Below are 70,079 nucleotides of genomic sequence, written 5' to 3'. Positions count from 1 at the left end.
AGGATAGTACAAGCTTTCCCAGACTGGTGTCCTCCAGATGGTGTAGGACTACAATTTCCATAATGCCCAGTTAGATCCTTGCTGGGTCTGATGGGATTTGTAGCTCAACCTATCCAGTAAACACCAGGCGAGGGAAGGCTTGGGTAGCATTTCTGCTAAGGATAGAGACTAAAGTAGCTGTAATCTCTTTAATTAATATATTCATGAATATATAAAAGCAACAGGAAATGTTGTACAAGAGGGGAATTGCTGAGAGGGAAAAGTACAGATCCTTTTAAAAAAATCCACCAAATGTCAAGGTATTGCTTGAGGGATGGTATAATTCCGGTGGAAAGGACATTCTCGGGTCCCTTCTGCATCTGAGAAAATAGCACAAAAATAGATAAAAGCAGAGTTTTCAACTAAGGCACGGAATGGCGTGTGTGTGCGCCATGATGCGCCCCTTGTTGGCAGTGTGTCTGGAATTGGGGTCTGGATTACTCAGAAGCACAGGGCATTCACCACTCACAAAGACTATGCCAGCTTGAAATTATAAGAATGCTTAAAGCTGCTTTGGGTGCTATTTTTAACCAATTTTAGAACTCTTTGCTGTTCTCCAGGGTGTTGTTGCATTTGTTCTGTGTGGTCAGCCGGCATGGACAGCACTCAGCTGACCTGCTTCCACCCTCTCCAAGGAGCCTCGAATGGTGCCTGATGTGTGGGCACAGCAGATAGGAAAGCGGGGAAGTCCTGCCGGAAAAAGCTGACCGCCTGCCCAGCTGAGCACCCTGTTCCCTGCAGGGCCAACCTGAAGCCTCTGGGAGGTCCGGCAACAGAGCCTGAGGGCAAAAACTTCCTCTAATAACTTAATCTCTAGCTACTGATATTCAAAGCCTTTTGGCGACTGGCAGCAATTGGTAGCTTTCTTCTCCATGAATGTGTCTAATTTGCTTTTAAAGCCACCCAAGTTGGTGGCTTTCGGCACATCATCCATCCATCCATCCATCCATTCATAGTACATTTATTGGAAGGGCAGAGACCTCCAAGGACCTTTCATGGGGTAGAGGCCTCCAAGAATATCTACCCACTGTACAAAGACATGCATTTATTCTGTCCTGCATCCCTCACCATTGAGCTTTACTGGATGTCCCCCACAAGTTCTAGTATTATGAAAGATGGAAAGAAATGTCGCTTTCCCCTCTTTAAATTCCATGCACATTTTTAGAAACTTCTGTCAGGTCTTCCCTTTGTTTTTTTGTTTTCCCTCCAAAACTAAAAAGGCTCCAGGAGTTGTACTTTTCCCAGAGGGGGTTATTATCATTTTCCCATCTTCACATTTCATGGTCCCTGTGTGATGGACTCCCACTCTTTCCTCAGGTTAACTTGCCCTGCTCTGCAGACCTGGGTCTGTAACATTTTCAGAGCTATTCACATGTGATTGAGTCCCGTGACATGGAGACACCAAATTTGTTGAGAACATTCCTCACATGCTCTCCAATAAACTCAGCCTTTTTGCCTGCATCTTGTGGGTTCTGTTTCTTGGGGTTTATCCAAGACGTCTTTATTCATCTCTAAGGGCCATGGACACTTGTCCTGACTGAATGACGAGCAAGGGTTCATTCTAAGCAGGGCTGAAGTTTCCTGCCTACTTTTTGTCACCCACACCCACCCACATACCATGGACCTGAGAGTGCAGACACACTGGCCATTTCATAAGTGTGTGTCCACGCATCGTCAGGGTGGCTGTGCGACTGACAAAGAGGGCCAGGCCATGGAATTCTGCTTGGAGAGCCTCCTGCATAAGCGAGTCAAATAAGCCATGAGTGTTATTAAGCACAGAACTGCCTCAGTAGAACATTCCCAACCCAAGCCCAGCTCCAGGTTTGAGAAGGATCCACTGCGCTATCCTAGATGGGCCCCTTCTTCCATCAGGGCCTGTGAATGCATGCTTACATATGTCATGGGAGCACCCTGAAACTTCCACTTCACATATTCCCAGAATACCCAAAGCGGCCGCTCGGGGGCACTGTGGGAACTTTAAAATGGCGGTACAAGGCGTTAAGGGGAAGGTGGGCCCTCCCGGGGCACTTTCATCCTGTCAGCTCTCCAAGGGTGCTGGTGCTGAGCCAGTCTCATAACTTGTTTAGAAATGTATCAGCTCCAATCTGGACCTAAAGGACTTTTCTTCGTATGGACAATTGGATACCTAATGAGGCTTCTCATATTATTTGACCTTATTAATGGTAATGCTGTTGTGGCTTTCAGTGTCCACTGTGATACCATTTAATCTGATATCTTAGCTAATCCTGATCAACCTGTAAGGAAAACAAGATGTATCAAACTTCTCTTCCTTTTTGGTACCACACAGTGTATTTTCCTGCCACTGTTGCACTATACAACTCTGCAGCTGAAACCCTTATTAGATACTCACGCCACCACACAAAAAAAATATTTTAGGGCACAATCCAGTGGCAATGCCCAAAACACTTCAAACTCAGAGGTTTGTGGGAATCCTACACAGAGAAGGAATTGCTCAGCTGTCTGATTGCACTGCTTTGGAGGAAGAGGCAATGCGACCTTCTCCCTCTTTCTTACCTGCCCCGTAAATACCTTCTCTGAGGTCATTGCCAAGATCTTGAGGAAGCAACCCATGCAATTCTTTCTGAGATAGCTTCGACCTGGGGAGTTGGAGGCACCAGATGGAGAAGCACCAGGAGCTCAGAGGCATGCCAGGTCCCAGGAAGGCTTGTCACAAGGATGGTTCTTGGCCCTAGATGGCAGAAGAGACTGCACAAGAGATATCCGGTATCTTCTGAGGAGGCTAGTTGTGAGGCGGTGGGGATTTGCTTTAAGTCAAGAACCTGATGCGATCTTCTGGTTTCAGCAGCAACAACCATGGGGAACTTCTGCTCCTATATTACAACCTGGCATCACATGCTGCCTTCCTAGTCCCAAGCATGCAGAAAGAGAACACGAGCTTAGTAAGAAGGCATGGAGCTGAACCTGCTGCAGTTCGCCTGTAAGACCTCGAGCAGGTAGGATGGAGTGCCCACCTGCTTATCCCCCACAACACACTGGAGGGAGAAGTTGTGGGCACAGCAACATGATCCAGAACTATTTGGACTATGAAAGCAGGACAAAAACGACCCTTTTGTATACTGAAGTCAGGGAAAAAATCCATGATCGAGATGCCCATTCATAAGATTGCGACGCATTATCAGGTGGGCAGAAGGCAGCAGCTCAGCCATCATGACATCGTCACCGATATGGGCAGGAACAAGCTATTTCGACACAAAAAATGCTGCAATCGTTCATCTGAAACTAGGCAGGCACACATTTCTGATTCTGGTTTGCGTATGTGAACTGAAGCCGATCCACACTAAATGGATCTAAACAAAATCGGGTTATTTTCCAAAGTACCTTAGCTGAATTTCGGGGCCTGTGTGCACACCACCTATTCGTCCTTTGGTTGTGTTAACACGAAGCTGATTGACTCCATTGTTCCAAAAACCGAAATGGGAAATCACTCATTGCAGAACAAGACATTGCCTTGCACGGAAGAGTCACACACTGTTGTCGCTGCTCAAATACCCATCTCCATTTCCCTTCAGAAAAGCATATAAAGTGACTTCACTCAGCACAGGTCATTCACAACCAACAGCTACCATGCAGCCCAGCCACATGGTTTGCATTGTACTCACCATAGAACTTCTGGCACCTGGCTTTGGGCAAGTAGGTGCCTGCGAGAAGGGTAAGGGTGACATTCCAGCTGTCCTTCGACCCACGTGGAAGAGCCCACGTGTCCCTTTGAAGGAGACAACGGGTGCAGATGGGAAAGGGTGGGGAGGCGTGGCCACTGAGCTCGACTCGCAGTGACCGTCCTCCAGCATGTGCCATCTGTGATCCTGACAGACTCAGACCGACACGTCGCTTCTCAGCGGTTTGGAGCGGCTACATGATTGCCTCTTGGGTGTCTCCATTTGGAACCCTGCCCAAATGGAAATACTTGGACTCTGGTTAACACCAATGGTTAAAGCCAATGTGTGGACAGGAGAGAAAGTTGAAAACAAACTGTTGGGGAATGGTTACAGCCCCCCTCTTCAGATCAGGTGTTCTAATGAAGCCATGCCTTTATTAGATTTCTCAGCGATCCTTTCCTTGGGAAATCCTTCTTGCTGTGAATTGCTTGGCATGTCCTGTCACCTTCTGGAGCCCCTCCTCCCACATTGGATGTCCTGTTTCAGAGCTCTCATGCCTCCTCCTCATCATGCTGCCTCGGCCTCCCCAGTGTTTCAGAAGGCTCTGCTTTATGACTTGTGCCGCTCAGGCTGTGCCCATTTGCTGTGGCATTTAGGCCACGGCCTCCTCTTTTCCCTTCTCAAGTGGGTCAGAACAAAACCCCAACATTTAGAAGAGCTTTCGCAGGGGTGCTGGGGGATAATACGGCCCTTAAACCAGTCTCCTCACTAAACTGGAAGAGGCCTTTACTACAGTCATTCGATAGATCCAAGTTAAGGTTTGTGGCAGAAGCCATATTATCCTCACGCCTTCAAAATCATTGTCATGCGATCATGCTTGGAAATACCATGATCTTCTTTGTTGCATAAGATAAGTTGGTCTATATTATCCCTCATTCTACTTCTCAGTTTTTCTCTTTTTTCCCCCAGACCATTATCCTCCAAAATGCAAAATGCCCAAAAGAACAGGAATGTGCAAAGCACACTTTCCACCTTATTACTCTGATCTCAGCAGTGAGCCAAGTGCCCGTTTAATATATGGTGTCTGTGGCAGCCATGCAAATAGCTTCCTCCCTGAACGTGACTTTAGGGGCTTGCTGGAGAACTAGAAGATGATCACCCATACCTGAAGCTCTCTGGGCAGGTTGCAACAGCACAAAACAAGGTGGAGGATCTCCAGAGATAGTGGAGGCACACGCAGCCTCCACCAGCTGAGGGTGGTGAAGGAAGGAACAGGGCTGGGTGCTCCTTCGTCTCCCACCTGCCCCGTTCAGGTGTAGAATCTCTGAGCAGGCCGACACTGGTCTTGTTAAGCTGCTCCAGGTTCTTCCCAGGTGATGATGTCAGACTGGGGTCTAATTCCCTGAACAGGCCTTCCCTCACCCAGTCCCCTTATTCACACATTTTCTGGGATGTCTCAAAGAGACGAGAATCTATCTACCATCTCTTTTAGCTCCCCAAGAGGCGGTTCTTCTGGGGCTGGGCAACTGAACTTGTTCCAGGGGCTTGGATGTCCCCTGAAAATCCCTCAGTCAACCTGAAGAAGCACTTTTGTCCTCTTAGCCTGTTTGCACAGTTTTCTTAAGGGAGCAGAATGAGCCAGAATCGCCGAGCAGTTCTTTTTTGCCACCCGCTGTAGTCATGTGGTCCTCTCACCTGGGCAGCTGGCCAACCACTGCTTTTGTTCTTCGATTACTTTGAGTACATCTGAAGAAATGAACATAGAGATTTCAAAAGTGTAACTCCCTCTATTATTGGAGGCTACCTTTCATCCCTCTGGAGAGAGATCATAACTTGTAATTCTAATCAATTGCGTTGTAGGATTTTAAAAATTTACAAACTATCTGGTCTTGCTTCAGGTTACACAACATGTTGCATTTCAAACCATTGCAATGAAAGTAAGTCGAGTTTTAGTGCCCTCTGGAAAGAACAGAGGGGGGTGAAACAAAACTACTTTGAAATTGGGTTGCACAAGATTTTCTGCACAAACCTTCCCTTTGTTCTATTCTCTCAGTCTTTCTCTTTTTCTTCCTTAGATTGTGATCCTTCAAAATATGAATTGTTTGCAAAGATTGCAGGGTGCAAACAGAAAATTCCGCTTTATGACATGCATCCGAACAATAGGCAGTACACCATTTTCTACTATGGTGGAGGTAGAAAAGACTTGCAATGCAAAAGACTTCCTCACTGAGCAGAAGTGCACTTTGGGGTGCAAAACATTTGGCAAGCATATTTGGTATGTTAAAGCCATCAGACGCACAAGAACATGCCCTGGTCCCATGCACTCTATTCCACCTCCACCTCTGCTCATGATGGGAAGCACAGGCGATGCACAGCAGATGATACCTGGTGGCTTTAACATACCACTGCTTTACCTCAATCAAGTGCAAAACTCCCCTATTTTATGAGGAATGCTATTTTTTCCCTTAGAGAATTTGTCTTGCTCTTTGGTATTTTTCCCTGCGATCTTCCATTTATATCTACCTATTTATGTGCCACCTGCTTTTCCTCTTAAGGAACTCAAGGGGGCTTCCGTAAGTCCCCTCCTCCGCTCGGTCTGATCCTCATGAAACCACAACCCTGTGCGGCATGTTGTGCTGAGAGGCTGTGACTGGCCCAAGGGCTCCATGGCTGAGAACCCACATCGTTGGGGTCCCCGCCCCACACGCATGACATTACGCCCAGGACGGGGCAGTAGCGCCAGCCTGTTCCTCCTGACTGGCTCATTGTGCTTGCTGCCTGAGCGCCCCTCTCCATTTCCCTATGCAAAGCTACATAAGGTGCCTTCCCTCCGCACGGAGCACCTGCAGCAGCAGCTACCATGTCCCAGCCCATGGCTCTCCTGCTACTGGTCCTGGGACTCCTCATGCCCCAGATTAAGCCTCTGGGTGCCTCCGACGAGGAGGGTAAGAACTGCATTTAAATGATCTCCAATCTATATTTGTATTGGCTTCCCCTGCCTCTCTCCAATGCGCCTCTCCAATACTGGCCGCACTCACAGAAAAAGAAAGGCAGGGCGGTATGGCCATCCTGTGGGATTCATCTTTCTGAACGGCTGCATGCTTGCATCCTGGCGCTCCCATGTTGGGTATTCTGGCCCAGGATTCCTGGGGCCTGCCCATAACACACTGCAAGCCACCCACAGCCTCTGCCTTGGTTAGAACGCAGGAGCTGCTCTTACAGTGTTGGGCATTTAGCAGCAAATGGGGGTAGCGCTTTCCCTCCATTATGCTTTCGGAGAATACCTTCTCTCTATTCCGCTTTCTCAGAGATTCTCTTCCTCTCGCCCCCAGGCCCATATCCTTCAATATGCAAATTGCCTCGAGCTGTAGGACGGTGCAGAGCCAGTTTTCATCGTTACTACTTTGATATTTCGACTGAGAAATGTATTCCTTTCACCTATGGTGGTTGTCGGGGCAATGCAAATAATTTCCTAAGTGCACAGGGGTGCTATTTAGTGTGCAAAATATTTGGTAAGTGACCATTGCTTTTCAGGCTTTTCTGGACCACTATTTAAGCATGATTCATTTCTTACTCCAGCAATGCAACATTCCATCCTTACCCACTGGGAGGATGTTAGCAAGAAGATTAGGAATAGCCAACTCCCTTCCGACTTGCTCCTTTTTAGAAAAAAGGATTCCAGAGTCTTGGCCTCCTGCGCTTCGCGGGGGAAATGCATGACTTTCAAGAATAACCAAGCACTCATGCAGAATGTCTGCATGCCGGTGAAGTGATTCTGTATGGGATGGGTCAGCGTTTTGCCTTCATCCACCTTCCTCCAGGAAAGTGTTCTGTGGGTACTCCAACATTTTGGCAGTGCATTGAGGGAATTCCACCATAACGGTTTAATCTGCCCTTCCTTTAATCTGTTACCATATTCCGCACCATTGCCTGGCATTTGGCGGAGGAAGCAAGTGGTGCTGCTGGGCACCCAACATTTGTACAGTCTGTGGTGCTGCTGTGCTTCATGCAGCTGAGCCCGTCTGATTCCAGCCCCTGCCTCTCGCGTAAGTCCCCCGTGGTAACTGAGGTGCAGTTTCCGGGCAGAAGAGCAGCCTCTGATCTCCTCAACTTGTGTGTGACCTACTCTCCCTTTTTCCCTTAGATTCCCTCTGAGCCTGTTTGTCCAGAACCGGCCCGGCTCCACTATCCATCCCAGGCCAATGCTTCCGGGACACATGGGCACAGCAAGAGATGGAATGATGCCATTTTCCTTCCTGCTGTACCAGATTTTCTGACATCTGTTCTGTGCGCCTCGCTTCAGGAACTGGAGACCGGTCCCCAATAAACTCACCTGCTCTTCCTCATTCTGTGGATTCTGCTTCTTAATCATTCGTGTCCTTGACCTGTTCATTTCTGGTGTTTCTGGCCCAGAAAGGGCAGGGCGTGCCACTTCCGAAATGCACTCATAGTTCTAAAAGTTCCCTGCACTATCTGTGTGCACAAACTTACAGAGGATCCTCCAAGCCAGGTTGGAGCGGCTGGCAGCACGGCTTCCAAAAGGAGGACGTGGGGAACCGAGCTGGCTGAAGAATTAGCCAGAGAAGTGGGAGGGGTCCTGCAGCTCCAAGATGGAGCTGCCAAGCGCCTGAGGAGGACATGGGCTGACACTGGCCAAAATAGCCCCAGGTCACGGTGCCAAATGTCTCTGAAGGGATCTCAGTAAAATGATCTCAGTTCAATAAATCAGAACATTTCTGATTCTGGCAATGAGCGGAGGGCAGAACGAGAAACACCTGACAATCCACAAAACAACACAACAGATTCAATATCTGTGTATCTCTGCGGAGGTAACTATCCCTGGAAATCACCTTCTCCCCACATCTAGACTCTGGACCTTGTGCTGCTGAGGGCAGAGTAGTTGGAATGTTCCCAGACATTCTCTGACTTGCCTTCATCTTAACTGATCCTTGCCAGAAGCGTCGCTTGCACTAACACGAAGCCCATGAGGCAAACATCTGTGTGCTTGGCTAGCTGCACAGCTGCACTGTGCTAGCGCTGGAGGTGGAGGGGGAGCAGGACGTGCAGGCTGGTGAGTGCGACAGGATAGAATTGCATGGAGAAATCTGGCCACGCCGAGTGCAGCAGTGCACTTGCTTGGCGATGAAAAAAAGATCCCTCTCCTGTTTGAACAGCAGCAAAGATCACTGCCAGCTTCATGGTGAACATCGTGCTCCTTTCAGGCACCCAACATATTGGTCCTGGTTTTCCTGACTGACTGCTCTTCTTTCCTCAGAGACAAGTGCTCTTCAGACCAGCGCTTGTCCATGACTATAACTTTCAGCCCCATGACTCTGATGCCACATCCTGTGGAATGAAGGACCCAAGTCCTGGGATTTGCAGTTTCATTCTCTTCTGGAATCTCCTACATGCAGTGCAATAAAGCCTCTCATTCCTCTGTAACCTATGGATTCCGTTTCTCATTTATTCATTTACTTAAACCATTTCATCTCTCGCTTCAACACTGCTATCAAGGCACCATTATAACTGGGAGTGTTAAACATCAATATAAAGTTTAAAATTTATTAAATCATTTATTGGGGGAGGGGCAGAGGGCGAGAACCAGAGCAGAAAAAGAGTATAAATATTCAATGTAAATTAAATTTTCACTGAATTGGGAAGGAAGAAGCAGTGGTCTGATACAGTTTTCAGACAGGCTAATGTGGCAAAAAGCAATCCTTCACAGTCTGTCTGGTCTCTTCCCTTGTCCACTGGAACAGCCCCTTTTCTGTGGGTCGGAGGTTGCTTTGCCGACCTCAGAAAGGTGGCAGAGTCAGTTCCCTCCGTGCTGGACGCATGGGGGCAGGAGGATCTCAGACCCACCCTTCTAAGCCGCTTCGGCCTCAAAGGGTTTTACAAGGCATCCTCCAAGACCTCTGCCAAGGACCATAGGACTGCATTTCCCTCTTTGCTTCCTCAGACATAATGCTAACGTATCAGTGGGAACTTCATAAAATCCGTGAGAGTTTATTAAGTTCCTATTTACTCATATTATTTCTGGAAGCTTTTAGATCTGCCCAGTCTGAACTTTCCTTATCTCTTTTCTGGATTTACAGATTTATGGGTTGATTTAAAGCAGGGCTCCAGGATGTCCTTAATTTATTTATTTATTTATTAAAACATTTTTATGCCGCCCCATTCGCCGAAGCCTCGGGGCGGCTTACAACATAGATAAAACAAGTTAAAATCCATATAAAATAATCTTAATTAAAACTCACATTATAAAATAAGCCGCCCTGGCCAGATAAAATTCAATTGTATTTAGCATTTAAAATGTTGCTTAAATAAAAAGGTCTTAGCCTGGCGCCGAAAAACAAATAACGACGGCGCCAGGCGGACCTCTCTGGGGAGCGCATTCCATAACTTAGGCGCCACCGCTGAGAAAGCCCTTCTCCGAGTAGCCACCCTCCTAATTTCTCTCACGGAGGGCTCCCGGAGAAGGGCCTCTCCCGCCGATCTCAGGGGGCGACTGGGCAAATATGGATGTAAGCGCTCCTTAATGTACTTAGACTGTTCCTTCTGCAGGAACATGGTGGCTTCTCGAAATAGGGCATAGCAAATGCTCTTCTACTGGGTGTTAAGTTACTATTTTGCTCTGACTTCTGCTCAAAGAACATAGGTTATTGGGAAAATTAAAAATATAATAACCAACTAACCAAAGAAAGAACTAAATCCAGTCTTCCAAGACTTCCTCCCATTTGTTTATGGAATTCTGTAGAAATAAAAGGACTGAATGCTTCAGAGACATGAGCAACACCATGCGGTACAATGGGGCTGTTCTGTTCTTTTCCCTGGGACTCCTCCTTAACAGATACACAACAAAACAATACATGTGAAGGAAACAAAAATGCAAGCAAATTTGAGCTCTAATTGTTTGTGAGATTACACAGTGTGCCCAAGTGGTTCACAGACTGAGTTATGAATCAGGAAGTTCTCAGGATGAATCCTGTATCTACCATGAACTAACTCTCTGTCTCTGTCTCTCCAGTTAGATAATGCATGTTCATACTCTGCAAATGTTAAATTTTTGAAGGGGTGGAAACTGACGAAAGCTCACAGCATGTTTGGTTGCCAGGGGCCAGGGCAAGACCTCACCTGGAGAACTGGGAAACCTGTAGACCCAATGGTTCCAGGTTGGGAGTAGGGAATGGAAAGGGAAAACGCCTGCTTCCCAGGTGGTAGCATAAACCTTCTGAGTCTGTTGCCCTCTAATGTTCTGGTCTTCAGCTCCCATCAACTCCAGCCAGCATGTTCAGGGGTGGTCATTAGGGTCAGGAATGATGGAAGTTGTAGGCCACAAGCCCTGGAAAGGAGCAGTTTGGGGAAGGTTGCTCTGGAAATATATATCAATGACAAACAGCATCTGGGGGACACAGACTATTGCAGATTCTTAGAGCCAGTGGCTACGCTTCTGTTCTGCCCTGCTTTTTCAGCAAATAAGGTAATATAGAAATGTTGATCATAAATGAAAGTGCTTGTGCCAGATGATGCAGACCTTGTCTGCATCTGGTTGGTCCTTGCCTCACCTGGCTCCACTCTGCCATACCTGGCTGGGTATCTGCTCCTTGTTGCTTCCTGCCACAGACTTTCCTTCTGTCCCTGCCGCACCTTGATGGGATCTGGCCATGTTTCCCCTTTGCCTCTGTCCATGCCACATCGACACCAACCTCTGCACCACCTCCATCACCCAGAGGTGCTCCAGCCACAGACACCTGCCACCTACAGCCTGCATTTCAGCAACATTAAAAACAATCACATTTGTTCTCCAAAGGTAATGCTGTCTATACTTAGCCTATCTGACTGGGTAAGTGTATTCAGTGACTTCTAAACATTTCTTTTGTCTACAGCCTCTACTTTTAAAAAGCATTTTTATCTGCCTTACGTGCCATTTTGCAAGCTGAAAATAATAAACTGGCATTTGCAGCACACTGAGATATGCCTTGTTGTATGAATAATTCCCCTCAGTCATGACCAGGATGGTCAGTCTTGTCCTTAGCATTGATATTTGGCTGGATTTAAGGGCAGTGTTCTATGAGAAACTGATTTTCTATATGCTTCTTAATTATATTTATATTCCATCCATTGATTAGTTCTTGGCACAGTCAAAAATTTGCACACTAGGGCAGGGGAGGGGTGGATCTGGGGTGGTCCTAAAGTATTGCTTGCCTGGATTTTTATTTTTACGCATGGACTAGAATGGCTTTTTTGTGGTGTTGCCTTTTTTATCCCCTGGGAGCAAATGCAAATAACCATAAGAGGAGCTGTGCTGGATTTGATCAAAGTCCATCTAGCCTAGGATTCTGTTCACACAATGACCAACCAGCTGCCCACGAAAACTCGCAAACAGAACATGAACAGCACTAAGACTGACAAACATTACGACTATGTTCACCCATGCTTAGCTGCTGCTCTGGTTGCCTCTGCTGAACTTGAACCAAGGAGTGGAGCAAGGATACCTGTTGCACTCAAATTACTTTAGCCTGTACAGAACCTAGAAAGTTTTAACTGTAATCAGGGCCTGCAAGCTCAGGTGATGACTGAAACAGACACGGAATCAAAGCGCTACCATGATCAGGAGAACCCTGAGGTTTGCAGAAGTGCAAGACAAAAGATTTAGGGGGCAAAGGACAAATAAGGGTGGGGGGAAAGCCAGCAGAAGGAGAGAATAGAAGGCCCTTCTTCAACAAGGACTGCCTTACAGTACCAATGTGAAGAGTTTAGCTCGTTAGCTTGCTGGGGCACTGGACTCTTTAAGAGTGATAATACCTATCTTTGTTGCTGATTCCAATTGTGGTAACAAAAATGATGTGGAATTCATATCCCACAGTGGAATGAGTGGTTTATTGGAATGCATGCAGAAGATTGCACACCTGAGAACCAAACCATAGCTTAACTTGGTTCCTCTGTTCCATGGATTTAGAAGGCATGTTTTGTGGGTCTGAAAACCCACATGATTGGCAAAATGCTTCGCCAAACATCTCAGGATTGCGCTGAAGAGGGTTAGGCAGAGGGTCAGAATAAGGAATGTGTAATTGAAAGATGCCTGAAAACATGCAACAATTTCAACATGAGCTTCTGAGAGAACCTTTCCCAACACTTCAAATCCAGAAGTGTTGCCACTTGCCTAATCTGCAATGGGAGGGAGTTCTAGAGAGCGAGCACAACACTGAAGGCCCTATGCTAAGCCACCATGGACAAGACCTCTGAAATTTTGGGCAGCACCAGATGGTTCTATCCTGATGTGCACAGCAAGTGAGCAGACTCATATGGGTTCCATACATCCCTTAATATTCTCGTCCTCAGTTTCTCACAGTTTCCTAAGCAAATACAAACACCTTAAATGGAGTCTAGTAATATACAGGCAACCTGTACAATTCCTTTAGCATAGGAGCGGTAGCTTTCTGCTGCATTCTAACTGGGTTTCAATGCAGCCTGCAGAAGTAACAGGCAAAACTTGTAATCAAAGCAGAGAAGAAAGGGGGTGTAGCCCGTTCTCGCGGACGTGGCGTGACCAACAGAGCTCCCTTTTTCATTGGGCACGGAGAAAAACCTATTAGGAACTACAGTACTCGGAGTGTTCTCCGCAGCCACTCAAGGCCGTGCAAACATTTATTAGGACTCCTGTTATGCAAAGGAAGATATAAAACTACATTTCCCAGAGGCCGTCGGCTGCGTGGAACAAAGATGCTCTGGGGCCGGGACGAGGAGCTGCTTCGGACAGAACGGAACTGGAAGGCAAGGAATTGTGCTGCATTGGACTGAGAGGCGTGCGGGGAGACCAGGAGGAGGGCGATTTGGAGAGTCCCAAGAGGTAGGCATGAAGGTGGAGGAAGAGGGGCTGCAAATAAGGAATCAGTTCGCACAGTGTCCTCCTCTGGGTGAGGGAAAGTTATGTCTCCGCCAGGATGTCTGTGCCAGTTTCTACATGTTGCAGAGCTGCGCTGGAGAATCCATGCACCTTGTGTGTAGGTATGGTGGAACATGTTATGTTTGTGTTGAGAATCGTGCATTTTGAAAGGTGGGCGCTAATAATGCTTCTTGTACCTGTGCTGTAATTGATCCTTCGTTCATCTTAACTGTATCATGCCACCCATTTCATTCTGGTCCAAGAAAAGGGCTAATCGCTACTATTAAGGACTAAATAGATGTGCACTGTCTGTTTATATGGTTGCATAGGTGTATAAAGGCTAAAATGCTCGAGTTTGCTACTTGTGCAAGTGCCACTGGCTTATTTAAGTTATGAAACATTGTAAAGCTTGGGTGTTTAAAGCCCAGGCGATTCTTTGCTAGCAGGGAGCACTTGGATCTCAAACCATCTGTGGCTTTAAAGGGAGTCAGTGTGGTGTTGTGTTTAAGAATGTGGGTCTGTTCAAATACTGTCAAAGAATGGTCCAGTATTTTTACAGCGTTAACCTTATTACTTTATAAGGTATAGACCACCTTTCTTCCTCTTGCTAGGATTCTGAGGCAGCATGCAAGCCTCTCACTTTCATTTTAACTTCACAATAGCAACCCTAACCTGTGAGGTAGGTTAGGCTGAAAGTCTGTGGCTTGCCCAAAGTCATGAAATTTTCGCCAGTAAATTTCATGGCGAAGGACAGACTAGAACCCAGATTTCCAATCCACTGCTATGGCACACTGGCTCTTTAATATGGATTCTATTCAATATTTATCCCATACAGGCAAGGAATATTCAAATGCCAACTGGCACATGCTAGCATGTGTTATCCCACTGTGGCTTAAGCTGCAGTAGGTAACTTTGATTATGTAAACTGGTCACTGTGTTTATCTTGGGCTTACTTCCAAAGATGCATGGAATTTCACTAAGTGCTGTCAAGTTGCCTAAGTAACATTTGGTAATATGAGATTAATATTAGTTTGTATTTTAGTTTCTCTAAATGGAATGTAATTCCAAATACTGTGATGGAACTATTTTAAAAGTCCAGACTAAAAGCATTAGTAAATCATGTTTCTTATCTTCAAATTCTTACCAAATATTTTGAAAGTAAATAGTAATGTTATGTCAGCCTTTTAAAATGCAGCTCTCAGACTTGGCTAGTTCTGTGCAGGCTGAGGGTAAGTATTTAGCAATGCAATCGTGTATGTCTGTACTCAGCAGTAAGTCCCACTGAGTCCAGTGAGACTTTTCCAAAGTGGAATAAATAGAAGGCTGTCTGCCCCATTGAATGAATGGGCCTTACTTCTAAGGAGAGAACAACCATGGAAGCAGTGTTACAACAATTTTGGGTTCAGAATATACTTTTATTAAATTTTAAAGCAGCCTTTTGACATTTTAAACCAGTCGTGTGCATCAGGACACGCGTCCCCATAGCAACAATGCGCCTTCCTGAGGCGGCATCAGTCTCTTCCCTTCCTCCTTTCGTGCACGGCTCCTCACTGCGCGTGCTCGGTACCCGAGAGGGCGCGCATGCGCGAGGCGCTCGAGCTGCCTCTTGGGGATGCTCCTTTGAGCAGCCGGCTGGCGCCCGGCAATTCGGAGAGGGAGGGGGAGCGGAGGAGGAGCATGTGCGCCGGCGCAGTGGCTCTCCGGCCGGTGTTGCTCAAGGAGCTGGTTGATCAGCCCGGTCAGCTTTTCCCGGGGGCCGAGGCGGCCTGTCACCCGCTGGTCCTTTGCTTGGGTCGGGCCGGCTGCCAACACGGACTCCGAGTGTCTTGGGCCGGCAAGTATCAGAGGCCGCGCGCGCGCTCGTGTTCTCCGCGGCGGGGGCCTCCCTCTCCCTCCATCCCAGGCACCGGTTTTGGCGTTTCTCCTTGTCGGTACTGCAAACTCCAGGCGCTCCTGGGATCGCTCCAGGACCTGGAAGCCTCGATGTCCCGTCCCGTCCCGTCCCGCCGCACCTCCGTGCTGGCCTTTCCCTTGCCGTAACCTCATATCTCGCCATATAAGCGATCCCCTCCCTTCCCCTCCCCTCCGCCCCGCCCCCCTCGTTGCAACCATAAGCTCTATATTGCCCTATTTCTCTGTTGCTTTGACTAGCGTATACCTCTCTCTCTTCTCTCTTCCTTGCAGGGCCCCCATGCACCCGAAGCCATTTTTTTTATCCGTCTCCCCATGCTGTTGCTTCTCCCTGCTCTAATGGCCTCCCAGCCCCCTTGCAGCCCATCTGTGCAATCCCCCGCTGCTACACCCCGTTATTCAGCTCTGGGCAGGGGCTGGCCCCCTTTTATTCTAGCCTGTTGTTGGGCTCTGGCTCTCTCTTGCATTCTTCCACACCCTGCCCCTTGAAAACCTTATAGGGATCACTGCTTTTTGTTGTTTTTTAATGCAATGAACACCCCTTATTTTCTTCTAAACTGACCCCATTTTCATTTTGGTGTGGCATGGGCATGCTTTATGTGGGAGATATTGCAGGAAAGAAGTGGGTGGGCACCATTGCTTCTAGTTTTATCATGATTTCCAAAAGGCCTGAGCTAGGGCCTGTGTCAGGTTGGAACTCCAGTGGTGGTTATTGGTCCAAGAAGTTCCCCTTTCAAGACTTGCTGCTGCTATAAACTTGCTAGGTGGACTTGTTCAAGCTGTGGTTTTCTCAGCTTGTCATTAATGTATTAGTTACTATTTTATCCTGTTTTTCCTTCAAGGTGGTGATCCTCCCCCTTTTCTCCATTTTACTCTCACAACAGCCTTGTGGGGTAGGTTAGGCTGAAAGGACTAGCCCAAAGTAGCCCAGCAAGCTTTATGACTAAGCAGAAATGAGAATCTAGGTCTTCTAACCCCCAGTCCACGACTCTAACCATTGATCACACTGGCTGTCATAATTTTTAGTGTATTTTAAAATAATTTTAGGTATGAGCCTACCTGACAAGGCAGTTGCTGGGAACACATGGGAAGTTCTTTGAACTTCATAAAGTGGTTTATAAATGCTCAGTATTATTGTTAGAGTGACTTTAGTGATGTAGGTTGTTGTGAACATTATTCTAAGTAGAGCACTTGAGTGCTTGCTAAGAACAACATTAATTTGCCTTTTTTGAAAGAGGATGAATAAATCCTGAGACTAGACTTTCATTTTTGTTTTCAAGTGCAATGATTCAGTGAACTGTGCTTAGATGCCATAGTCTCTGGAGTGGTGTTAGTAGTATTTCATATGCGGCAACAGGCAAACACTTGATTTAAACTGAATGGGTTCTGTCAAGAAGAGTTAATGCCCATAAGGAAGGGGTCTGTGGGACCTCATAATTCATATGGATGCTTTTTACTAAATTCTTGAAATGCTTTTCAGTGTGTCATTCTTATCTGAAGTATGAACAAATTCATGTTTACTCTGAATGGAATTTAGGTTGCAATATAATATGTATATCCAGATTTATACTTTCTGAAATCCATGTGCTTGCTGTAGGGTACACTGGTAGATGTATTGGGGCATTAAGATAATTTTGAACCGGTTTGAAAATGGTCTAATGACCCCAATTTTTCCAAAAAGTATTGGAAATTGTATTCTGAGTGATAAAAACATGTTAGTGATCCTTAGCTCCTTTGTAGAACTCTAATTTTCATGGCAGCTTGGATGGGAACTTTTGGATAACTGGCTGTTGAACTGATTTTAGATGAAAATGGAATATATTTTTCCTTGATGTCATGTGAAAATGGTTTACATGATCAGTCTCTGGATCATCATTTCTTGTCACCGGAGGCAAAAGACCAGTATACAGATACTTAATAATATAAAGCATGATAACCCAGTGCATGGCTATAAGAAACGTGTGTTTGCATTTTTGCCACCTTCTGCACAACAGTTTCTTTTACAATCCTAGTTTTTCTTCCACTTTCTCTCTTCTTTCAAAAATTGCTAAATGGAACAATTTCACCAATAGGGATAATTCCTTTGAATCAAGGTTTGATTTGCGTTTTCCAGGAAGTAATTTCCTTTATCTACTTGAATCACAATGGCAGTAAGATTTCACTGCTAAAGGAATGTCTCTAATCTATCTTGAATAGTTTTATAAACTACTTACCCCTATCTAATATAGTACTTCACAAAGATATTAGCATACATTACAATGTACATTAAAATACATAATACAATTTACAAACATTTTTATGGACATTAAAACTACAAACAGAGTAAAAAAGCCAGCGAATAGAAGGGGTAGCACAATTGCTGAGGAAGGGTCTTAGTGGCATGTTTAAGGTGCCAGTTATTTTTTTGCCTCCTGTATATCAATGAGAAGAAGGTTGCATAAGGTATGCGGCATCACAAAGAGAGCCTACTTTTGGTTGCTCCAAGATGGCATTCTGCAGGTTTTGGTACAACCAGAAAGTCTTCCTTTGAGGACTTGAGTTGTTGCACCGGTTTGCTTCGTAGAAGACAGGTCATTGAGTAACCTGTGTGTTTTTTTTTTTTTTAGTTTGGATATCATGGATTTTTTTTTCAAACCATCCTTTGATGACCTACTTCAGACCATTGTTTCTACAAACTTGTTAGTCCTCCACAAACCATGATTTATCAATTCAAAGAATTCACTAAATTATGGTTCAGCTTTATTAAAAGTTGTAGTTTAATGTCTTAAGACGCAATAGTCAAAACTAAATTTGCTCACAATACTCCCTTATTGCTGTCATGGTATCCTTCCCATTAGTCAGTTTCTATTGTTATTTAGACTGCAAGCTTCTTAGCCTGAGACTTGCCCCCCCCCCCCCAAATCCCCTTTTTCTTATGTTACTGTGCAATCTTCACTATGTAAAATGGCATGAACTATTGTAATGGCTGTAGCCATTTTGAATATGGAGCACTTCATATCCAGTTAAATGTTCACTAATCATAGGCATGCATTTATCCTTCGTGGGTTCAGGCCTGTTCCTCTTGGAGAGCCCTCTGCATACTATGTTCTGATTACTCCCTGCTATAACAGCTCTAGCATTCATAGTAAATAATCCTTCCCAGTTGAATTTGGTCAATATTTCCAAGGGTATGATTCAAGGCTTATGTGAGGCTTATGCGAATGGGGCGGCATACAAGTTTCCCAAATAAATAAATAATAAGTCCAAAGAAGAGGCTCAGAACAGGTGTGCAAAAACAAATGCTCTACGGCCTGTGTATATAACCTTCCCTTCTTTTTGAACAAATTATATAAAATAGAAAATTTGCACTGGTTGATCGTTGAATGAATGAGTGGATTGGAGTAGATCAAGAAATATGGAAGGTGTAGTCGGAGGGCTAGACTGGTTGGGTGCTGTGTATGGGCATTAAAGCCCCAGCTTCAGTTACTAGAAAACACCCCCTTTGCGTTTTTGTGCTGTCTTCAAACTTTGCTTGGTGTTCCCACCCCTACTGAAAACAGGGAAGGTGAATGCTGGGCCAGTGTTCTGATGCCCAATTATTGTAGCTGTTCTAACAGATGAATCATTTGCAGAATCCTTGATATGTTTAGGTATGGGATACAAGAAGCTAGAGTAGAGGTAAATTCAGAGCTCCGTGCAAGATAGAGATTTCATTACTTGTATAATTTTGGGAGAGGAACACCTTGAATTGAATGTGTGAATTATCAAAATGAATGCAAGCCTACTGCTTTTGTAATGTCAATTTTTCTTTCTTCCTTCTGCTAGATTTTACCAATTTCCCATCTCCTCACAATGAGACAGGTCTGGGTTCATTTCTTCCCTTCACCGTGTAGTTGATAGTGCTAGACGTGGAGGCAATGCTGGCGTAGAGATGGCAGATAGTGTCAAGATCTTCCTTAATGATCTCATCAGGGTAAGTGTTACTATTGTTATTATTACTACTATCACCACCAACACCATAAATAGATGACGGACTGTGTTTACAGGCTAAAATTAGATTTTTAATTGTTTTAATCATTACCAGTGGACACTGGCTTTCTAAAGTATCAAGCCAGCTTCTGTATAGCAGGACAGACCAAGTTCTGAGATCTTCCAAGGCTGTTCTTATTAGGATTTTTGTGACAGTAGAGGTGGCAGAGTAAAATTGCTCCCATTGCAAATTCCCCTGGGCTCCCATCACTTTATGCGAGTACATGGAATCATGTTTTACTTCAGGGGGTAAGCAAAGTGATTGCCCTCTAAGTAATTTCCGTCAGGTCACTAGACTCCTGCTACCTCTGCAACCACCAAGAACATTCTAGAGACTCTGGGGTTTCCCACAATATTGCTAGGAAGTGAATCCATTCCCTTATCTTCAGTTTTTTGCTTAGATGTTGGTGATAAAGAAGGGGTTTCCTTGTTAGCACTACCAAGAAAACCCTGTGAGTATGTGCAGACCTCCAGCATCACAGGGACTTGGGGTCAAAAAGTTCATGCATCCCTGGTTTGGTGCCATGGAGATAAGCTATCTTGAGTGCACCTATATTCGTCTTGCATGCTTTGCTTAATTATGTTTTGGTTTGCACATTGAACCAGCAGACTATGGTTTGCACTTGCCTCCAAACCTCAATCAAAACCTCATTTGGACTGATGGTTTGAAAAAACAGAGTAACACAAAATGTGCTGCTTTAGATACTATGGCAAATCAGGAAGTAGCTAAGTGAAATACACATGTTGTGGCTTGTTGAAATCAGGCTTGTTGTTGTGCATGAACCCACCTCTGCAATTGTTTGTGTAGAAGAATGGGCTATAGGATTGCACTAAAGCAGGGCCCATGCCTAGGAGTGCCCAGTGGCATTGCTTTGCTTAGATAGGGCGGGAAAATGGGCCTAATTGTGGTATAAGCTTGCTTGAAGTCTTCACTGTATCAAGCCAAGGGATATTCCAGCCTGTATGAAGCTCGCCAGTTTAAAAAATATCAGGCAGACTGCCCTTTATTTTTGCCACAAGATAATTGTAGCACAAGATCTCCAAAGGGACACTCTCTTTCCAAAAGAGAAGACAAACTGCTTTTTGATGTTTTTATGAATGCTTGGATATTGAATGGTTTTGTTATAGGTCATTTGGCAGCTAAAAGTAGGTGTTACTCATGGATTGATCTTTGACTATAATTGAGAGTGCTGATGGCTACAGAGTAATTGGCTACAGAGTAATTGGCAGTTGCTCAAAGTCGCTAATTTGGGAAAATGTCAGAAGGAAGAAAAAAATCCCAGAACTAATATTGGAGCTGTCCTGAACTCTTGATGTACTCAAGGGGCTGCGTTTTCACACAGAACAGATTGTGGTTTTTTGGATGCCCTACTTGCAGCTTATACCAGAGCTATTTGTGTGTGCTTTGATTCTGCTCTTGTCCATTTTTGAGAGCTGGAATTGGGCACACCCTTCAGCATCCTAACAGCCCCTGGGTTCATGTTCTTACCATCAAGCTCCCAGTTCTCTAATTTTGGCTTGAAAGCCCCAGCAGTCGCTGATCTAGAATTTCCAGTAGCTGCTGTTGCTTACTCTTGGAATGTCATTCTGGCTAATATTGTGTATAGCACTGAATTTCTGAGGCATTCCATAAATATTGTTAAAATATACAAAAGAAGCAAGTAATAAATGTTTGTCTAAGTTACATATTCTATATTTGTTTCAGTTTCAGTGTCTGATAAAATAGAATTTGGAAGTGTTTCTATAATAGCTGTCAGGTGTGTTCTTATGAATAACTATTCCAAAGGCTGGAAACTGCTGTCTGTGACATCTTATCTTATCTGAATTATCTTATAGCCATTTGCAGGCTCTGTTTAAAAATCGCATAGCAATTAAAAACATTCTACACATTATACAAAGCGGGGGAGGTGGTGTAGCAGTTTGTATTCTTCTGCTTGCAACAGTATTGTCAGTATGTTTTAATGTGTATGATAAACTAGTACCCCAAGAGTAAAAGGATATTCTTCTTAATATTCTAGCTTACTTTAGGGAAGGAGATGCTTATACTGGGGGAATATAAATGTGACATGACCCATTTCAGACTTCTGTTGTTGAGAATTCTACCATCTTGCCCCAATTCAGTGAAGTTTGGCTCTGAGCTGATACGGAGATTGGAAAGCATATTTTTTGCCAAAGGAAGCTCAACTATGTGATCTAATGATGAGCAGGATCCCCTGAGTAATCCTTCAGCTCAGATTTGCTTCCCTTCCTAAAAGGGGATTTGGTCAGTAAGCTTAGAGAAAGGTAGGGGTGTTTGCGTGTATATTTGAGCAGGGGAAACAAGCAAATTTCCCTTTTCTTCCCAAACTCATTCAGAATCTCTTAAACTGCCATTACCACAACATTATTTAAATCTGTAACCTTTCCTTATTCCTTCTGCTTTTTTCCTACCCCATATGCTAAATTTTAGCCTGATGCCTCCTTTGTACCTGCAGGGAATTAAAGATTCCATATGGGGAATCTGCACAATATCCAAACTGGATGCTCGGATTCAGCAGAAAAGGGAAGAGCAGCGAAAAAGACGAGCAAGCAGTGTACTTGCCCAGCGAAGAGCACAGAGTGAGGAGAGGAGACAGGAGAAGTAAGTGTAGGAATCCCTTGAGCCACTCCAAATGACCTCCCTCTTCTTTGTTTACCTGCCTGAGAACTGGTCATAACCAAAATGAGCAACCGAAAATCATAAAAGATAGCAAAGCAGTTGGGATATATAAAAATTGGGGCAGTTTATTTAGGGATTTGTTTTTTCTACATATGATGGGCCTACATGAAGTGATTTAAAAATAATACTTTTCTAAGTAAATTATCCATGGGGCTCCCTTGCAAAAGCACCACATCTGCTTAGTTGCATCACTAGGGCCCTCCAGAGTATCCACTAGGAAGAAATAAGAAGAAACTTGCCATGATGACTGTAGAATATCCATCTGGGTCACATTCTTCCTTGAGAGAAAATTGTTTTGTTTTTTTTAGTACATTCAGGTTCTAACTTTGAGGAACTCTAATGTGTTTACTTTATTTCTCTCTAGTGAACCCCGGATAGTAAGCCGGATATTTCAGTGTTGTGCATGGAATGGTGGTGTATTCTGGGTAAGTAGGTATTTACATTAAAAAAAAATCAGATACATTGCTTTGGTGCATATGAGTTGGCTTGTTTGCACTGTTAAATCAGGTCATGCTACACTTTGCAGGCCAAACTTGTCAGTGCCTTAAAGCTTCAAGTTTTACTTGAAGAAGGGTTAGCTGAAAAATTGCTCAGTCCTAGTATACTGGGGCTGTCAATCTATTAATATTCCAGATTCAGTATTTTCAGTTGTTTTGGAGTCTGATTTGGAAGGTGTTCCATTCTAATTCTCACACTATTTTGCTGCCAGTGATCTTTGCCAGCATCCTGCTGATCCACTGACAACATGCCAGTGATCCAGTGACAAGTTTAGGTTTCTGTGTCAGGGACTCCTTGCTTCATTGCATGATCCTGTTTCACCAGTTCCAAATGCAGCTGTGTGGCCAAGTCTTGTCTTGAGTTGAAAGCCAATGAACAGAGTAATATATTAGTGGTATAATGGATGTTTCACAGCCATTAGGATTTGCTTTAGCTAATGAAGAAATGGTATGGAAGTATTAAAAAGGAACTGTCCAGTTATTCATTTTGTTTGCAGCTGGAAGGAATATTCTTGAAATTCTTTTGGTGCTCTGTCTTCATTATAGAGATTATACCAGCTTTATACATTTATATTAATGCTTTGCTTGGTAGTTTCTGGATGAAGAATGTTCAGAGTTCAGCGTCTGTGGCATGTGCATTACAGCCTAGGTTTTTCCTCACGTAATTATGGCAGCATGGCTTTTATTTATGTACAATAAACCATGTTTCTGGCTTTCATGATTATAGAAATAGTACAGAGCTTTACATGTATGGGCAATATAAATTGAAGGATAGTAAAGCTAGAATGTGGTAACACAAGGTTTTGAGAGACCAGGAGGTAGAATTTTAGGACCCTCATGAGAACCTGTCCTTTCTCCTATGTAGCAGCTGCTTTATATTAAAAAGGCACGAGCATCTTTGAAATTCAGATATAGTCACATGTCTGACATTCTGCACTATTTGAATTAGACAACTAATGATAAGAGTGGGATTCCAAAGTAGGTTGGTAGACAGGATAGCGATCTAAATGACAACTGTGATCTAGGAGACAGGGTTAATTGCCTATATTCACAAAAATCTAATTGTTTAAATTTGTGTCTGTAACATTCCAATGTCAGTTGCTTTTTCCTGGTCATGATTTTCCCACGTACATATAGATGCACATGCAAGGGGGCACTTTCGATTATTTTGATAAGGAACAAAGCCATACCATCCTGCATATTGCTGTAGGATGCAAGTATCCTCTCACACATGCATCTGTATGAGCAAAATAATATGCTCCTGAAAGAAACTGTGGACTTTGAATGGTAGGAACATTGCAAATTTACCCTGAAATTTCAGGATTGTGGGTCAATTGGGAAGGGATATGAATATACTAAGCGGTAGTGATTTACTTCTTGCTTCTCCCTTTTAGCTTAGTCTCTTCTTGTTCTACCGGGTGTTCATTCCTGTACTTCAATCAGTGACAGCCCATATAATTGGTAAGTAGAGAAGTGCCCAGTTGTTGCCGAGCAGGTAGTGCTCTGGGATGTGGTTTGCCAGTCATCAATCCATGCAAATTTGGATGAGTAACTAGTTGCATAGTTGTGTGTGTCAAAGGGAGTTCTGGGCCTGGGTTTCCTGAACAGCAGCCACTTATACTGTATGGCAGACCTCTTTGGAACTGTGGGGAGCTGCATAAGTTTCAAATATGGTCTACCACACAAACAGGGAAAAAAAATCAGACATTGCAATTGGTCTGTGCAACTCTTTGGGGACACCTAAAGTAGTGCATATGATCCTGGCCTGGGTCTCTTTATGATCACCCAGGTACTTGGGTGATTTATTATGTTGAAGGATTTTATCTGCTAGTAATGCATTTCATGCTTCTACATTGCTGAGAAACTTAAATGGCACACTATCCCACATGGGAGGAAGCATTTTAGCCCAGGTGTTTCAATCGCAAATCTTGCTTTGTTGTCAGGCATTGTATCAGACACTGTAGAATCCATAGAGTAATGTTTTCTGTTAGGTTGTGGTGCCTTGCTTTTGCCTAATTTTTTTTTAAAGTGGGACAACTGAGGAGAACGCTATCATACTCTCAGGGCCTTTAGAGCTCCTAGGAACCAATCAGAATTGATAGCGCCTGATCAGACCATGACATGGATCCATAATGAAACTTAACTTGTCTGCACAAGAGAGCATTTTAATGCCAAATGGCTTCTCTCCCCACTTGTTGTTTTTTGGGAGAGAAACCTCAAATACTAGCAAACTTACCTAACCCAAATAAAGAAATTTGATTGGAAGTAAAACCTACTGGATAAATTTCATATGAATTCCTGGTGAATTTATGGGATGTTGCAATATTATTTTTCTGGTTAGCCTCGTAGATATTTCTGCTCTGACTATTTCTGCAAGTCAGTCAGTGAGCTGCTTAGACTGAAACGTCATAATGAAGAAAAGTTAAATATATTTGTGTCTGCATCAGTGATCTTTTGTTCCACCTAGGTGCTAGAAAATGAGATTCGTAGAGTGGAGTTTCTTTTACATCACAATAGCAAAAAGGAGCCATCCATATCACTGTAAATTCTGTGTGCATATTATTAATGGCAACTGTGTCTTTATCTGGAAGGTGACCCCTCATTACATGGTGATGTCTGGTCCTGGCTGGAGTTCACCCTCACCTCCATCTTCAGTGCCCTTTGGGTCCTCCCTCTTTTTGTGCTCAGTAAAGTTGTCAATGCCATCTGGTTTCAGGTAGGTGATCTTGTTGAGAAGATAGTGCTCCTTAATGCAGTGTTTAGCAACTGACAAATTTACATGAAATATATCATTTTGTTTGGTGGGGAGGAAAGATGCTCTAATGGTGCAGTTCCCTGAAAGATTATTCAGAAATTCCATTATAAATTCCACTATGTTGAGTGCTGCTTATTCACTATGTTCAGGATAGCAGCTTGAAGGTTTACCTATAGTGGTTTATTCATGCTCTACCCACCTCCCGCATAACTTTATACATATCCATGAATTGGCTTCTAAAGATTTTATGCTGTCCTTGTTTACACATCTTTTAATGCATAATTTGGGAAGATATCTGCAAAATCAGTAGTGTATAAAAAGCATGCATTTGTGATTATGCACAAATGTGTTGCAATTTGTATGACTGGATGTTAGGAGGGGAGCAAGCGTACTTCATTGTCCTAGAAAATGGAAGAAACAGGATCTGTTGTGTTGGGATGAAGACCTCTGTATGTAATGCATCCTTTTATTGCTCCCCATTTTGTGTTGCATTTTGAAAACTTTCTCCATTTGTTTTGTTTTTAAAGAGGATAAAGAATGACATTTTGAAAGTAAATTCAGCTGAATTCATGCATTACTGATTCCTGATTTACACAATATGATTTCTATCTTCAAATTTTTTTCTTTGCTAAAACTGTGTTGTGATTATTCTTAATCCTTTTTATTATGCCTATGCCTTGCCTTGGGGAATCAATTATTCTAAAATGTTTGTTTATATTTCAGGACATTGCTGACTTGGCATTTGAGGTGTCGGGAAGAAAACCACAGCCTTTTCCCAGTGTCAGTAAAATTATTGCTGACATGTTGTTTAACCTTTTACTGCAAGCTCTCTTTCTCATCCAGGTAAGAGCAAATGAAGCCTGGACAAATGCTCTGCAGACACAGAGGAGAATAATGGAACCCAAAGATCCTCAAGGCCTTGCATTTTTTTCATGAGAGAGAACTGTGCATTCAGCAGCCCTTTTCGGGCAAGTAACTTAAAGCAAAGAATCCTGCAAAGATACGTTTGCAGATGATTTGAAGGACTGAATGAAGTGCCCCTTCACTGCCCACCAAAAATAACCAGGACATTCTAGCTAGCAATTCTTTTTCAATTAGAAATATAATTATATGAGCCAGACAGTGAACATGAGCAAAATAAAAAGACAACTTCTGTAGTGTCACCCTAAGAAGAGTGCAAGTTCCAACTATGTATAAAAGGTAATAACAGTACAGTTAGAGCAGTGTGTTCTGGAGTGAGATGAATCCTGAATACCAAACCAAATGGGGCTGATTTGGAAAGATTCAGGAAATGTTTGAATGGAAGTGGGGCACCAAATCTAAACAGACCAAATCTAAATATTCTGAAACTTTGTTAGCAGTTTAGATTGAAAGGTTCAGAGAGGCAGTGATCTGTTTTGTGCATAATGCTAACCCACATGAGATGTTGAATTAAGAGTATACAAACCCAGCCATGCTAGCAAACCATGGTTTTTAACTACAGACAACCCCAAAAGAGAACCCATGGGTGGTTGTTGGTTGTGAACTCTGGGTAGTTTAAACCATAGGTTTCATTATGTCTGAACTTAGAACTGGGGATTGTTACTTGTTTTGCCAAGCTTCAGTGGCAGCAGGCAAGAGTGGTAAACATACTAAGTTCCTTTATATACTGATACGTCAATGCTGCGAAGGCTTGTGAGATTCAGAGAGGAAGCAGGTAAAGGAGGAGTGAAGTAAAGAACCTAGGACTTGATAAAGCATTGTTTGTACAGCCATCTTCCAGACAAACCCTGTTTTGGGCAGCAAACCGTAGGTGAAGTTGTATGTAGCATAAAGGTGATTATTATAATTGAACCAGTTCTTTGTGCCTGCGAAGACTGAGGTATTTTTTCCCAGGCGCTCTGTATTAAGAACGTGCCTGGGTGGAGAACGAGAAGTGGGTAGTTTTGTGGTTGACAGCTTTAGCTTCTAAAAAGGTTGGTAGCTTTGTCTGTACATTGTGATCTCGGTGCTTTGGGGCAGTGATGTTGAAGTAATATATCATGGCACTATATCAGTGTTTGGTACTCTTTGCTAGTGGGAAGGTTAACCAAGGAGTTTTTGTTGAGGCTGTTGGACCCCAGGGGGTTCTTGCATTGGGTGCTCACCTGGATGCTCCACTCCTGTCTCTCCCACTTTGTGTGCCATTTGTGTAAATGATCTTTGCCTGATTGCATGACATTAAAATGCCTTAAACTGGTTTTCATTCATCATAGCTTCCCGGGCCATTTAGTCTGACCCCCACTCTGAAGTGAAGTCTGACTTTAACCCCTGGAGCAATCCATTTTCGCATGTTTCGCTCTTGATTTCACCTCTATTATGTATGCCATATTCATCTACATTGCCAAAATAAAAATAAAAAGTATGGTGAGGAGAAAGGAAATCTTCCCCCATTTGAGCATTCCCTTTTGCACTAAAGTTACTGCACTTACCATACTAAAATATTGCAAGTTTATTCACTAGGTCCATGTGCTATAAGAATCTTTTTTGTGAGGTTATGGGACAAACTGTAAATGCTTCTACTGAACCGATTGGGATACCTGAGCAGCTGGCAGCATTTCTCTAAAGCTTGAACAGATGTGACTCAGAACCTTTTGCCTTACAGTGATGGTGTGATCGAACTCCAGCAGTGCACAGATAATGGGGGTGGCTGGAAGGAGATAAATGGATAACTAGCTAAACATCTTTTCATTTGTTTACATGGGTGGAGCTGGGGATCAGACTAAATGGCCCAGGGAAGCCCCTTCTGATTCGTTTTGTTCGTTTGTTTCTATGTTTTGGGGCTGTTGATAGCGGTTAAGTGATTGTGCCTTCTCTGTGAGTTGAAAGAATCTACTTTTGCAGAGGAAAAATGACGACTTAACTTGATTCCTTCCACAGGGAATGATTGTGAGTCTGTTTCCCATTGATATCATTGGCCAATTGGTTAGCCTGCTTCATATGTCACTGCTCTACTCACTGTACTGTTTTGAGTACCGTTGGTTTAACAAAGGTTAGTGCTTCTCTTTACTTTCATGTGGGTTTCACATATATTTTAGTATTTGTGTTGAGGAAAACACCATAGCATATTATGTGAACCGAACTATAGGAATCTTCATGAAACTACATGTTCTGCAGGCTCCTTTCTAGAGTGCATACATATTCTGTAGTTGTAAACTGCTGTGATCTGTGTTACATAGTTGTGTATAGGCTCTTTGAAGAGCTTCCAGTTCTTTGACTTTTGGATGTTGCAGAGTTCTAGGAATGTGGGACAATACTGCCATGCTTCTGCTGTTATTATTTTAATGCTTCAATCTTCTGTCCTTTCAGGAATTGAAATGCATCAACGGTTATCCAACATTGAAAGGAACTGGCCCTATTACTTTGGATTTGGATTACCACTGGCCTTCCTCACTGCAATGCAGTCATCTTACATTATCAGGTGATTTATTAAGAAACAGGAGACATTCTTTCTTATTTTTGTACTAGAGCAACAAGCAAACATAAAGCCTTTGAGTAACTAGAATGGACAAGAGGTAATTGCGGGGAGAAAAGGAGGGTGTGTGGCTAATGGAAAAGGAATTGCACAGACTGTAGGAAAATACGGGGGGGAGAGAAAAGAGAAGCGGGAAGCAACTCATAAAGGCAAGATTTGTTTTCCCTTGCACGTGGGGTCCTCTCTCTAAAACCTTATGCCCTGTTTTCCAGATAGATTCTACCTGTTCATTAGCTAGTTAAGGGATGGTGGTGAGGAATGAAGTGTTCTCATGAAAAAATATTTCAAGCTGAGCCCTGTGGTTTTTCACAGGAAGGTGACTTGCAGTCAGCCTGTGCCTGGGACCAAGATTATCTCAGCAAAGCTGTGAGAGCGCTGTTCCCCAGAGTGACATGCAACCCTCTGCTGTTCTGTTGAACCTGCCCTTTGCATCAGTGGTTTGAGCAATAGCAGCACAGAGGGCTGGTCATTCACCTGGGAAAGAACAATGGCTCTAGAATCTAGATCTTCCAAGGCTTTGCTTTCATGCAGTGGATTGCAGGGCAAGCAAATAAAGGATTATGGTAGGTTCCCTGCAAATGAGGTGCATTGTGCTTGATGATAAATTAGGCAGCTTATTCTGCCCAGCTAGTAGGAAAGTGGATGAGAAAAGGCCTGGGTTTGTTCAGCACAGCTAGCCTAGCTGCCTTACTGTTTCAGCTTCGTGGCACCTGCCTACAGTGTTTTAGCAGCACTGGCTACCCTCCAGCCACCACCATAGCAAACAGCAGTTTCCCAGTGGGCACAAATAATTAATTATTGTTTGGGGTAGGAGAGTGTCTAAATTATTTCCCCAAATTGGTGTTTAAGTTATTGTGCGGGTGGTTTGGGGAGGAGCATGTTCCTTGGGTAATTTTATCATTGGACTTGTCTTATTTAAAAGGTCTGCAGGAAAAGCATGAAATCTCTGTAGTCTCTGATGCTTTCAAATTTAGAGAGCCAGTGTGACATGCAGGTTAGGATGCTGGTCTGGTGACCCAGCAGTTTGGGTTCTAGTTCACACTCAGCTCACTCACCTGGTGACTTTGGGCCAGTCAGTCACTCCCAGCCTAACCCATCTGACCTGCATAAGCCACCTCATAAGGTTACTCACAAGGAAAAAGGTGGGATAGAAATGCAGTGTGGTGGTGGCAGTGGCGATGAAGATGATAAAAAACTTGTTTGATAGGAGTTTGTTCTGAATCTGCAATAGCAGTTAGCTTGCCTCTGCTGGCCATTTACAAAACATGGAAATAGGCCTTTTTATTTAGGTCTGCACAGAGACGCAGAGCCGTAGTTGTGTCAGATGTTGTTTCCTGAGGTAATTAGAGCCTGTTGAATAGAAATAATCTCCCAGTAAGTACTGTTTGAATGCTTACATCTTTATTTCTTTTCAGTGGCTGCCTGTTCTCCATTCTTTTTCCTCTGTTTATCATCAGCGCCAATGAAGCAAAGTCACCAGGGAAAGCATAGTATGTATATCTCCCTTGCAAAACATGTGTAGAACTGGTTCTTCCAGTTTTGTTGATTGATATGTACGTGATGCTGAAGTGAACTGACCTAGACAACTTTCAAATCCCTAAAAACTGATTCTGAATATTTCTAATGAGCTTGAAGTACACGGAGTATGCTTGCTCTTTGATCTAGAAAACAGAGTCTTGACTAGAGAGAGCAAAATAAGTATTTAGGGCTGCTCAGAGTAAGAATTCCAACATTCAGAGCAATCCTATGGCTTCTAGACAGTGTATAGGGGTGCCAAGAACTGTTTGGATTCCCAGCTCTGAGGATGAAACATTGTTCTGACCTTGGCACGAAGGGATACACCCTTGGCTCTCACTGCCTCACAGTGTCTCCAAAGTCACAAAAGCAAGCTTGGAGAAGAGGTTTAGTGGGTACTCCATGGAACAGGGAGAGGAGAAGACCAGTGCCACTGAAAGATGATGCATTCTGGTTGGCACCTTAGCCTCCTTTCTTCCACAGAGCTCTCTAGTTTGATAGCTGAAATGAGGACAGGAGGTGTGTGGATGCAGCCTTTACCTTTGTGCTCCTTCACCTTGCATAAGATGCCTGTAATCTTTGGCGTTTGGGGCATTAGGGGCACGGGAGTATACTTTCAGATCATTTATGTGGAACAGAGGGAACATTTTGTGTAATGGTAGCAATAGAAGGCAATTTGGCTTCCAGAAATAGCATCACTTTATGGAAAAAGAACCCATACCTCAGTAAAGTACATTAGTTTCAGTGTGGCTGTAGAAAAGCAAAAAGAATATGCCTATGTGGAAAATTTCTAGGCCTAGCAGTAGCTTCTGTTAGAGCAGGGGCGGGGAACCAGGGGCCTTCCAGATGCTCTTGGATTCTGTCATCTTTTGTCAGTGCCCAAGCTGGCTGGGGCAAATGGAGTGGGGTTCAAACAGCATCTAGCAGGTCACAGGTTTCCCTTAAGAGAAAAGTGTAAGAATTGCTCTGTGTTTGCATTAGGTGGTATAAGGTAGGATTTTTGCAGTGAAGGTCAAAGCACCTACTGCAACCGGAGCAGAAGCCTTTGAACAGAAGCTAATAGTCATTTCCTTGTGTTATAGCCACTTCCAGTTGCGTCTCTTTTCCTTGGTGGTCTTCCTTAGCAACAAACTCTTTCACAAGACAGTTTACCTTCAGTCTACCCTGAGCAGCTCCTCTTCAGCCGACCGACTGCCCTCACCTCACTCATCACCTGCCAGGCAAAAGGCTGCTTTGGTGCACTGAATCACAGCCAGAGCAGAGAGGAAGGAAGAGCACTGCCCCATGCTTTGTACTCATGCTCCTGTGATCCAGAGAAGGGCACCGAGCATTCTGCCAAGGGGGCTTACGTGTCCTCCCATCTGATCACTGTTTGAAGCTGTCATTGGACAATAGTTTTGCATCGCACTACGTGTGTGGAGAAAAATATTTGGTGGGCGGGGGAAGCAGAGCAATGGAGCCTGAGTTTTTAACATCTTCGTGAGTTTTTCAAAAGCCAGGTTCTTTGCTTGTTTTTATAACGTGTCTCAGACCTGTGCCTGTACTGTTTTTTGTATACTCCCCTGACTCTTCCCTGTGCCATTTCTCCCTCCCGTTCCCAGGATGAATGGTTTTTGTAATGCGTATTTTGTTGTAGCTTCAATGGGGGTCTTTACAGTGAACTGCACCGCAACTGTTGGGTTTTCTCAATGATCATAATCCTTTGTATATTGTATAACTCAGGTCAGGATTTTGTAATCCCTACTGTGCTGAAATAAGAAGTGGATCATGGTGGTTCTAGCCGCAAGATGAGGGTGGGAGGGCTCCCCGGTTCTTGTTCCGGGGTGACATCCATACAGTTCTTGCTGTTTAGAGACATGTTTTGGTGGCATCGCCTCTGAAGGACCTGAACATGTACCACTTTAAAAGTTTTTATGCTTGAAGGGATCAGCTTTTGATGGATGAAACAATTTCCTAACCTTAGCAGCAGAATGTATACATTTTTTTAAAAGAAATAAAACTCTACATCCTTGGAGCTTTTTCAGAAGCTCCTTCTGAATTGTCAAAGGGAAATCTGAAAAGTGTACGGGTAAGGTCAGGCACTGTAATGAAAACATGTGAAATCTGTGTCTGGGGCTGTAAGATCTGCAATATAATGTTTGGGACCTGGAGCAGGCAGATTCTAAACATTAGTGTCTTCAGAAATTCTGATGGCATTTGAGGAAAGGCATAGATGTAATGAAATTCTCATTGGCTGTCAGTGGAAAAACCAAGGGAAAGCCTTTACAGAGCTTCAGAGAGGCCGTTGTTTCGCTGAGATTAGGTAGGCTGGCTATGCCTTGTAGTGAAAAGACTGTTCAAGCCAGAGTTAAGAGGCCTCCCGCTCAGACGGTGACGTGCTGCCCGACTCACAGTTGTTGTGCCAGCCAAGTTAGAATGATGTGCACCCAAGTGCTCCTGCGTGGTTGTAGCAGCAGCTGAAACCGTGCAGTCAGCTGGGGATGTGTGATCTCTGTGTGTATGTGTGTACACATATGTAACTGTATGCACAACGGGAGTGCAATCCTGACATTAGGCAGTGTTCTTCATGCATGTCAAACATCTGTAGGACCGAAAACTATGAAATTCAGAAAAAGCCCTTTGGTTTTTGCAGAACTGAGGTCAGTCTACAGATAATCCTTTTCTCTAGTATTTTCACACTGAAATATTAAATGAAGGTGGAAAAACAAACCAACCTAGCAATTTCTTGAAGTGAATATGTGACTTTGAATCTGATTTCATCTCAAGGTTGGGAGTGGGGGGGACTTTACCAGTTGAATTCAATGTGGTGAATTCATGCCATAATTCCAGTTCAAATCTTCCTGTGCTCATGAAGCTAAAGCCAAATGCCACTGCAGCACAGCCTAGGTGTGCGCACACACAAGGGGTAGTCCTTAAGTTTGCAGATATCTGTCTTCAGGAAAAAAGTTAATGGATGAAATCCCAAACAGACCCGTCATGCCTGCAGGATGTGGAACTGAATGGCAAACACATAATGGTAATTCCTGGGTGATCCAGTTCCAGAATTGTTGAGTTGGGAGTGAATGTGCTGCTCTTTCTGGATGATGGCAATCTCTGCACTTGCGCTGTTCATGGGTTACACCACCCAGAGCAAACCAGTCAATGGGCCACGGACAATTGTTGGGTTAACTCTGGATTGTTTAAATCCTAAATGGAGTTTCTGGGTTTAGGTATTATAACCCAGAAAGTAATGAGGCCGTGTTCTTGCTCATTCCCACTCAGCTATGGGGAATTGCTGGCATGTGCAATCCAGGTTGGAGCAGAAATAGAATAAGCAGAAAAGGGAAGAGTGGACACCATCTCAGTGTTCGGATGGGTAACATCCAGGCTCCTATTCAGAAGGTATTTTAAAATGTGCCCAGGGATGGCAGAGGGCTGCCCACAGACACGAATGGAGAAATCTGAAGATTTTAATGCAGCCAGAACTGGCCAAAAGTGGGTGGGCCCCAGCCACTAAAAAAGAAAAAGGGGCCTGGATGAGTATGTATGCTCAGTGGACACAAAAATGGGCAGGAAAAGGGGGGAAGGGAATGCACTGCAGCATTTCGTGGCCCCTCCTATATATGGAAGCAATGGCCATTCTGAGCATTAGTGCTTATATATCAGATCCACTTAGAAGATGGCAGTATTGGCAAGCTTAGGAAAACTAAGGGCACAGAAGTGAACAAGGCTTTTAAGAAAGGGGAAAAGGCATTGCTGGGAGTGGGGAGGAGACTGTTGTGGACTGACAATGGAATGCTAACCACTGAAGAGGGAATAAATGTAAACTGGGGCAAGGGAATGCGGTGGGGTTTCCTGGAAGAGAATAGGATGGCAGCCAGGCTGTCAATAAGAGCACTCCATATTGCAGGCGTGTGTTACAAGGCTTTAAAAATGGCTCTCTCAAAATACTCCATACTGGCTGCTTCTGTAAGAAAAAATGGCTGCAGCCCTAAGTGCCTTTGGTTGGAGATAAACTTTGGATGAATCTTGTGGAACCTATATTGGAGTCAACATGGCTAGTTTTAAGATAAACCAAAAAGGGATCTTAATCAGTTCCCTGATGCTTTAGAAAACTGGCTTTCTAAGAGCCAAACTAATGTAAGCATTCAGTTTGACTGGGTTATTTATTTATTACTTATTACATTTATATACCACCACAAGAGCCCAGAGGACTCTCTGGATGGTTTACAGACAATAAAACTGCAAATACAATATCCAGTCCTATACAAATAAACTGGCTACAACATGACTGAGTATAAAATGACACCGTTAAAATGAATTAAATGAATAAATATACAATTAAAATTAATTAACTTTAGAATATTGGTCAAATAAAAAGGTCTTGACTTGGCGCTGAAAAGCATATAATGACGGCGCCAGGCGGACCTTTCTAGGGAGCACATTCCATAGTCGGTTATGAACAGGAGCTTTGCACTCATTTTTCTAGTCTCCAGCAAGGTAGATAGGGGGCTAGAGCAGAAAGTTCTAGCTTCCATCCCTGGCATCTCCAAATATGGTTAGAAGGTCTTGCCTGAACTCTAGGGAGCTATTGCTGCCAGTCATGCTACTCTTTAATTTATTCCATTTATACCCTGCCTTTTTTCCCTTTTATTAATGTCAGAGTGAAGGATTTAAAAAGTTTATTCTCTAGAATAATTGGCTGCCAATGAATAATTCCAGTATGGTGTACACCGAGCGATCCTCAGTTTTTTTCTTTATCAAAGATATGCAAAATCTGCCACAGTTATAATTTTTTTCATTGTTGGCATTAAAAGTTCAGTAGTCATGATTTTTGTTTTTTTTAATGTTCAGCTTTGCACTTTGGTTTTGCACTTTCTTCTTTTACTTCAGCAGGGGCCATTTCAATTAATTGCAGCCTTCTGCCAATAAGATGATAACAGCCACATATCTAAAATTATTAATGTACTAATTTGGCCAATTTTCACCTCTTCATCTGATCCTAGTCCAGCTTTCTGCATCCAAGGGGATAAAATAAACCCTTGTCTGATACCTTTGCCTATAGATTCTATTATACATGCAGGTTTAAGATTTGTAAGTCAGCTAGGGAACCCTTGTATGGGGCAGCGTAAAAGTAATACAGGAAACTATTTAGTTCTTCCATTCAGCCTTAGCAGTAAGCTTCTGGTCCAATATGCGTCAGGATGATCAAGTGCTGAGGCAGACCACATCTTTCAGGGCCATCCACAGCCTCTTGGTCCATACAGTCGAAGGCTTTGCTCTAGTCTAAAGCAGCGAACGAATTTTTTTGCTGCACTCCAGTAGCCAGCGTATATTTACAATGCGATCCTAATTAAAATACAGCACAGTAACACATCAACCTTTCAAAAGTTGAGAGCCACTGTACAGAGGCCACCATCCGGATGCCTGCCCTCCGTCTTCCAAGCCAGGCAGGCCCGTACGCAGGCAGCGCGGGCCCCGATCCGCTTCCCCTGCACGGCCCTCCCCCAGCACTCGCGCCCGCGGATCGCCGGCCCGCTGCCCATTCACAGCCTTTGCCCCTCCGGCCCGTACCCTGCCATGTGACCACGCCTGGCCACGCCCCGCTCGAAACCAGACTGCCCCCGCCGTCCAAGAGCGACACGTCACTGCTCATGTCTCAACCAAGCTTTCCACTTCTCTCCAGGACAACCATCCCAGGCGGCGCACTTTCCCACCAATCGGAAGCGGAGATGGCCGAGCGCATCTCTCAAACTTCCTCTTTGCTGACAGACATTGCCCTAGCCCTGTAGTTTCTCCCGTAAGGCGGGCTCTCGAACGTGATAGATACACATTTTCACCAATCGTGTCTCTAGACTCGGGCCCGGGCAGGCGGGCTGGTGATGCTGCAGGGAGTGGGTGCGCGTGGAGCGGATGGCTGAGGGAGCGGGACGGAGAGCGGTTCTTGAGTCCCAGGTGAGGGACGCGTCCCCCGCTGGAGGGTGTCGGCGCCACCGCAGGGCGTCTGGGCGGCGGCCGTTTCAAGCGCGAATGGCGCCTTCCGAGGGGAAAGAGGCCTGGCCTGAGGGCTGGGGCGACGGCGGTGGCTCCGGGAAGGCTGCTGGCGGAGGTGGCTTTCCCGTGCGATTGTCCTGCGGGTGACCCACGAAACAAAACGAGGGCGGGGTGGGGCGCTGGCTGTGGAGGCGGCAGAACGGACGGTGCGCTTCATCCTCCGGTGGCGGGCGATGCCATTTCCGAGCGCTTCATCACTCCCTAGAGCACGTATTCTTTGCAGGGAGAAAACGAGCACGCGGGGAGAGGGTAGCCTGTGACTTCTTTCCCTGATGTGCTAGCCTTCTGCTTGCTTGCAGGGAACTGGGCGGCTGGATGGGGGGGTAAAATAAGAGCGACGGATCGAAACTCTCGCGCACAGCTTCCCTGCAAGGCGAATTAGAATATTCCAGGGAAAAAGGTTCCTCCGTATTGTGCTAGCCTTTTAAGTGCAGTGATTTCTTTAAAAGCGATGCCCAACCTGGGGCACTCCATATGTTTGGGCTTCAACTCCCATCAGCCTCAGCCAGCATGGTTACTACTAGGCATGCTGGGGGTTTTAGTTCAAATGCTGGAAAGCAGCCGGTTGGGGAAGGGTGAGATAAAGGGAACTTTAAAACGTGATTTCTGTGCCTGCTAGAAATCTCACCTGGTGCTACTGTTCTAGTGACAAATTTTCAGTTTGGTCCAGGCGTTCACCCAGAGAAAGCACAGTTTAGAATTTATGAAACACCACTTTTTTGGTTTGCATCTGCTTTTCTTGCTAGGATTTTATTACTAGTTGAACTTGCCTTTTTCAGCATGAAAAAAAATAAGATCAACTCCCTAGAATTGCCAGTTAAAGTCTTGCAACAGAACTGGTGAAAAATCCATCTACTGAAGGGCTTTGGAGAATCCATGCCAGGCAGTATTGAACAAGATGCACAGTTGGCTCCATGTCAAGCAGTTTCCTTTTCACATCCCAGTACTCTGTTTCTGTGAAGAGCTCTCTCTTCCTGTTCACCACATTTGTTTTATATTGCCTCGTGCAAATATCTCCTTGACCTACAGAACACTTTCTTTCACACATTAGAAATTATTTGCAGAAAAATGCAAGGTATATGTGCCTGTGTGCAAATTGGTATATAGACTGTATTGCTTCTTGGATAGTGCATTTAGCCGTACTTTCTCATGCCCATAACCAGCAAAAAATGAATCCAGGCCCTTGTTACATGTACCATTCCACCCGCCCCCACTCCACACACACACATGGCTTCATATAAAAGCTTTGTGTAATTCTTTTAAATCCATACAAGCTTATCTCTGGATATACAAAATCACATTAAATAATCAGCAGTAACGTCAAGGAGGCACGGAAAACATTTCTTCTCTCCTTCTCTCAATGTTACACATTTTTTTGTGCCAGTCACCATTTATTCTTATACTCTCTGGGGATTTAATTGAACTTTATATAGTCCCATGCCATAATTAGGCATATTCTGTTGCTATTGACCAGGCTTCTATAGAGAAAAGATCTCATCTCTAGAGCCTGATGGGATGAAATATTTGCATAGAGCCTTGTTGTCATGCTTAGGGCTGGTTGGAGTGGGTGCCTGTTTGATTTGGGCAGTAGACCCCAGGCTGCCCAGCGTCTACTAATCTGTCCATGATGTGTGAAAATACCAGTCTAGTGGTGCTAAAAAGCCTGGTTTCCTTGGTCCAAGTAGCAGCTCAAGGATTTGCACAATGTTTAAATTGACCTGACATAAGTGAGATTCTTCTGGCTCAGGAAGTGACCCATCCTAAGAAATGTATTTGTTTTTAATGCTCTCAGGTTTAGAGAGCCTGAAGAATTGGTTACACTAGTTTGCAGGGTCTGCAGTGTTTGAATTGCTCATCTTTCCTTTCTGTTTTGCTTCCAGGTGTTTAAGAACCGCTTGTTGTTGCCTTTGCCAAAATGACCAAGTTAGGTTTCCTCCGCTTGTCCTATGAAAAACAGGACACCCTCCTCAAGCTCCTCATTCTGTCAATGGCAGCTGTGCTATGTAAGTTGGAGCTTTAAAAAATTCTGGTTGGAGAGGATTACTATATGGTCATAGGCAGCACCTCCAGTTTTCTGGGTTATGTTGAATCTTGGATCAAATGTCCTAACCCCTGCTCTAGCTGTTTAGCTGTTTAGCTATGTAATTTTCCAGTTATCAAAGGAGCAGTCTTATCATCCCTGGACAAGCATTCCAGCGACATACAATTTTTCAGATTTCCCCTCTTGAGGGGACGTCTGGAATTTCCCTCAGGCACCTCCAGTGGAGCTTGTGAAAGGGTCTTCAACTTGCCTGTGGGCACCCAGTTTGCTGGATGACATAGAGACACCACTCTCAAACGTTCATGCATATGGATATCTGGTATTCCTTTGGGGAAATTTATATATAAAACACATAAAAATCATTTATGTTGTTATTTGAATGTTTACATGTCAGTATTTGTTAATTTCAGTGTTTTTCCTTGTTTATCTCTGTGTGTTTCATTTTGTTTTGTTTTAGTGAAAATCACAATAAACAAAAAATGACTGTTCTAGCACTGAATTTATCTATGTAAGAAGCAACTATTAGACATTACCAAAACATATATCTAAAGGAAGAATTTGTTGCTTTCTACTGCCAGCAATCTAGATGATCCTGTATAAAACAGACATGGGCATGCACATTTTTGCTGACTAAGATGCAGCCTAACATCCATAGTTATGATGGGTAGATCCAAAGGAGTGATCTCCCAATTAGGCATTTTGTAGCAGTGTCTACAGCACTTCATCATATTCCCATATGTGTCCCCCAAAGTTAGGGGCCCCTGTTGTGGAAGGCTTTATGACTTCAGAAGGGTAACTCTAAGATCTAATCCTGATCTTGTACAGCTACTGCAAGAAAAACTGTAGCACCTGATTTCTGAGATCTCAAAAGCATCTTTGCAGGTCTTTGTAGGTATAAAACGGGTGGTCTGGTGGAAAAGAAGAGGCTGGGGTTGCTTCTGTGCAATGACCTCTCCAGCTTCTCCGCAAATGTGACTCCTCTAGATGGGCTTGGAGGCCTGTCTTAAGGAAAAATTAAAAAGGAGGACAAAGAGGTGAAAATTACCTCCATTGTTTCCCCCATCCTGCTGGCATCATTTAATCTGTATAAGTGTATGACTGTTCCTTTATTTTGTTTTGTAGCTTTCTCTACTAGACTCTTCTCTGTACTCAGATTTGAGAGCGTCATTCATGAATTTGATCCGTAAGTACCCCTCTTCTGTTAGCTTGTTTTGATCTAAGAGATCAGTAGTCAGGCACAGATTGTGCTGTTAACCTGCATCATTTAAAGATAAATAAAAATGCTTGAAGTACTTTGGTTGCAGGCATCCCATTTGATTGATAGAATCTCGTGTAAGACACTGCAGTTGATATTGTAGCTGCTAAATAGTGCATAATAGTCCATTAGAAATAGAACATAAGGCTGGGTGCTCCTCTTGGTCTTCAGAGAAGACTGAATCCTTAGCAGAATGTTTGTTTATTCATTTGGAGTGTTTGTGCTTGGATCTAGGAAGGATTTCCTCACTGAAAAAAATGCTCAACATTTAAATTGGCACCATTTTGTATTTTGGCAGCTTTTCTACATAAGCATCTTAGCTGAATGTTAGGAGCAGGAAACCTCAGGGTACTCCTGGAAAGTGACTCAGATTTCTGTTGCTATCACAGGTATTTTAACTACCGCACAACTCGCTTTCTAGCAGAAGAGGGTTTCTATAAATTTCATAACTGGTTTGATGACAGAGCATGGTATCCACTTGGGAGGATCATTGGTGGAACTATCTATCCAGGTAAACTAATGCTGTTTCTTGAATAATTTAATTTTAATTTAGTCCTTTTCCTATATCTTGTGAATGAGAGCTTTAGAATCCTCATTCGAGATACTGGAAAATCTTGCAATGCTTCTTGCGATATCAGCAAACCTGTATTTGGAGAAGTAGTTTATAATTGGTTTAGGTCTCCCATATCCTACAGCTGCTCACCTGCTTTTGAAAGTCAATGACTGCTATGACATCTCTTTGTTTTAGGCTTAATGATAACATCAGCAGCGATCTATCATGTTCTGCACTTCTTCCACATTACGATTGACATCCGAAATGTGTGTGTTTTCCTGGCTCCCCTTTTCTCCTCCTTCACCACCATAGTAACATACCACCTCACCAAAGAACTCAAGGTAAAAAGAAAGATAATGCTTAGTTGCTGGGCTTATAGCTGCACTTTCTAATGCTTGATTTATTTTTGTGCAACTGCAAAAGAACTGAGTTCAGTGCTGTTAGTTTCTAGTGCTTGTTATTTTTTAATCCATATCGTTGGATCAATTAATTGGAGTTTAAGCAAAGTTTTTCAGGCACTTAATTTTGAGCATGTGGCCTTATATTCAGTTATGTGATGTAACAATAATTTACATTAAGTGTCATTCAACAGCTTGTTTTCCCCATTTGTGGAACTGAATATTATGCAGGTGAAGGAAATTCTGTAAGCCTTATAACATTTGACCTGTTTAAATCTTAACATGGATATTGGGGTTGAGGAAGGAAGAGGAACTAGGAACGTTTATGTTGGTGTATCTTGAAGGACAGCCTGGACAGCCAAGATGAGTGTGATCATGAGCGTCCATGGGCATAAAGATTTTCTGGACCTTCAGATGCTCAGCCTGAAAATGGTTGTTGAAGTTTGTGATGGGATGTTAGCATGCAACTTAAATATGAAAAGAAGGAACATTTTAAAGTCTCAAACATCCAGGGAAGGCCATTTTTTTTACTTTTATTGCAGGTCAGAAGTTAGTAAAACATGTATTTTATCTTTTGTCATTTGTTACTCAAGTTAGACTTCTTTGTTTCTAATAGTTTTCAACCTTTCTGGGTATCCTCTCCACTCCCCAGTATTTTACAGAAACATACTTATAGCTGAAATCTGGCTTGCACAACCAAACCTCTCTCATGTAATTATATTCACATCCACTTAGTATTTCTGGTTGTACTTATTACTGTTCTTTTTGATGACTTGACTGTCACTGTGTTTCATCTTTTCTGGTTAGGATGCAGGAGCAGGTCTCTTGGCAGCTGCAATGATTGCTGTGGTGCCTGGCTACATCTCCCGTTCTGTTGCTGGATCCTATGACAATGAAGGTGAGATCAGTATTTAGGGTGTCCAGCATGATGTCAAATGGAAATCGTGTGATTCTTCATATAAGCATTGGGAGTAGTAAACTTACATCCTTTCTTTTCTTTATTTTGCATAAGACTCTCCGCACATGAAAGCAATATTTAGTCATGGTTTCTCAGGTGCAACACTCTGGGTGAATTTTCACAGGATGCTGCGCCACTTTGCAAATAAGCTGTGCAGTGTGGGTTGTTTGCTGAACAAACTTAGTGTGTGCAATAGATGACTGGGCTCATAATGGCGTGTTCGCTCCTCCCTCCCTCCTTGATTCTCCAACCAGTACCCCACCATCCTTTACAGCAGAACCTCTTTTCTTTTCCCCCTCCCTGCTCTGATCATTACCCCTTTTCATTCATTGTTTTCTTCTAATTTTTGGTGACTCAGAAATGTGTAATTCTGGTTATGTTTTTTCTGGCCCTAGAAAATGGTGTAACTGTGTCATCCTTCTGTTGTTTTTTTTTTGGGGGGGGGGAAGGGGGCTACTGGTCTGAACTGAACACCATCATAAGGTTCTTAAGCAAGTCTCTGACTTTGTTATTGGATCTAATAGTACTAATAGCATACTATTATTGGATCTAAAAGTAATCATTAAAAGATAAGCATAACCTGAACTATTAGAAAGAAAACTCAGGCATGCTATAGTGTGTTTTTCTATGTAAAAACTGCTGGAACAGGCTAGTGCTGCTGCATGTTTGGTTTGAAATAGCGCGAGTTTGATTCCTATACCTTGCTTATTTCCAGGTATTGCTATATTCTGCATGCTTCTGACGTACTACATGTGGATTAAAGCTGTGAAGACGGGCTCAATCTATTGGGCAGCTATGTGTGCACTTGCTTATTTCTACATGGTAAATGATAGCTTTCAAAAATGCTTTGAATTTCTTGAACTACTTGTCAGCTGTAAGAGTAGCTGATTGCTTTGCCAACATCAAACTGGCAAAAGTGAGTTAAATTCAAGCTGTAACCATTTCCCAAGTTTTGCTTGTCTCTTTTTGCTGTAATTCAGTTGCTGTGTCACATCATTGTGATTTCTGAAAGGGCCAGATTAGTAATGACAAGTCCTCAGTACTTAAATAGAAATATTGTTTGTAACATTTGGTGGGAGAGGGAGTAGGAGAGGACTGGCACCATGGCACATTGATATTTGAGTTGCGATATCCTCTGTGCCTCAATCACAAACAGGATGGACTTAAGCAAACCGTCACAGACTTTTCCTGTCCATCTGTGAGCACCAGGATGTTCTTACCACTGGCTCAGCTGGGGGTATGAGTAGTCTAATCCTATAGCAAGTGTCAAAGTCTCTGCTATAAGATAGCATCTCCTTGGCATGGAAAGGAATAGGCAACTGGACATCTCAGAACTTAAAAATAATTTGCTTTGTATCTGAACAGCCTCTTTGCATCAGATAAGACCATGGTCTTTGTAGCATTTGGAGATGTAATTCCTGTGTCTTTCTTTTCTCAGGTTTCTTCATGGGGTGGCTATGTGTTTTTGATTAATCTCATTCCTCTTCATGTGCTGGTACTGATGTTGACTGGACGATTCTCCCACCGGATATATGTGGCTTATTGCACAGTATACTGCTTAGGAACCATTTTATCAATGCAGATCTCTTTTGTTGGATTCCAGGTGTGAAATCTGAGATACTAGGGGGAAACTGTGATTTTGATTTTCTGCAAATCAGTTTGTTAGAAAAATTAAGCTAATCCACTGGATTTAGCTCTTCAGTAACATTTTAATTTAATAGAGCAGTATTATTGCATTGTAACTTATTAAATGCCTTTATGCCCATAAAATAGCCATATTTCCCTTTATGCTAGCTATAGAGTAGTGTCATCTTTCTTAGCTTTAGCAAATCCTTGCAATTTGTCTGAACTGCCATACAATAAATGCTTATATGTTTTTTATATATTGCTAAACTGTCTCTTAGTGTTATGCACAACAAGCCCTAACAAGCTTTGAGTTTGTGCTTACCTTCTCCCTTCCTCCCATGCAAGAGGAAGGACTTCTGCAGTGTTTAGTTTCAGTTTCATAGATCTGTGCCAGAAATTGTGTTTTTAAACAACTTTTAACAGACTACCTTCAGGCTGTAGGTTCTTAACCTGTTTTGTTTAATCAGAATTTATGTAAAACCACAATCCCTGGTCTGAACATGAGGCAAAATATGGTTGTGTGAAACAAATTGCAGGCTAGAGGGAGGCAACTGAGACTTTCACATGGTTTTATTGCATCCCCTGCATGTCATGCTAAAGCATGGTATAGTGTTGCATATGAACCAGCCCATTGGATTTGAATAGGAAATTAAGGAATAACGCAAATAATAAAATAATAAATGGAAAAAAAGAGGCTAGTAGATAAACTTTCCTGGTTTGACATACAATGTCACATGCTCAGTTCTTTGTGGTTAAATGGTGGTTTATAGAAGTTCATTTGGCAGAGGCAAATCATTTCATTGTCACAGGACACATCTTAACTATGGTTGTTTTTCTTTCCTGCAGCCTGTCTTGTCATCTGAACATATGGCTGCATTGGGTGTATTTGGCCTGTGTCAGATTCATGCCTTCGTGGATTATCTGCGCAGCAAACTGAACCCTCAGCAATTTGAGGTTTTGTTTAGGAGTGTGATCTCACTGGTCGGGTTTGTCCTTCTCTCAATAGGAGCTGTTCTGATGTTGACAGGTGTGGTGCTACTGATGTCACTCAGATGCATGCTAGCATATTTCAGTATTATTTGATAGGAACGTTAATGTAATGGACCAGAAACAGGATTTCTCTACATGAGAAAATTACTGCTTTTTTTCCTGCTAAGAATTCAAGGTGGTTTACATAACCCTCCTGTTCTCCATGACAACTGTATGAAGATGGTTAAGCTAAGGTTCCATAACTGGTCCAAAGTCACCTAGTGAATTTCATAGTTGAATGGGAATTAGAATCCACATCTTCTGAGTCCCAGTCCAACTCTTTCAGTGGGATGTGTTTTATCAAGGAAAGGGGGAAAAACAGTTCTGATAAATGTGAAGTAAAGAAAAATGAATGTTGCTAGGGCTGTATCAGATGCCAGTTTCTCTCTTAGCAGGACTGGGTTTTTAAATCTAAATGTTGGAATGGTTTAGTTGTAGAATGCATACGCTGGAAATGTATATTATGTAGATGTGTTATGGTACTAGCTTTCCACAATATAGTACAACTCCACCCGTTCATATCCCTGTGTCAATTTGGATTTCTCTCATCTTTGCCAGGAAAAATTTCCCCATGGACTGGACGCTTCTACTCACTGCTTGATCCGTCCTATGCAAAGAATAATATTCCCATTATTGCTTCGGTTTCTGAGCACCAGCCTACCACATGGTCATCCTACTATTTTGATTTACAACTTCTTGTTTTCATGTTCCCAGGTTTGTACAACTTATCTGTTTCTTAGATACTTTCATTGTGACCATCTCCTGCTCAATAAATGTCTCTTAAAGCAGCAGAAACTTGAAAGACATTTTTCATTACCAGCACTCCCTGCCACAAAAAAAAAAAAAAAAGTATTAACAGATATTGTTTACTGACCATCTTGCTGTGGAAAGACGGTTCAGGCCTGTGTTGAAGATACTATTATTCTGAAGTGTTTGGAATCTGGTACTTTGTAATGATGATTCCTTTAGTCCCTAATGTCCATATAACATAAACACTATTTGAATAAAATTTTCTTTACCTTACTGTGTGCTTGCATATGACCCATCTCTCCTCTCTCTTACAGTTGGTCTGTATTACTGCTTCAGTAACCTCTCTGATGCTCGCATTTTTATTATCATGTATGGCGTGACCAGCATGTATTTCTCTGCTGTGATGGTGAGTACTGAATGTAGACTTATGATTGGATTGTCTGATTTAAAGGAGTTGTACTAATGCAACAGGGTAAAATAAACATGCACATTCTCTTGCATGACATGAACTGAGTCAGATAAGAGAACATTATCTGGGAAGAGTAATTTATTCTTTTTGTAGAGTCACGACCACTACATTTGATCCTCTTCCCAATGTTGCAGCACAATGAGTGACTGTGTGGCTTGGAAACAGCCGTTCATTTTTTGTTGCAGTTGAATGTGCAGTCACTTCTGCTGCTTCCCTCTGATTCTCCGTGCTTTTTCTTTATCTGCATAGCAGCCAAATGCTTATGGTACTGCTGTTTTAACAGGTTCGTCTCATGCTGGTATTGGCCCCTGTTATGTGCATTCTGTCTGGTATTGGAGTTTCTCAAGTACTGTCAACTTATATGAAAAATCTAGATATCAGCCGACCAGACAAGAAATCAAAAAAGCAGCAAGATTCTACTTACCCCATCAAGAATGAAGTGAGTAACTGTTTGTTACCTTTTTATCACACTTTCCAGGCAAATATTAAGGCTATTATGGAAATGGGTTGTTGGGGAAGATTGTGAGAACTGCACTGGAGCAGCCTCCACAGAGAAATTCCTTCCCCTTGTTCCCGGCCCTCCCAAGCATCCCTCAGGGTTGGCATTCAGAGGAAGGCCCGAGACATTGAGCGTAAAGAATGTAATCTAAGTGTTTTCCTGTTTTCATGGTTACTGTTGCTCTTACAGGTTGCCAGTGGCATGATCTTAGTCATGGCTTTCTTCTTGATTACCTACACTTTCCATTCAACTTGGGTAACCAGTGAAGCCTACTCTTCCCCCTCCATAGTGCTGTCTGCTCGTGGTGGTGATGGGAGCAGAATAATCTTCGATGACTTCAGGGAGGCTTATTACTGGCTTCGTCACAATACGCCAGAGGTAAATTCCTTTCTGGTTGGTCCCTGTATGGACGCTGCATTTGTTGTATGTGTTATGGAGAGGATGAGTGTCTCAATAATTGTGGAATTACAGGGTACTTCCCCGTCTTCAGGGTGGCCACAATTTAGACTAAACCATGTGTCAGCAAGTAATTAAAAATATTTGTACTTCTCCCAGGCACAAGGATTTTTGTAATAGCTAACAATAAATGGCTTTCTCAGTCTGCCCACTTTAGGCTAGTTCCGAGTACCTAGAGATGCACCAGGCCCCAGGTGTTACTAATCTTAACTCTAACCTTGCCGCCTAGAAACTATGCCCAAAGACACATTTGTGCATGTAACTCAGTGTACACGAAACCTCTGCTCCCATGCAGAATAATTTCTAGTTAAAACCATTTGATAATTACAGACCACTTGTCAGCATCAATATTAAGCCAATAAACAATGGCAACTTCATACCAACCTTTCTATTTATGTAAAAGTGTTGCTTTGTGTAGTTATGCTATAAAATTCCTAGAATATTGGCGTTATCATTGATAAGCCTGTGATAGTGATTCAGACAAAAAAAAGGAAAAAAATCTGGAGTTATATAGTTCTACTCTACCTGACCCCTATTAACTTATACGTGTTCAGTACATTTTTTGTGTTAGCTCATAGCATATATGTTTATTGTCTTTTTTGTGTTTGACCTTAGGATGCAAAAGTTATGTCCTGGTGGGATTATGGCTATCAAATAACAGCTATGGCAAATCGAACGATTCTTGTGGATAACAACACTTGGAATAATACCCACATATCTCGAGTTGGTCAGGTAGGTCCGATTGTTCTGTAGATTCCACATTTTCTTCCAGGAAGTCATGGTGCATTTTCTGGAGGCCCTGGGAATGAACATTATGCTTACAGTGTGTTCTAAGTTGAAAGAGGGGGCTAAATCATCAAGTCAGAAGGCATGGTGCACAGTAATTCATAAGTTGTTTATTTTTCAGGCCATGGCATCTACAGAAGAGCGAGCTTATGAGATTATGAGGGAGTTGGACGTCAGTTACGTGTTGGTAATATTTGGAGGCCTCACTGGATATTCTTCAGATGGTAAACTTTTACTTCTTTTACGAAAATTGAAAGGAGCTTTCACATTCAGTGTCACAACCTTGCTTTCAGTATGACGCTAGTATTCCCTTTTATCTGTATTATGTTGAGAGAGCCAGTGTGGTGTGGTGGTTAAGAGTGTGGGATGGGGACTCAGGCAGCCTGGGTTCCAGTCCCCGTTTAGCATGGAGCTCACTGAGTGACTTTAGGCCAGCCACCGACTCTCAGCCCAGCCTGCTTTACAGGGCTGTTGTGAGGATCAGATTGAAAAGGGGGAGAATGATGCAAGCTGCCTGGAGTTTCTAGGAAGGAAAAAAGGCGGGATATGAATATAATTAATTAATTAAGTTCTTATTTTCTGTCTAAAGAGGCCAGTTATGGCTCAGATGATCTTGCTAACCAAGAGTGAGGGATGGCTTTTGCCCCCATCTTCTGGTACGTGATTAATGTAGCAACTGGATGCCCATCATTCATGTACCTCAGATATATGGAGTAATGTCCTCACAGCATTCTGCCTTGTTACACTGATGAATTTGGAGGAGTTACTTGATCACATTATTATTTCTCCTTTAGATATCAACAAATTTTTATGGATGGTGAGAATTGGAGGAAGCACAGATACTGGCAAGCACATAAAGGAACATGATTATTACACATCAACTGGAGAGTTCCGTGTAGACAGAGAGGGATCCCCTGTGCTGCTCAACTGCCTTATGTACAAGATGTGTTACTACCGCTTTGGTCAGGTCTACACAGAAGCCAGTGAGTGATGCTAATTTGAATATTGTGAAACTGAGTGTCAGGCATGTTGCCCAGGAGTTATGCTTGTGTTCGATCCCTGGTTCTCCCAGTATTTGGACTTTTCTCTGATGCATGATCAGAGTTTATAACAGAACAAGATGGAAAAAGGGGAAAAACGGCCATAATCTTATTTACTTTGCTCTTTTGACCATTTGAAGCCTTATACTGGTCAAGGCACTGCTATATAGTAATGGAGGGCAGACTACGAAAACAGGATACATTGAAGACTCTCGATTAGAACTAACCTGAAGTAAGTTCTATAGGGTGGAAAAAGTAGAATTAATGTGGATGGCAATGGGCACCAGGAGAACTTTTTTTGGTTATTCTTTTCTCTCCCATTTTATAGAGCGTCCTCCAGGTTATGACAGAGTGAGAAATGCTGAAATTGGCAACAAAGACTTTGAGCTTGATGTATTGGAGGAGGCATACACCACAGAACACTGGCTAGTCCGAATATACAAAGTAAGCATGTTCTAGATCTCCTTACTTGCCTAAATGTGAGGAGAAGAGGTGAAAGCAACTGGGTGATTTACATTGTTCCCTATAGGCAGCAAATATAAAAGGATGATTGTTATGGAGCAGAAACGTTACTGGAAGTTATTGGAGCACTTGAATTATGAACTTTAGAATAAAAAGATAAATCTGACCCTGACTGACTAGCTCCCCTGGTGTCAATGGGCAAAAACCTTTAGAATAAGAAAAATAATCTGTTTATTGTTAGTGACTGTTGTGCTACTCACTGTATCTGTTTCTTCCTGCCTCTTAGTTTTCTGTATTGAAATGGTAAGAGATTTGCATGGACCCCATTTGCTTCTGCCATGATACACAAGTGTGCCGTTCCAGGCCTTTAATCCTAATGAGTTGTTACAGCTTCTCTTGCTGCTAGATTCTGAATTTAAATGTGATTCACTGAATCACGATACAAGTGTAGTGAAATGGTAACTGAACCTTTGATCTAGGTGGTATTACGGAAACACAGGAGTGTTCCGAGTCTGAGGTAGGGTGCCTACCCAGTTCGAAAGTGTGTAAAAGAGTGAGTAGATAAATGGGTACCCACTTTGGTGCGGAACTAGTGACCTGTGTGGGAGTGGGAGGACCAGCCCTGCATCAGACCTGCAGCAGTAGTGGCGGCGGCGGCGGTAGAGAGAGACTGGAGGAAGCAAACACTCCCACAGACCAACACTAGCTTCTTTGTGTGCAAAGCTGTCTCGCCCCCTGTAGTACACTGTGGATAGCGTGTGAATGTGAACTGAAGAGCTACATAGCAATCTTAGGCAGCCAAACTACTCTGCATCAGCACTGTAGACTTCCTGACTAATAGTACCAACACCGTGTGGAAGGAAGGAAGGAAGGAAGGAAGGAAGGAAGGAAGGAAGGAAGGAAGGAAGGGTTTCTTTCTCAACATCCCTGAACAAGAAAAGCAATAGCTAGAAATAATTTTTCTCTGTGATAAAGAATCCATTGTTGATTGCTTGGTTAGATGTCACAGCGTTCATCCATTTTATCTTAACAGGTAAAGGACTTGGATAATCGTGGATTGTCAAGAACGTAATTTGCCTTCACATGTACCATAATGAGCACTGATCAATCCTTTCCCTATGAAGAAGATGAGTTTTTTATACTGTTTGTCAGTAAGGATTTGGGATTTAATTGCCCAAGAAGTCCCATCCTGATGCATTGAGTCCGTATTAGTTGGAATGATTTTTATAAATAAGAACCGGCTACCAAATCAGAAATAGTAGCTTTATGATGGAATAATTAAAAAGGTATGGAAAAGTGTGTATTCATGTTTATTTTCTTCCTTTACTTGATGATTCACAAAAGCATAAATGATAGATGCATACAACTCAAAGAAGGGTGTATTGAAGAAACTTTATTATCTGCCTCTCGTACGTGCCAATTCAGGCATACAAGAGCCCAGCTTTATCACTAGATCTCCATCGGGTTTGATATCCTGTTTCTCATACGGAAGGAGCCTATAAGCATAACTTGAAGGTGGCAACCTACTCTCCCTGAAGTCTTCACCTAGGTGGCATACTGCCTGTACCTGGAGCTCTCGTATAGTAGTCCTACCTATTGATCATTGGACCCCTTGTGCCAGAGGATTGGAGACTGGCCAGTGTAACACCAATTTTTTAAAAGGAATCTGGGAAATTGCAGCTTAACACCTGTTCTGAGTCAACTGCTTGAAAGCATAATTCAGTAAGCATGTAGATGCTTATCACAAGCTGAGATGAGAAATGGGCAGCATGGCTTCTGCAAGGGGAAGTCTTGCTTCACTAGTGTACTGGAGTTCTTTGAGAGTATCATCAAGCCCGTAGATGGATAATCCAGTAGACACTCTTTGCATGGACCTCAAAAGGGCTTTTGAGAAGGTCCCTCACGAAAGGCTCCCAAGCAAACTTAAGCAGTCAAGTAATAAAAAGGTAAGAACAGAAGACGGGGTGGGAATAAATGGCAACTTCTTCCAATAGAGAGCTGTGACCAGTGGAGTCCCAGTTAGGACCAGTTCTTTTTAACCTATAAATTATAATTTGGAATAAGTAGTGAAGTGGCCAAGTTTGCCGATAACACCAAATTATTTAGGATGGATAAAACCATAAAGGATTGCAAAGAGTTCCAAAGGGAACTCATTAAGCTCGGAGAATATTATGGTATTAAGTTTTTATCAGATGCCAGGAAAGCAGAAACCACCGTAAAACCATGTTGTGACAATACTGCGCACACGTGTTCGGAAGGAAGTCCCAGTTCGTTCAGCGATCTTCACTTAGAAACTGTAGCCCAGCACAGCCCCTCGGCTATGGACCGCCCCGTCGCACCCAAGGGCCTTCCAGCAACACGCGGCACCAAGACGCGCGCTCAGAAATGCGCCCTCTGGGGGCGCGGCGAGGGCTGCACGTGCGAGCCGTGGCTCCGCGCGTCGTGGGGCTCGTCCTTTCGCGGAGAGCGGCTTACGCGGCGCCCCGGGGGAGAAGGCGCACGGGCGAGCCGCGGTCCCTTGCGCGGCGGCAGGCGCGGAGGGAAGGCCGCCAGGGCCCGGCCGGCTGGGAAACGCCGGGCGTGGCGGGGCTCTCCCCGACTGAGCGTGCCTCGGGCGACCCGCCGCCCTCCGTCGCGCCGCCGCACGGCCGAGGCAGGCGCGGTGGGCGGAGCTGGCGCCGGAACCCGCGCCCGGCCGGCTCCCGCCTCCGCCCGCCGCTGCGCCGCCCCAACCTGCGTCGCCGTCGGGCGGGAAACGGCGCTTCCTGCGGGCCGGCGAATGGAGCGGGTGAGAGGCGTGCGCGGCGGATCCCTCGCTTGGGACGCGGCCCCATTTCTCCCTCTGCGCGCGGAAAGGCCGCCCCGCTGCAGGCTCGGCGCTGCTCTGCGGACTTCCTCTCCCCTGCGCCTCCTTTGCGCGGAGGCTTTGCTTGCTTGCTTGCTTGCTTGCTTGCGGTTTTTCCTGCGGGGAAGCCGAGGCGGTTTTCTCCATTCTCCTCCTTCTGCCCGTCTGGTCCTCGTGCCACTCCTGCACGGTAGGGTAGGCGGAGGGTCCAGCCAGAGCCACCCAGTGACCCTGGGGACTGGACCCCCGATTTCTGGAGTCGCAGCCCGAGGCAGCAACCGCTGTGCTGTGCGGGCTACGACCGGCTTGTTGTGTGCAACAACCCAGTGGGGTCGGCTGGGATGAGGATTGGCGACTGACCCAAAGTCACCCGGTGAGCTTCATGGCCAGGCGCGGCCTGGGGCTTGGGAATCGGATCTGCGAAGGCCCTGGCCAGCACTCTAAGCGCCAGGCCACGCCGGTTCAGTGCTCCTGAGCCGGGCAAGGGACTTTCGGGACAAGGAAGAAGCAGGCTGCAGGAGGAAATGTTGCAGCGCGGAGTGCGCCCCCCGTGCGCGCCTGCCGGCCCTGGCCTGTCCCCCAGTCACTCCATGCCGATCTGCTGCCTTCAGTTAGCCTAACCAATGGTCAGGAATGCTAGGAGTTGTAGTCCAAAGCATCTGGAGGACGCTAAGCTGGGCAAGGCTGCTCCGTTCCTGCCTGCTCGGTTGCAGTTGGATGGTTATTTTGTCCCCTTTGGTAATCAGAATTTTGTGCCTGTTGGCCGTACTTGGTCTTCAGCAGGCTGCTTTGGGGAGTCCCCTGCCTTTGATAGGGGTTTCCCTTAAGGTTTTCCTTCTGTACTTGTGTAGAAGTGCTGCCCCTGCCTGAAACTTGGATATTCCGGGGACTTCTTATTTATTTTTTTGCATGGCTGTTGCTATTCTGCATATATTAGGGTGGCTTCTTGGGAAATTAGTTTGTTAGAAGCATATATCCTGCTTCTAGATGCTGTGACTTGAGTTCTCATCAAACCTAACCAGCATAGACGATGGTCTGGAATGTTTGCAGTTGAAGTCCAAACTTCTGGACAATATCAGCTGGGGGTCGGGTAGGTAGGGGTGATTTAAACCCATGTGCAAGCAGGGGGGAGCTTGATCCGCCTTCCTTGCTGAGCTCTTCTGCCTTCCGTGAGTGGCTTGGCAGCAGGTGTAGGGTTTTCCTTAAGCCTTGTATTTACTGTCCTTGCGTAAAATACACCAGTTGAATTACTTCCTATTAAAGGTTGGTCAAAGTGGGCAGGCAGGGCACTATTGCAGTGAATGCTGGGACTGAACCAAGGGGGGGGCAACCTCACATTATACCTTTTTTGGGGGGGTGATCAACGTGCTGTGCCAAACACATTGGGCACTGTACTACAAATTACTACAATAGCCGTGCTTTACTGTTCAGGTTGCAATGTTATTGGTTCGTTTTATTTTTGTGCAGCTTATGGAATGTTTTGCATGACTATGATTTTATTTAGGGAGATTGTTTAGTAATTAAAATGTTTTTGAATGACTTTAGCACAATTTAAGATGCAGAGATAAACAGAATTTGGTTGCCTCCAACCTGGAAACAGCTGGAACTCACCTGCAGTAGAGTTGCACTGGGTGGGGTCGCAATTAAAGGTCCAACTTTTTGCTCCGTTTCTGGTAGGGTCCCAGCCAAGTGAGGTCAGAATAGTGTGTTTATTCTAAGGCTGCCTAAACTTTAAGCATCCACCTTGTAGCTGTAGGTGACAAGTAAATGAGTAAGCCAATGTGGGAAGGGTGAGGTTCTTAGTTTTTGTTCTGTATCTAGTATATGAACAGTAGGAGAAGACAACGGAATATAAAAATACATTGGCAACTGCAGGATTTATTTATTTAGTTATTTATTTAGGCGACTTCTATGCCGCCCCATTCGCTGAAGCCTCGGGGCGGCTCACAAACCATAAATAAAGTCCAATAAAACAATATAAATTAACAATATAAATTAAGTCACCCTGGCCAAAGAATAAAATGAATAAATAATATTGACAATCAAAATAACATTTGAATAAAAAGGTCTTCGCCTGGTGCTGAAAAACAAATAACGATGGCGCCAGGCGGACCTCTCTATTGGAAGTTCAATTGTGAGCCGCCTAGAGATGCTCAGTTTATGAATATTTTAATGGAGTTCCTCTACCTACAGTTAAGGCAGGTGTGCATGCAAATTACGTAGAAAACTATGATTTAAATCTAGCCTTACTGACTAGTGTTTTAAATCCACCCTTTTAATAACCAGCAGTAATCAATGCAAGACATGGAGATCTCATCACATGCTGATAAATGCTAAGAAGAAAGGAAGAGCCTGGCCCCCAAATTATAATAATACTGTTGCCAGGTGGGTCTGGCTAGCAAAATTGTTTGTTTGGTTGCCTACCACCAAGAAGGCTTTTTTGGAACCTTCCAATTTAGCCTTGGAGAAAGGCCTTATATAATGAGAGTAGTATATGAGCAGGTTCATGCCAGGAGAGGCACTCCATCAGACATTATGGTCCTGATCCATGTAAGTTATTATAGGTCAAATCATCCTGGTTGTCTGTGAAGAAATAAAAGATTTCCTTGGTGATGCTTGACTTACCCAGTTCTTACTTTGTCGATCCATAGAGCCATCTATCAACATGGCCGTGCCTTTTGTGGAAGATTGGGACTTAGTCCAGACACTTGGAGAAGGTGCTTATGGAGAGTGAGTATGAGTAGCTTAGAACATGAACAGAGCCTGTGGAAGTAGCATAATGCTTGCAGAGCAAGGGTAAGCTGTAAATTGAAGCTGGTGTCATGTTCTGCTGCTGGGGGATTGTACATGTGAAGATCTGGGTTGTGGAGTCACATGTATTCTCTGTGTGGATGGTAGGCAAAGGCTAGACTCAGATAAAACTTCCGCAGTACTTGCTAGTCTAGAAAGCCTAGTTGTAAGTCTTCTTTCCGCCTCCTCTTTAGAGTTCAACTAGCGGTGAACAGGCGCACTGAAGAAGCAGTTGCAGTAAAAATCGTGGACATGAAACGTGCGATAGAGTGTCCAGACCAGATTAAGAAGGAGATCTGCATTAACAAAATGTTAAATCATGAGAACATTGTGAAGTTCTTTGGCCATCGGCGAGAAGGCACCATCCAGTATCTCTTCCTAGAGTACTGCAGCGGGGGAGAACTCTTTGACCGAATTGGTAAAGGAGATTTTGCAGGGATGGGTTGATACTACTTGCGGGAATATTACACAAGTAATGCAGCAATTTGTATTCACTTCTTTTTCAGATCTAAGGGATCACTTGAGGCTTGTTTAGAAGAAGTCTATTTTAAGTGATACACTGATTTTCCTTTAGACCTTGTCCAGAGTGGCTCATAATAAACATCAGACAACAAAATGCTGCATCTTGAAATTAAACCACCTGTTGAAATTTCATTTGGGCAGCAGCTTGTGCCTGCCAAGGCATCTAAGGAGATTAAATGCTGGTTTGCAGAACATGACGGCTTATCAAGACCTATCCTTAGCTTGGGTGGCTGTGATTGCCATCCTGAATATTTGGCCTTTGTTTGGGGTGATTGTACATCCTGCAAAACATCATGAATTGATCAAGGCTGATCCACACTTAACCCAAGTAATAAGCAGTGGCCATGCATACCTTATCCACACCTGATGGATAAACATGGTTTAATTAATACTTGATAATTACTGTGAAGTGTAAAGCAAATCCAACCGTTGCTGCACTGTAGTTGAGCTCTTTATAAAGAATTGCATTGCTGATGTGTGGGGCCTGGGATTCTGTGTGTGTGTGCGCGTTTTCGTTTCAAACTTATCCCTGAGCTATACAGATGGAATAATTTAGACATTTATTTAAAACTGCATTTAGGTTGTTGGTGTTTCCCAAAAATCAGGGGCAAGCTGTGCTTTACAGCTGTGCTTTACTTCTGTTCTTGTAATTGAATGGTGCTGTGTCAAATGGTTCGAACATAAATGCACAAAAGTGTGTGAAAAGCTTTGGTTCTGCAGTAGTATGTGTATAAAGATGCATACATTGCATGGTCTCTTTTGGTGTTATTGCAGAAACTGTTAAAATGTAGCAGTTGTTTATAAAAGGAATTACAGCAACTTGGTTTTGACAGTTCCAATTTCCAGCTTAACCTGGGAGTGTACTAATGCAAAGCACACTATTTTCGTAAGTTGGCCATAGCTTATAAAATGACACAGCCTGACACCCCAAGAGGAATGCATTATTGTCTTACCAAGTGATCTATATACACAGAAGGATGTGGTTTGTGGGCTTGGCTGTCACATTATTTCAGAGACATGTAAATGCATCCAAAGCTAAGCACCTTGAGAGTAACCTAAAATCATTTTATAAACTTCTAAAGAATCCATGTGTGTTCAAATTAGAATGCCTCTTGCTCTTGTAATTATTACTATGAGGCATACTCTCCCAACTGCCAGTGATATCTTTTGCAGTAAACATTTCAGGACAAATAGCCAGAATGTTCTAGCAGGGAAAAAAAGTTTCTAACGAAGACTATCTGTCCTGTTAATTTCTGCATAATGAAATGGTGTCTTCCACCAGAACCTGATATAGGGATGCCTGAATCAGAAGCCCAGAAATTCTTCCACCAGCTTATAGCTGGTGTGGTAAGTTTCTCTGTTGTTTTTTTCAACTTTTCTTCCCCTCCCTCCCTCTCTCTTTTGATGAATGTGCAATTAATAATTAATCTCACTTTTAAGGTCTACCTCCACAGTATAGGAGTAACACACCGGGATATTAAACCAGAGAATCTTCTGTTAGATGAGAGAGGTAAGAGAGAAACCATTTTGCTCTAGTGATTTGAAAACCTGTGGCTTCTAGAAAATAAGAAAAACTTATTTCAGATCTTAGGCATAATCTATCCAGATGCAAGAAAATAAGATTCTTTATACTGATTCAGGCCATTGGTCTATCTAGGTCAGTGTTGTGGACACTGACTGGCAGGAGTTTTTTTCCAGCTGTTCTGCATTCTGTTTTCAACCTTGATTCACCAGATACCTGTGGAAAGCCTGCAAGCAGGGGGTGAAGACAATTGTCCCCAGAGGTATCTTTTTTGATTCAGGAGATTCTGTGTGACCGTCCCCTCAACTCTTCCGTTTGGAGCAAGGAAATGATAGACAACTCAGTATCTCCCATTAATATCAGTGTGATATTTCTCAGCTGCCGTGCTTAGGATCACTCAAGTTCTGTTCAGGCATTATGCATGCCCCTTTAAACAAACATTCAAGGGAGAAGCACAAGTTCTGTCTCCCATCGTTACTTCCTCAAAGATCCTTGTAGCATTTCGTATTTGTGTAGCATCCTCATGCTATTTAGAAGCCAGATTTTCCAGGACTTGTGCAGGGAGCCTAGACGAGGATACATAAGGTGGAACACTCCAGATGTTTTGGATTACAACTCCCCAAGCTCCTGACTATTAGCTATGCTGGCTGGGGATTCTGGGACTTTCAGTCCAAAGCTTCTGGTGGTCTCCAGGTTGCCTGACCTGGATAGGGTACATAGTATGGTTCCCTCAGGCAGATGTTCACCCTCAGGATGTAGCAGGTTGCAATGTTCATCCTTGCTTTCTCTCTCGAATGTGCATGATGCACTCTGGCAGGGTGCCTGAACAGGGCTTCAGCTGTTTGCAAAAAAGATTGCTTGTCATTTCCAGCCACATGAACTGCATCTGTGAGTTAAATAATGCATTCTAGATTGATTGTGCATTAATGTATATCAAGCAAAGTTGATTAATCTTAATGTTTTGCTTGTATTTGCCCAGATAACCTCAAAATCTCTGATTTTGGGCTAGCAACTGTGTTTAAATACAATGGCCGTGAGCGACTGCTGAACAAAATATGTGGCACACTCCCATATGTTGCCCCCGAAGTCTTGAAAAGAAAAGAATTCCATGCTGAGCCTGTTGATGTTTGGTCATGTGGAATAGTGCTCACTGCAATGCTGGCAGGAGGTAAGAGCCATCCAAATTTTAGTCTGTTTGTTCATGCAGACTTTTCTCATACAATTAGTGACGCTTACACAACACTGGTCCAGATAATCTATGCAGAGCATGCATAATTTGCCAGGATCTTTACTTAAAACTGTATAGCCATAATCTGAAGGTAACCACATCATCTGCTGGAATGTGAAATGCTTAGCTAAACCAGGACAGAAAATAAATTATCAGGCGGTTTTCTTACTCACAACTTCTCTGCTGTTTATTAATCTATAATGACTACAAGCGTATTTTAAAGCCATGAATGACCGTGTTTCTAACCAGCCATATAACTAATATGGTTAACAGGGACCCCGATATAGGGCAGGATTCCACTGTGCCCTTGCACTGGTGAGATCAAATGGAGCTTATTTGTGGAATGAGGCCGATCAGTGGAACTAGCAGAGAAGAGCTCTGCTGACTTCTCATAATCTGCACGGTAGCATTTCCACTCCTTTCTGGGGTTAGACTTGTAGAAGTTGAGTTCTTGAGGTGGTGGGTCTTGTGAGCTCAGCAGAACCAGCAGAGGTGGAACAGCCCCGAATATTGTTCATGGTTCTTGGTATCTTTTCCTTTTTGCTTGCTGAAATTCAGTTAAGATCCAGCCTTCTAAATATTTTTCCTGGCTCCTGACAATTGTCTAAAAGTATGACTTCTTTTCTTGCAGAATTGCCTTGGGATCAGCCTAGTGACACTTGTCAAGAATACTGTGATTGGAAAGATAAGAAAATGTATCTTTCACCATGGAAGAAGATTGAGTCATTGCCACTGGGTACCTCATTTGACTGACTGACTGATCTTATATTGGTTTGATGGCAGTGTGTGCATTTCCTCATAGTGGTATTTCTCAGAGTACAGGATATAGCCTTCAAATGACACCTGAAAGCCCCAGACCCTGGTTCTTGTACAAAACTGAAGGATTTAAGGGAAGTTGTGATGAAAGCAGGTTTTGAGAGACTTTCTAGTCTACTAAAGACATCATTATTTGAGCATCTTTTTCCTGAAAGACCAATCGCAGTTTATTGATACAACAAAATTTTAAACATTTTTATTCTTTTGAATTTTACTTTTTCCTTACTATTCATTGCTCACCAGGAAATTTTTTAGTTACAGAGCAGTTTATAAACCTTGAAAATAAATGAGATGTGATTTTGTGGCCTCCCTGCATCATCTGGGAAATTATTGGATTCTTTGGGGGCCCCGCTGTGAGCTCCTGTGACCTTGGAGCTCCCTCTGAAGGCCAAGCCCCTGCCCTGCTGCCCTCGTAGTGGTGTGGGAAGGACCTTCCTGCGCTTTCAGCTGAGCCTGTGAGGATAAGCCAAGGGATGTACTGGGGACGGGCTGGGGAGGAGACTGGCGCTGGGGACTTGCACTAATTCAGCTTGGTGCCCCAGCCTCCTTTTCTCCTCTTCCCTGCCACCAAATTGAGACAGGTGCCTGGAGCCATCTAGGGAAGATGCCTGTGCCAGGCAAGGTGGCAGTGGAGATCACCAGCGCCATGTCTTGCGCTAGGTGGAGGACGCATGTAACCATCTGAGCTTGGAGACGTCTGTGTTTTCGCCATGGGAGTCATAGGACTGTGCCCTGAACAAAATAAGAGCTGCTGTTACAGAGCCTTGTCGAGACAACTCCTGAGGTGTAGCCCATATCTAACAAATGTATATCTTTGCAGCTTTACTTCTCAAAATACTAACCGAGAACCCTGCATCAAGACCTACCATTGCAGAAATAAAAAAGGACAGGTGGTACAACAAACCTTTAAAGAAAGGTAATTGTATTTTAAATTCATATTAGTTTAGCTTATTGCGTCCTCTTGGGACATTTGCAGGCAGTTTAATGATACCTCTGTACTGTATAGCTTTTTAACACGTGCAGCCAAAATAACTTTTTTAAAGCCTTGATACATTTATTTTAGGTCCAATTTATTTTACCCTTAACTTGAGCATGGTACTAGCTTCAAGGATTTCTTTCACTTTTTCAAACCCATGTCGATTGGTCCCATTTCTCAGATTCTTTCTGTATCTGTGTTTGGGTTCAAAGCAGGTAAATAAGATATATTTTAGATGATAAATCCTTCTAATGTTATTTTTCCCACGTGAGTAATTTATGGGAATGCTCATCTGAATTAAAATCATGATATGGAAAGGAAGTGTACTTCTATTGTTTGTATCTACCTACTTATTCTAAAAATGGAAGGAGATTGCCAGTGTGATGATTCTGCCGATGAGTTGGTGGTGTTCTCACTTTCACTTGAGCTGAATTCAGGGTTGATCCAACCATTACTAAAACCTGCATGGGATGCTGTGAGGTGGCAAAGGCAAGCGAGCCTTTGTGTTTAACTTCCTTTGGGAAGAAGGACAAAGATAAACTAGCATAAAGCTGCAGGGAGTCCATGTGGGAAAACACCAGCCTTTAACCTAGCGTGTAAGCACACACAAAATGCTAAAGGTTCACGCAGCCGTCGTAGTATGAATGTGTAAAATTAGTTTTTCTGAGCACTGGTAACAGCATGTCTTTTTGCCTAGGCATAAAGCGTCCTCGGGTCTCCTCAGGGGGACCCACCGATTCTCCTGGAGGATTTTCTAAGCACATTCGATCAGATATGGACTTCTCTCCAGTTAAAAGTACACACAGGTGAAAATGCCTCAATAATATTTTATCTTGAACAGTTTGGCAATTTTGAAATTGAATTTATTTGAAATAAAAAACCTGCTTTGGTTACAGATATAGACTGCCTTCAAATCTAGTTCCAGTGTGAGGAGCGGGGAGGTTCTGGCTGCAATGTCTTTAATTTCATTTTACTATTTACAAATACCTGTTCATAGCCTTCCCCCCTGCACCTAACATATTTCCTCCTGAACATTATCTGTCAGTGAATTACTTAGAAACTGAGATCAGAATATAAAGTTCAGGGATAGAATAGGGGCTCATAGAAAGATTAATGTGCTGTATGATCTTTTTATTTGGCCAATATTTTAACACACAGTAATTTTAATTGTGAAATGATTTATTTAATTTATTTTAACAATGCTCATTGTGGGATAGTTAATTTATTTTATTGAAGTTCTGAAATAATGTTGTAAGCTGTCCGGAGATAACAATAATGGACAGCATACACAATTTTAAATAAATAAATGAAAATGAAGAGGCTGTTATAATTGTTGGATTGACCCATACAGCATTCTGTGTTACAGTTGATTTTCTGGAGGAGTTTTAAAAGGTTATGCTCATCTTTTGCACTGTAGGGATTTGACACTTCATGGTCAGCTAGAGATAAGTTTCTCTAATTGTCACAGGCAATGGTATATACATTATGGTATTGGCATATCACATGGGCCAACATATCTAGCAGTACACCTTCAGTGTAAATAGTGCTGGGAAACGTGACATTGTGATATGTTTTAGTAATAGAACGGCCATTGTTTTCATTTCTGCAGCGAGGATAAAAAGACCTGTTCCTATTCCCAGCCTGAACCAGGCACCAGTCTTTCCTTGTGGGACAGCAGTCCAGCCGGGATTGATAACCTAGTGCAGGGAATCAGCTTCTCCCAGCCAGCCTGCCCTGAGCACATGCTGCTAAACAGCCAGTTACTGGGAACACCAAGTTCTTCACAGGTAACATTGACCTGCAGCCGTAGACACTGGCATGGCCAGTGGAAGAGTAGCTTGTTGTTGAAAAGTGTACTGGTACTTTTGCTTTCATATTTTGCCTTTCCCATTAATCTCAACCATGGTGTTGGGTCACATGCAGAAATCATGTATGGATTGTAATAATTTCTGTAAACACGCATTTAGCAATCAGCATCACCAATGTGCAGTTTTGATGAAAACTCAAGAAGCAGCTTTAATTTTAAAATCACATTGTTTTGGGGTTAGCTTCCAGCTGGTTTTCTACATTGTTGTCTTCCTTTCTCTTAGAGCCCATGGCAGCGCATGGTGAAGAGAATGACCCGTTTCTTTCTGAAGTTGGATGCTAACCAGTCCTACAATGTCTTGAAGGAGGTCTGTGAAAAGATGGGCTACATCTGGAAGAAAAGTTGCATAAACCAGGTATAAAGAGTTCTCAGAATTGAAATTTATGCACTTTTGGCCAGGAGACAATACACTAGAAATCATTGTTTTATTGAGTTCAAAACTGTAGAGGTGATCTTTAGCCAGATCCGTGGGGACTAAACACCACTGAGCATTATGGGATTTACTTCTGACAAATATGGTTAGATTTCCTTGTAAACATTCCCATCCTGACAAACTGTTATTTTTCCTTGCAAGATCACCATATCAACCACAGATAGAAGAAACAATAAACTGATTTTCAAAGCAAACCTGATGGAAATGGATGACAAAATTCTTGTGGACTTCCGTTTGTCTAAGGTATGTCAACTTCAGCAAAAACTTTAATTCCAATAAGCATAGAAAGAGCTTGATGATTTTGGTACATTAGATGCTATCTAAGAAACGAATCCTACTTTAAAAAGCAACCAGTCTATTTATGGCACCAGTATAAAGTATTTGGTTTGTGCTGTACATCCCTGCTCTTAATCCTTGAGAGATTTAGCAAGTGATATATCTCCAATTTTACTGGATTACCAAATATGTTTAATTTACACATTTTGTACTTTGCAGTGAGAACATCATGAATGCGTTTTCATTTGTTTGTGTTTTCTCTCTCCCCTCCCCCCGCCCCCATGTAGGGAGATGGTTTGGAGTTCAAGAGACATTTCCTAAAGATCAAGGGGAAACTGACTGATGTTGTCAGTGCACAGAAGTTATGGCTTCCAGTCACATGATCGCATTGTGGTTTAAAGTGCGTTCATTTTGATTCAAGAGTTTTTGCCTAGGAGACAGTTAAGCCTGCCATGTGCTTCACTTGAGACTTTCAGTAGGAAACTCGTGTTTTTCTGGTGACAAGTTTACAAATAATGTCCATATGACAACAGGTAATGGCTATTGTGAAAGTGCAGCTCTGTTAGGGTATCTCTTGATCCAATGGGGGTCATGAGAATTGCCAGTGGGTTGCCTTTGTTTGGGTTCTTGGACTGAATTCTTTCTGCAAGGAATGCAATATTTTTGTAAGCCAAAAGCACATTTTCCTTCTTTTTCCAAACTACACGCTGAACTTGGTAGGGCAGAGGGAGAGAAAGCTGCTTGTTTTTAAAGGATAACAAAAGTTATCCCTGCTTGCTCTGCTAACACGTATTTTTTTTAAAAAAAATCTTAAGCAACAGTTCATTTTGTGTAACTGTGACTTGAGCCAGTACAATAGTCAGATTTCAAACTGAGGATCTTCCACTTTGTCTAGTTTATAAATAAGTCCTTAAATGAGGTGATACATTTCTAGTGCTTTGCCTTGGATTTTTAAAGAAAATGCAGAACACGAGACTCAAGTTGATTCTTCCCATTCTAAATAAGGTGCTCAGCTTTTTCAGGGTCTAGCTCTTTTCCCCTCCCCTCTGACCAGACTTTGTTGAGCCTCTGAAATTAACATGAAGTGGTGAGAAGGATTAACATTTCCTCACATTTCACCACCTCCTTTCCTGAGAGGTTCTAGACATTTCGCTGTCATGTTAACTGTGTTGATCTCTTTGAACCACGTATCCAACTGATCATACTTAAAGGTACCATTGTGGATACAGAGAAGTATAGGGAGACAAGATACAAGCTTTGTTTCTGAGTGTGTTTCTGACTGATTATATTTAAATCTGTAAAACTGGGACATTTTAAGTCTAAGAAAACAAAACCATGTACAAAATAAAGTGTCTTCTTAAACTGAAAGAGAAGAAATGACTGGCAGTACTGTGCGGAATGCTTAACTGAGTCAAAGAGAGTGCAGTTGTGGCGATTCAGAGTCTCAAGTTGCTTGGGAAAGTATTCTATGTTTTGTATGGATACCACATTAACTTTTTCTGTACTGTTTTTAGACACGTACAAATCAGTCTTTGTTTCTCCAAAGTAAAGTATCTCAGAGTTATTCTGTTAGGAGGGTTCTGATGTGTTTCTGGGCAGGTTGCAGCACCGTGTTGCTTCTTGAAGCAATTGATTTCCTTTCATTGAACAAGCAATTGTTTTTGGTGCATGGTGAACTAAGAGGCAGAATTGCTCCCTTTCCATATATATTATGCTTAACTTCTGTTCAAATACAAACTACCTCCGTATTATATTTTATATTAATTTTAAGCATGAAAAATACAAACTTGTTCCTCTGAGGAGGTCAAGGCAGCTTACATGATCCTCATCTTCCTCTTCATGTTTTCCTCCCAAATCCTGTAAGTTTAGGTCAGGAGCCAGTGACTGGCCTGAAGTCACCCCGAGAGCTTCACGGCCAACCCAAGTCTCCTGCATGCCTCTCCGGCCACCCAGCCTCTGAACCACACTGGCTCTCCACTGATGGAGGGATGTTTTGGTCTTTTCTGTTAGAGTGGGGATTCTAGTGGATTGATTTACAAGTTACTCCCAAAGGTTAAGCGAGTTTATAGATGGGTCGCACTTAAACACTTGAGAAGTGCTACCCTACATCAGTAGTTCTTACTGGCAGAAGAAAGCAAAAACACCAGCCACCAAGGACATTGCTAATAAATTTAAGTGGGGAATAACGTGAAGGATGCTAATAGCAGCCTTTTATTTTTTGTTCTGACAAGCCTTTGCCATTTGAAACCTTTCTAATTTTGCAGAAAAGAGACTAAGGCTGAGTGACTGAGGGACATATGTATGACTCTGTAGATCCACACCAAGCGCCTTGTTTTCTGGACCTCCAGCACTGGGTTAATCTAAGAGGAGGCTTCTGTTAGTTCCTTGTTCATTCCTAGCCCACGTTTCAAATAAACAAACCAGCTCTCAGTGTCACTGTATGATCCGTGCTAGTGCGCCTCCATTGATTAGCCAATCTCTGCATCAGGCTTTGATTCATGGTCTCACAGAGACACATTGACCTTTTCCCGGTGATTGGATGCAGCATTTATGGCACACAAGTAGCATTTTGGTGCGCTTTGCTTCAGAAGAACAGAACACAATGCCTCTGTCTGGACTTTCAAGCATCAAGGATGGTGCTGGATGCTTTGATCCAGCTAGTGGTGGGACGGTCTCAGTGAGTGGGCTTTTTATGCTGCTGTCAGTACAAAATTGCAGGTCATAGAGATACAAGTAGTAAAGACTGGATTGCTCAGGTGAAATTTTGGACATCCCTTTGCATGTGATGGTGAGACTGCTTGTGCAACCCATGGAAATGCTCTGACCAACACCGTCCCTTGCCTCTTCGCATATGCACAGACACCCATCTCATTCATGCACACCCATGCGCAAGCCACAGTAACAACGATCAAGAGGAGAACAGTGGCGATGCTAATAGTTAGGATACAGTATCCTCACAGCCACACGGGAAAGAAACCTTAGGAACATACGCACACAAAACCAAAGACTTGTATGCACGCACACACTGGACACACATCTGCAAAGATCTGGCCATCTCTGTTGCGCACACACCCCAGCTTCTGGGCACTTGAATCTTGTCCAAAACAATTCCCCAAACTTGCAGCATAAAGGCATCATCTCTGGTTGGCCAGTCAAAGTAGCAGCCTGAGCTGAGCTCGACCTTTCAAAGCTGTTCTAATGAAGGGTGTCAGCACCGCCTGCCAAGCAGGCTCCTAAGCCAGTTTGCTCCTGGAGTGGCACTCTGAGCATGTGTGAAAATCATGCATGTGCATCATTCAACTGAAGCTGCCGCACTCCAGGAGAACCTGTTGCAGTGTGGCCTCCAAGAAGCCGCCAACAGCCGCCAGCAAGCAGGACCCTTGCTAGTTGCAAGGTGGGTGGGAGGCGGAATGCCTCTGTGACACCCAGAACACCTTTCTGGGACCAGCGCAGTGGGTAGGGTAACAAGACGCACGTCCAGCTACATAGAGGAGGTGGTTAGCTAGTGGCTAAGTGCGCCACAGCTGGTGAGAGAGCTGGATTCTGGCTCCAAGGAGTATCCAAAGAATCCTTCTGTACCTTCTAATTACTGTGTAGATAACAGAGGGTGAGTAAGAGTCGCTGCAGCTAAGGAGCAGGTACATAATTCCAGCACGGGCTGAATAGCCAGTCAACCAAGGAAAAACAAGTACTTCTGGATTTCCCCCACCCTCAGCAAAGGAAAAAACCCCACTGCTCTTTGGCCCATCTGGTGGAAGAGGCTTTGTATTCTTCCGATGCTATTTGGACCTGATTTGAGGGGTTGTCTCTGTTTCTCTGAACTTTCAGCATGAAAACGCAGGTGAATAACGGGTTGACTCTTGGCTTCTGCCTGATGCTCTCCTTGGCAGTAGGTAAGTCCACAAAGGAGACCAAGGGTGAAGCGCTGCAACAAAGGTGATAGGACTTCATGGATAGAAGGAACCACGAGCCATGCCTTAGGGGGGAGCAGCTGAACTTAGCCTGGATTTGAGAGGCTTCCTCACTCTGCAGCAGGGGGAAATGCCAGTTGAGCAGCTGCTTGCGGAAGCCAACTGGCTTCTGCAAGGCAGAAATTTTTTCTTCGTCCTTTTGAATGTAATCAGGTTTGTGGTACCAGCCAGTGGCAAATGGTCAACTTGTCCAAATGTTTAAAGTAACCCTTCCCAAGTCGGTGTCTTCTGCATGTGTTAGATGGCAACTTCCATTAGTCAGGATGCCCAATTAGCAATAACTTTACTTTTCAGAAGTAAACTGTGGCTGCAGGACACCTGCTGTTTGGAAAGAAATGCATTCACTTCTATGGGAGCATCAGTGCATTGACATCAATGTGCTGGGCCTCAACGTCCACACTGAGACCGCCATGGGGCGCAGTGGTTGGACGTTTCCTACTCCATGCTAAAAGACTTACAGAAATTTGCCTTATGATTTCCTGATTCATATTCTCTCTCTCTCTCTCTCTCTCTCTCTCTCTCTCTCTCTCTCTCTCTCTCTCTCTCTCTCTCTCTCTCTCTCTCTCTCTCTCATATATGCTTGCCTTCTCCCCACCCCCTGCTTTTGCAAGAGAACTGCATTTTATTTTGTAGGGAGGGGGAAAAGGTGCTAGCCCCATCATCTTTTGCTTGTCTCACACAGTTGGAGGACTCCACTGCTATTTTTGTCAGAAGATTAAACCAGATAATATATGTTTCTACCCTGAACGTACCTGCCATACATCTGCATACTGCTTCATTCGGAGGGTTTCACAAGGTAACTCTGGGCAAGAAAACTCTTTTGGACAAAATATTTGATCAGATGTAAAGGAAGGCTTAAATGCTGTACCTTTAGTAATTGCCCTAGAGTTTTGGGCAACTGTGGAAGGTTCACGGGATAAATGAGTCTTTGCTTTTCCCTTTGGTCAAAACACTCACATGGGGCAAAATTTAATTTCTGCCAAGGCTTTCCTAGGCTCATTTCTGTCATCCCTTTTACCAGTGTTAAGATATTGCCTTGGACATGAGAAATGAAATTAATAAAATAATTCCTGAACTGCCTTTAACGCTGTGTGTTGAAGAGTGATGGAACATCAGAGCTTAGGGGGAAAGAGTTTACAGAGTGGATGGTGAATTTCTAGGACAAGCATATCTCTTTTTCTAGAAGTTAAGCACTAATGTCAGAGCTGGTTAGAACGGGCGCTGTCCTGCCCAAGAGTCGTTATTTCGGTCTGGTGCTCAGACCTTCATTGCTCAAGTGGATTGCACCAGTGGTTGTCCTGTTAGCTTGGGTCATTTGTTAACTTATGTAGCATTGGGATGAGCAGCATTTCATAGAGTACAAGTCACTGCCCCAATGAGCCTACAATTTAAGGTCTGGCATAGGGAAAATGACATTCCAGAAGTATTCAATCCATTTTGTATGTATCTATTTGTACATTTATATTCTAATTGATTGAAGATGCATATTTTGAGGGGTCCTTTTTAACATTTTTATAGCTTGGCAATGGATGCCAAAGGCCACTGCACACTGAAGATCCTGAAATAATTGCTGCTTTCTTCTGATTGGTTGTGATAAGCCAATCAATCCTCCTCAATCAAATTCCCCTTAACTTTTTACATCTTTTGGTAAGCGACTCCTCGTTCCTTTTCTAAAAGGGGATTTGCTGTTGCACATTTTTGCACCTGGGCAGCACAAATTGGTTTGTTGCTGATGACATGAATTCTTTGTTGAAATGCAGCTCCACAAACACAAACAGGGATGGGCAAATTCCACTCCTGGTAATTTCTCATGTAATGGACTGAGTGCTGGAAGAACAAAACAAGAACCTTGTAAGAACCACATGCAGATGCCAAGCGAATGCTCTGGAAATTCCACAAACAGCCCCTTCACCATGATCAGTCTCTCTCTTTTTACTTTCTTTCACAGGAAGTATCATCAAACATGTCTCCCGAGGTTGCACCTCATCTTGCCGAAGCTTCCTAAACCAGAGAAAAGTGCTTTGGAACCAACAGTTTTGTTGTGAAAATGATTTCTGTAATGTGCATAATGTTTGGCAGTAAACGTTGCTGGGTATGTTTGTCGTTGCCGTTCCATTGCTACAGCTCCCAGTTGCATATTCAATATTCGCATTCGATGCCTTGTGATTTTGCTATCACCAGGGACACATGGGTGACCAACCTGGTCATGTGGACAGTGGAGGATGACAGCATCTGGACTGCCGCCCGCTGAGCACCCAACAGCTGGGCGAGGTCTGCTTGCTTTAGAAGGCCTTTCCGCAAGCGGAATCTCTGCAGTAGTGAGGTCTTCTGGCATCCAGCAGGTGCTAACTCTGAATATGCCCGAGGGAAGAAGTTCTGGAGAAGACTTCTGGAGGGGCTTGCAGCAACCATAAGGAGTTGGGGAGGCTGAAAAGCACCAAATGGGATAAAGTTGCAGAATGAGGGGGGCACGCATGCATGTGCCTCCGCCTCAGGCACCTTCATATAGTCAGTTGCAATGAAGCCCTGAACGCTAAGACATTTCTCGGGAATTCTCAAAATTCCCACTGTTCAGGGAAACAGAGAAGCTGCAAAAGGGAAGTTTAAATTGTAAGCCGCCCCGAGGCTTCGGCGAATGGGGCGGCATAAAAATGTTTTAATAAATAAATAAAATACATTATTGGGCTTAGTGATGCACTGAGAACCAGTGTGGCTGGAGTGGTATCAGTGTCATCCACGGCGGCCCCTTGCTCTCTTCAATACCTGGGGGGCCGCATCATGTACTTGTGGGAGTTTCTGAACCATCTGTAAAGGCAATCTCATGTAGAGTGTATTACCCTAATTCCAGCCTGGATGGCATGACAGTCCATAAACCTCTCCAGAAAGAGTCACAGCTGGAAAAGAAGGAAAGACCTCCGGGCCACTGCTAACACAGCACTGAGTTTAATCGCACTCAGACTGTATGTGTCAGGGAGTGCGAAAGCTTTCCTTTTTTCACACAGTGCCTTTATCTTGCCTGGATTAAGACTCGGTTTGTTCTCATCCATCTCGAAACTACCTCCAGAAACTGGTTTAAGAGTTCAACAGCCTCTGTTAGATGGGAACAAGCAGTAGAAACTGACAGTCATCTGTAAATTAATGGCACTTTAGCTGAAACCTCCAAATGGCTCCCCTATGTTTTACGTGTAGTAATTACAAAAACATAGTGAACAAGATGGAAGTTTGCAACACACCATGAGCTAACAGCCATGGGGTGGAATGAAAGTCCCCGAGCACCACCTTTGGAGATCAGGACCATATTCCCTGCACCCGGCATGGATGGATGATGCAGAAGCATGTCATGGTTAATGGCGGGTACTGAAAGCTCCTGGGAAGTCCGGGAGAACTGAAAGATCACTCACTTCCTCTCTGTTCTCCAGTGTAAGTCAACCACTAGCACCGCCAAAGCTATTTCCATCTCCAAACAAGGCCCAAATGCAAGTCTCTATATACTCTGCATCTTACCTATGGTTAATGTAAAATATAGTTTCAGATACAACCTTAATGTCAATCCTAACTGATCTATAAATGGATTAAGAGGCTTAGTGTGTTGCTAATCGATCAGCACTAAGAAATGCATTAAATGGAAAATGCATATTTCTTCCGCATATTTGTTCTTCTTTGTGATTATGATCCAATGCACAAATGTCTAGATCCACCCACAGAGACACATTGTGATCAGTTCTCGTACTCCCCCATTCAGTCTAGCTAATGGGCGTCTTGATTACAGCAAGTTCCACCGCCTCTTCAAAACCCCGCCTGCTTCATTTACCCACAGAGTGACCTTTTGCCCGTCAGAAACTGAGTTGATCAAGGACAAAATCTCAATTGGCAACATGAATCTTTCAAGGAAATCTTTTATAAAGCTTCTGCTTGGACTCTGTGCAACTTCAAGGGTAGCATTGGCAACTTTTCACCAGTGGTAGGAGGAGGTGCTTAGCAAGAGGCTTATATTGCTTCCACTGAGTGATGCTGGATTCCTTTCCATCTGATTCTTAG

At 43.5% G+C, this 70,079-nt stretch overlaps 3 protein-coding genes across 5 annotated transcripts; all 3 read left to right on the top strand.

The window, feature by feature from the left end:
• Positions 1-13,508: 13,508 nt before the first annotated feature.
• EI24 (EI24 autophagy associated transmembrane protein) lies at positions 13,509-33,149 on the top strand. Of its 2 annotated transcripts, none has more exons than XM_044437674.1 (11): positions 13,509-13,527; positions 19,279-19,426; positions 21,957-22,102; positions 22,545-22,605; positions 24,072-24,138; positions 25,269-25,393; positions 26,156-26,275; positions 28,331-28,442; positions 28,760-28,871; positions 30,341-30,415; positions 31,523-33,149. In XM_044437674.1, the coding sequence occupies exons 2-11, from the start codon at positions 19,385-19,387 to the stop codon at positions 31,683-31,685; spliced, it is 1,023 nt and encodes a 340-aa protein (XP_044293609.1). In that variant the 5' UTR covers positions 13,509-13,527; positions 19,279-19,384; the 3' UTR covers positions 31,686-33,149. The 2 variants fall into 2 exon arrangements, with proteins under 2 accessions (XP_044293609.1, XP_044293608.1); XM_044437673.1 differs by lacking the exon at positions 13,509-13,527 and adding an exon at positions 15,229-15,397.
• A 3,124-nt stretch (positions 33,150-36,273) lies between these two features.
• STT3A (STT3 oligosaccharyltransferase complex catalytic subunit A) lies at positions 36,274-50,096 on the top strand. Its single transcript, XM_044437648.1, has 18 exons — positions 36,274-36,374; positions 38,354-38,476; positions 39,637-39,697; positions 40,159-40,280; positions 40,518-40,663; positions 41,528-41,618; positions 42,394-42,500; positions 43,117-43,281; positions 44,151-44,331; positions 44,892-45,047; positions 45,398-45,489; positions 45,836-45,991; positions 46,241-46,429; positions 47,123-47,239; positions 47,415-47,517; positions 48,088-48,276; positions 48,662-48,777; positions 49,829-50,096. Exons 2-18 carry the CDS (start codon positions 38,389-38,391, stop codon positions 49,865-49,867), a joined length of 2,118 nt encoding a protein of 705 aa, XP_044293583.1. The 5' UTR covers positions 36,274-36,374; positions 38,354-38,388; the 3' UTR covers positions 49,868-50,096.
• Positions 50,097-51,536: 1,440 nt separating this feature from the next.
• On the top strand, positions 51,537-63,438 carry CHEK1 (checkpoint kinase 1). Of its 2 annotated transcripts, XM_044437677.1 has the most exons (13): positions 51,537-51,583; positions 54,292-54,370; positions 54,625-54,848; positions 56,235-56,299; positions 56,393-56,462; positions 57,454-57,642; positions 58,334-58,438; positions 59,339-59,434; positions 60,192-60,300; positions 61,104-61,281; positions 61,585-61,716; positions 61,936-62,037; positions 62,358-63,438. In XM_044437677.1, exons 2-13 carry the CDS (start codon positions 54,306-54,308, stop codon positions 62,451-62,453), a joined length of 1,431 nt encoding a protein of 476 aa, XP_044293612.1. In that variant the 5' UTR covers positions 51,537-51,583; positions 54,292-54,305; the 3' UTR covers positions 62,454-63,438. The 2 variants fall into 2 exon arrangements, with proteins under 2 accessions (XP_044293612.1, XP_044293613.1); XM_044437678.1 differs by lacking the exons at positions 51,537-51,583; positions 54,292-54,370 and having other exon boundaries at positions 54,783-54,848; positions 54,937-56,299.
• Positions 63,439-70,079: the final 6,641 nt, after the last annotated feature.

Source organism: Varanus komodoensis, unplaced genomic scaffold (assembly GCF_004798865.1).
Source record: "Varanus komodoensis strain SLA01 unplaced genomic scaffold, ASM479886v1 scaffold30, whole genome shotgun sequence".
Taxonomy (NCBI): Eukaryota; Metazoa; Chordata; class Lepidosauria; order Squamata; family Varanidae; genus Varanus; species Varanus komodoensis.
The sequence above is the reverse complement of the archived record's forward strand: the minus strand, read 5'-3'. Positions and strand labels throughout refer to the sequence as shown.

What these genes read in the sequence shown, in the direction of transcription:
- EI24 (XM_044437674.1), top strand. Translation starts at nt 19,385, where the DNA reads ATGGCAGATAGTGTCAAGATCTTCCTTAATGATCTCATCAGG. An exon ending in TCCTTAATGATCTCATCAGG is followed by an intron (nt 19,427 to 21,956) that starts GTAAGTGTTACT and finishes TTGTACCTGCAG; the next exon opens with GGAATTAAAGATTCCATATG. An exon ending in CAGTCATCTTACATTATCAG is followed by an intron (nt 28,872 to 30,340) that starts GTGATTTATTAA and finishes ATTTCTTTTCAG; the next exon opens with TGGCTGCCTGTTCTCCATTC.
- STT3A (XM_044437648.1), top strand. Translation starts at nt 38,389, where the DNA reads ATGACCAAGTTAGGTTTCCTCCGCTTGTCCTATGAAAAACAGGACACC. An exon ending in TGTATTTCTCTGCTGTGATG is followed by an intron (nt 45,490 to 45,835) that starts GTGAGTACTGAA and finishes CTGTTTTAACAG; the next exon opens with GTTCGTCTCATGCTGGTATT. An exon ending in CACTGGATATTCTTCAGATG is followed by an intron (nt 47,518 to 48,087) that starts GTAAACTTTTAC and finishes TTTCTCCTTTAG; the next exon opens with ATATCAACAAATTTTTATGG.
- CHEK1 (XM_044437677.1), top strand. Translation starts at nt 54,306, where the DNA reads ATGGCCGTGCCTTTTGTGGAAGATTGGGACTTAGTCCAGACACTTGGA. An exon ending in GGAGAAGGTGCTTATGGAGA is followed by an intron (nt 54,371 to 54,624) that starts GTGAGTATGAGT and finishes CCTCCTCTTTAG; the next exon opens with AGTTCAACTAGCGGTGAACA. An exon ending in AGAACTCTTTGACCGAATTG is followed by an intron (nt 54,849 to 56,234) that starts GTAAAGGAGATT and finishes GTCTTCCACCAG; the next exon opens with AACCTGATATAGGGATGCCT.